At 36.0% G+C, this 72,089-nt stretch overlaps 1 protein-coding gene across 3 annotated transcripts; it reads right to left on the bottom strand.

The window, feature by feature from the left end:
• Window positions 1-5,690: 5,690 nt before the first annotated feature.
• LOC149786433 (uncharacterized) lies at window positions 5,691-21,723 on the bottom strand. 3 transcript variants are annotated; one of them, XR_016424920.1, is made up of 11 exons: window positions 21,600-21,723; window positions 17,935-18,004; window positions 17,169-17,199; window positions 14,520-14,683; window positions 13,975-14,129; window positions 12,673-12,812; window positions 12,255-12,327; window positions 11,514-11,688; window positions 10,872-11,001; window positions 10,145-10,262; window positions 5,691-5,830 (listed from the first exon to the last, which is right to left on the bottom strand). XR_016424920.1 is itself a non-coding variant. In XM_089976874.1 (11 exons), exons 3-11 carry the CDS (start codon window positions 17,986-17,988, stop codon window positions 10,195-10,197), a joined length of 990 nt encoding a protein of 329 aa, XP_089833000.1. In that variant the 5' UTR covers window positions 17,989-18,004; window positions 20,229-20,304; window positions 21,600-21,681; the 3' UTR covers window positions 8,834-10,194. The 3 variants fall into 3 exon arrangements, 2 of the variants coding, with proteins under 2 accessions (XP_089833000.1, XP_089832999.1); XM_089976874.1 differs by lacking the exon at window positions 5,691-5,830 and adding an exon at window positions 20,229-20,304 and having other exon boundaries at window positions 8,834-10,262; window positions 21,600-21,681; XM_089976873.1 differs by lacking the exon at window positions 5,691-5,830 and having other exon boundaries at window positions 8,834-10,262.
• Window positions 21,724-72,089: the final 50,366 nt, after the last annotated feature.

A 72,089-nucleotide genomic window follows, 5' to 3' on the forward strand; every position in this document is an offset into this window, starting at 1 on the left:
TAATTCATGTGAAGAACATAACTATTTTATGGCGAACAAAATTAAATTACTTAAAAGTTTTATAAAGGTATTTAAAAAATTACATCAAAATTATTTATGGAAAAAAAGATGAAGAGGAAGACAATGAAAACCGCAAAGAAAGACATCATTCAACATGAATTTACACGATAAAATCAATATTTAGTTATAAAATAATCGTGCGTACTCATTATTATGTGGCTTTTCATCAGAGGCGTAGCTATGATATTTTGCGCCCGGGGACGAACTATAAAATTGGCGCCCCAGCCCCCTCCCCGTTTAATCACATTTTTGAATATTACCCTTGTTTACTTATTATAATGTAACGTTGTAAGCCTCATTTTGGCGCCCCTGTACCTTGGCGCCCAAGGACATATGTACCCCCCTGCCCCCCAGCTACGCCTCTGCTTTTCATAACTCAAGTATTGCAATGTGAAGAAATGAAACGTCTTTATATTGTCAAGTTGAATCAAACACGGAGGACTCTCATGTTGCATTTTGCCAACGAGAAAATCTTAGCAGAACCGTAACCCTAATTTACAACCTTTTTAACTACAGTAACGACTTTTACATTTATTAGACTCTATAACAGACTTGAATAGAACAAATAATGGTGACCCTGGAGTTGTTGACAACTTGATACAGTCTCGACCTACCTGGAAGTCGATATGTGTATCTAAACTGAGATCAGAATGAAGTATGACACTTAAATATAATAGTTCCTATCTTTGCAAATGTTGCCCTTTACACCTTGATATCCCCACATTGAGTTTAATGAGAAGTACTTCCTTGAAACGTCATTGTAGCGCAGGAACAGTGTCTTATTTTATTCGTCGGGATAACAGACCAGGTACAAGGATGATATGGGTTTTTATTGCCAGTTCAGGGCACCCGACCAAAATAAAATACATCACCTGTCTATATAATTACTGAATATGGTGTGGGGAATTGTAAGAAGGGGATGGGTATGAAAATGATTTCAAGTGTTCTTAATCTAGCCATAAAACAAACACAAAATAATAGAACCAATCTATTAAACGGTTGAAATTGCAGCGAAAGAAAAGTAGTAATATATCCAAAACAGAGTTGTAAAGTCGTTACAGAGATTAGTTATACAAATTTAATGTTATTAAAATCGTAACATGCATGCTTATTATTTAGGCTATCAAAATATATATACAAACCATGTTCACTAAATTATAAAAAAAATATTTCTCATCCACAAGTAATGACAGAGCAACAGTATAGCATGCTCACGTCATGTGCACGCAAGTAGATATGCATGATTTGGTAAACGAATGTAGCTTCATACATATATAAATGTTTTTAAGACCAAAATATGATATGGTAGTACATGTATACTTGTCCACCAGGGCATGTTGTCTACTCTGGCCAGGGAACAGAGAGTTCAGATGCTGAGAACATGGTGCTACATTGAGGGAACTCAGTACTCATCAGAATAACATGCATTCATTTGTATGCTTGAGAAAAAAATCATTCGCCTCTTCCTGATCATTAGTATCACAAACATCATAATCACCCACAATATCGGCATAAGATAAAATCATAATCGTAAATAATATTATCCTGACAGATTAATTAAATAAATATCATATTATTGCTTTGTTTATCGTGTGTTTGGCATGAAAAAGATGTTATTTTGAAGAAATAATTGATTTTTATAATTACAAAACTCGTGCTAAATCTCACCTGGAAGACTTTTGCTATTTACTTTAATACAAGTCGTAAAAGTTAATTGAACCTCACATGAAAGTATGTATGATGAATTGTACCTTTTATATTGTATGATTCTGTTTTTACGTTCTAACAACATGGGAAGTAAAAACATGATATGGTTCTCTCGATACATAAATGTATGCCTTTAAAACAAGCTTAATTGCGTATACGCTAAATTCGTAGTGTACAAAACCCAACATATCCTTTTTGAATTTCTCTATAAAATCCGAGTCTCTATTTCCAAAAATGTTATTTTTGAGCACTGTGTATTTCCAGAGAAGAATAACTTTAATTAAATAATTTGATTAAAAATAACCTGTTACATGATATAAAATTTTATTCTGGAAGGTCCATTATGTTTTCAAGATAAGTAATAATTATTAGGTATATATATATATATAGTGTCATTTATTAGCAGACCTATTAATTATAACTTATCTTATTAATGGCGCCATTTATGAGAAAACTTTGTTCTTCACCACCGATTACAGAATTGCATTATGCCCTTTCCATGTTAACAGCGCATGTTTCAACCTTTCTTTTATACTGTTCACAATAATATCGTCTCGTTTGACGTATAGAAGTAGCTCCTCGTCATTAAATATTTCCCTGTACTCCCTTTAACTCTTTTAATTTTGAGTCCACGGGGGTCTCCTAAAATTGATCTTCGGATTATAAGTAGATAACCGTTAGGAAAAGTATATTTGTATGTTAAGATCGTGACTATCTCGGATATTGTATATTTTTAAGTGAAATAAACATATGTTATTAGAAGAAGAAAAATAAAAATTAATACAACCTCTTTACTTTTTGGCAGACTTGCTGACTTCATTTGGCGACTTCTTGATAAACATGTTCACTTTCATTTGTAATGTTCATAATATTTAGCCTGTTCTCGCGAAATGTGTGTCCCGAGTAATCAGCATGAAAACCATAAAATAATATATATATATATATATATAGAGAGAGAGAGAGAGAGAGAGAGAGAGACAGAGACAGAGGCAGAGAGAGACAGAAACACATAGATAGATAGATAAATAGATTGATAGATAGATCGATACACACACACACACACACACACACACACACATATATATATATATATATATATATATATATATATATATATATATATATATATATATATATGTATGCAATAAACTGACAACGAACAGTGCGAAAGTAGTCATCCAATCAGATTTATGAAGGTTGATCCTATCTGTGCAGCTTTTCAGTTTCTCGGACATACTGAAGGCTACAGATCTTACATATGATGAGATAAATGATATTCCCGATTCTGTTTTGAGCGTTTTGTTTAGACCATGTATGTTTAGGTGTTCTCTAGTCACTGTGTTAGATAATGTCCTCATCTCTATCATATGATGACACATTTTGCACATTTTATCGACAGGGGGTGGTCTTGATTTGTGATTTGCGTAAACTTCGCCCTGACTAGGTTGTCCTTGATTTTTTTTTTTATCTCCGGTAGGCTACTACAGGATCAACCTTCATAGATCTGATTGGTTGACAAGGAAGCTGTACAGACCTCCGGTCGCAAAACACTTCTCCTCCCATGGCCACACTTCATGTGATATAACACTTATTGCAATTGCTCACGACCCGAACTGGAGTTCCCAAACCAGGAAAGAAAAAGGAATCTTATTGGATACGTCGCCTTAGAACATTGAATCCAAGCGGTTTAAACCTAGAAGACTATAAAAGACAGCCATGCACAAATAAAATTATCTTTTGCAGCCCCCACATTTTCTTCTAAATAATTCTCTAAATTTGCCTAATAGCCTATAATGACTACTATTACAATGAAATATCCGGGATATAATTTGCTCTTACATAAATTAACATTAATAAACGGATGTGGTTATGACTCATCGACTTTTAGGTCAATACAAATATTTTACAGTATTGGCAACAAGTTGAAATAAACGAGTTGAACCATAATAACGTTAAAGGTTTATTTCCTATAAAAACCGCCGTGTAAAGTTTTGCAGCCATAACGGTTTTTCTGTTTTATTTATTTTGTATTTACCTTTGAAAATTGCTCAATAAACAGTCGAAAGCGCTCAAGCTAGTTAAATACTAGTTTCGCAGTGTTCGTTGTCAGTCTATTGCATTTATCATAATCAATCCCTAGCACAAGTGATCCCTTGCTGGATCCAGTTCACTTGAAAGGATTGTTATTCGCCATATGATTTGTATTCTTTATGTATGTGTGTATGTATGTATGGGTGGATAGATAGATCGATACACACACACACACACACACACACACACACACACACATATATATATATATATATATATATATATATATATATATATATATATATATATATATATATATATATGGGTGGATAGATAGATAGATAGATAGATAGATAGATTAGATAGATAGATAGATAGACAGATAGAAATAGAGACACAAATAACAACATATAAATTGTCAGGTAAATAAACAAGTGGATGAATATGCAGACCGATAAATGGATATAAAATGTGAAAGACTGAATGAAAGCAAATTTATTGTTTTCATGCGAGCTTTACTAAAGAAAATTTTCAAATTCTTCATCGAATCAGATTAGCATTGATTGCACTTTTTCACAAGATAAATTTTAGAATATATCAAGATTTATATTGAATGGATATTCTTATTGCGTCTCATTATTCTGTAATAATTATGAATGAAGAAACTACTGGTGGAATACCATTTAATCTTTCCTACACAAGAGAGCGTAGGATGATGACTCTTCCGGAAACTAGTTCGCCCAAGTGTAAACTGAGTGAAGGTATGAAATGTTCATATTTGTAAACGAAGTTCGGTAGTATATTCGCTCTTGGGCACGCCAGTCTGTGCCAGTGTTCAGTGGTGATTCCAGGTACCCTGGCAGATTTTAAATGTTTCGAAAATGTGATCATTTGGTGATCGCCAGGTTGCTATTGGTGGCAATCAGCAGCTACAACTATACTATTGATTAATTATAAGTGATTTCCCTAGAGAGTACAGGCGCTGGATGGACAAACCCGTGAAGACTCGTAGGAACAACTGAGTCAACGGAAGCTTTCTCGCATTCCCACATAGCCAGAACCCGAGAAAGAATAGCACTCCGAAAGAAGTGAGATGGCTGTGGGCGCTAAATCCAAGCGCTTTGGACCAATCAGTGTCACTCCGCCATACTAGACATATCCAAAATGTGTGGTGTGAATCCGTTGTGTGCATGAGCAATGGATAAGATATGTCTTTATTTTCTACGGTCTATTCTCGCTAACAAATTCGCTTGAGCTTTCTTTCTGCGTCAGCATGAACTATTTATGTCATTGATGAAGAAAGCACAAAAATCAAAACTTACTAAGATCAGGATGGGACATTTTGCACCTACGTACCCCAAACACAAGACGTCTCTTTCTGTTTGATAAAGGTACCTTTTGCATTGTAATTTTCCGTTCCACAACTGCCGTGTATTGTATAGCCAGTGAAGTGCACGAACTTGTTTGATATGATTTGATACATTTAATTCAAAGTTAAATGTAGACGGAACTGTTTTATCTCTTTTTTCCAATTTTAAATTGATTGTAAAGTCCACAAATATAAAAAAAGGCTTCTTTATGTTATGGTTTGTAACAGGTAGCAAGCTTCCAGTAATGATAATAATAATAATAATAATAATAATAATATCAATAGTAATAACGAAGGCGACAAAGATGATAGTGGTGATGATGATGATGACGATGAGGAGATGTATAGAAGGAGAGTTCAATTGTTAACTGAAGATATTGAACAGGTCATGAGTAACAATGTTCAAATACGTATAAAATCTCAAAATCTCAGTGAATAAACCCTATTCGTACTAACTATTTTGTAGCGTCAACAAATACAGGAAACAAATACCATCCATTATTCGAATTATTATCTATTTAAAAATATTCAGCGTATATTTTTAAAAAATCGTTTATGAAAACTGCAAGGAGTTTGGCAACTTTCACATTGTAAATTCAGTGGTAACTTTAGAATGAGAGACATTAAGGCCATATACTCCTCTCCTCCCAATTGCTTTAGTCACTGAAATGTAACAAGAAAGTTTAATTCTTAATTGGAATATTCAGGTTAGAAAAGAGTCAAAAGCGATACTTGTTCTGTCTTTATAAACATTTGTGCCTTGAACTTAGATATTATCTGTTATTTAGAACCTTAAAAGAAATGACCCAAGAAAGTTTTCTCGTATTTTAATACAAGATGGAAATCATTATTAAAATATGTATTGCCTTTCATGTGAAAATCGTACTTATGTTTGTGGGAATATATTACATGAGAAATGAAACACTGTGGAAAAACATTGCGGATAGAAATATCCTGCGAACTCATCAGATATACAAGTTAAACATATGTGGTTGAAGATAATATGCAAAATCCCAAATATTTCTAAAAGTTTCAATACATGCCCACATATACAGCGGTGCTCAGAATGAATTCCAATGCTGATTGTGCTGATGTACCAGTAATCTCTAATGTGCTAATGCGCAAGAGTCTTGATGTTTTATAATGATAAAATTCTAAATGTCCTGCAATGAATTCAAAATAACTAAAAAATATTGATTTTGTCCGAAACAATGAGCACTTTGTACTTCCAGTGAATAATTTAAATACATAATCCTCTCAAATAAGAACTGAAAGCAAGGATAAAGGTTAATTCCACTTTGAGTGTTAAGATAGTAATGAAGAATTGGTGTTTACCTGTCCCTTAAAATAAATACTAAGTCACATAATGAAGACCATGATGAGGGGCAAAAGTTCATTCCCAGAACGTTCTAAGTAGTAGATATTTTATATATAGATGATCCCCACTTGACCTGTGTCGAGCTAACCATTTTCTGAAAATGCTCCAAATTAATGGAACGTTTCATCAAACTGTAAACCAGATTGTCTCTGGATTAGTCTAGAGTCAGAATCAATGAAGCATCTAGAACTCAAAATCACGTAAACATGACGTTAGGCATATAGACTCATAATTTCAATTATGGGTAAAGATCACACCACACACCATTTATTATATTTGACGTACAATCATGGATAAAATCCAATTACTAATGCAAATTAAATGCACATAACAAATACATCTTTATCCGGTACGTATTTTTGTATTCTGCAGGAAATGGAAAATGTAGTATAGACATCCATTTTATACTTAAACAGTAATTAAAGGAAAGAATGGGGTGTACCGTGTCATAACTGATTAAAAGGACAAATTCTGAATATGCATATTATATGTTTATAAGTATGAAAATAAAGTAATGGTATGTACATCAAATAAAACGGCAAAATCTGATAGTATTGTAAAACAATTTTAAATTGTGTGATATCCTATCACTTTCTAGTGCACAAAATAAACAAATTACAATATTTAAGTATAGACTTTGTCGTATGAATCTTCATAGAAATGATTTATTATATACAATGAACTTGATGACAGATTAATTGTGTCCCATTTGCCAGAGACATAACAGAAAACTGGAACATATTTGTACACATTATTTCATACATCTGTAAATATATAAGCGTTTGGTTTATCATACACTACTGTAGATGAAGAATGCATTGCTTTTATGTTTAATGGTACGTAAACTGTGTATGAAATAGAAAGTTTGTGGATAATTGTTCATCTGCTTTTGTTAAAATCAAATATTACTACATCTTTTGCTTTCGAACGAGTGGCGAACTATCAAAATGGAATGCATGTACCAATTATATTTTTAAAACTCTGGACAGTATATATATATATATATATATATATATATATATATATGCTTTTCAATGACATATATCACCAGAAATGTACGTGCGTGATAGATATTTATATAATACAGAAAAGGTTTTTGTGTGTAATTGAGTAATTGCATGTACATTGCTCTGTGCGTGTACGAGTAAAACGCAGTTTGTTCAAAATAGTATTATTGAATACAATAAATGTGTTTTTGGTTTGTTTCAATGTTAACACTTTATATATTTCATTGATTTAAGATCTTTCACTACTTTTCCTGAGGTCTTGAACGTAAGAATGGCCAAATGCTAAATGTATAGCGGCTCTAAGTCTGGCACATTACTAATACTGAGGCTGCTGTTAAACTAACACCAAATTCTGTACATATTTTTATAATATTTGTAAAGCACTCCAAAATTACATTGCTTAGATCCAAAAGACCCTTCCCAATACCCATTTTGTGTCATGGTCAAAAAGCAAACACATTTTCCAGACGAAAGAATATCAAAGTATAAAGCCCTTCATTTGATTCCGGTCAGAGGACGTCAAATAAGCTGGCATTACACAATGTTTCACCACATCACTGACATATAAACATATCGAGAACACATTCCAAATGTTTTTCTTAGCACCGATGCCAGTAATTTCAGATGACGTAGCTCAATGAATCCTTCTGAAAGTCACGAAATTTGCACGTGAATATTTGATGAGGTGATAATTGTACAAAACATAATGTGTTGGGTTTTATTTGTTAGCGTCTTGTGTAATTCCTCTCTTGTTACATCTCGTCAAATAAGCCATTTTCTGTCTACGTCATATAGATACAAAATCTGACAAGAAGTACTGGATGGTTTGGTGGCACGGCTAAATGTATCCTTTGACAGCAGCTTGTGCCCTCCATTCGATTCAATTCGACAAGACAAGACAAGACAAGATCAGAGAAGATAAGATGAGACGGGACGAGACGAGATGCGAAGAGATGATGAAATGAAATGAGATGAAATAAGGTTAGATAATATAATATAAGATAAGATAATATTAAGTAAGATTAGATAAGATCAGATAAGATGATAGGAGAGAAGATGATTGGAGATGATATCAGACAAGATTTATTTATAGTCACCATGGCTTACAACAACAATTCTTCCTAAGATCTACTGAGCTTTCTACCGATATTATATAAAACAAGTAAGGCATTACAACGAGGATGATTAGCAAGATATCCAAACACATTACACCGTATAAATTCAAAATTAGTCACAACACACTACGCCTGACTTAAGACAAACCAGCAAAGGTTCTAAAAGTCAGCGAGTAGACGTAAATTTAATATCTATGATAAATTAAAGAAACTCATATTAGGATTATTACAAACGTTATAATTATCATTCAGAATTGAAATTTAAAATAAATACAGAAACGCCTAATTAGGACGAAAAATCATGATGTGATGCAGCTTACGCTTTACTTAAAAAGAAAGGAGCTAACAATAGGGCACTTTATTAGTACAAAAGACATGAAGAGATAAACCACAAATGCTGACACAATCATTAGAACTAAACATAGTGGGAGTGAGTGTATTATTTATGGATATTACATTTACAGTATTTGCAATTGCATTACGGAACTAAAGACCTCATTGAACTAATGTTTCATTGATCTCTAATGTAATTTGATAGCTCGTTCCATAAAATGGTAGCTGCATTTGTTTTACAAAAAATTGCCAAATGATGAGGCTTTAATTATTGCGACATAGAAACTATCTGAAAATCGAAAATTACATTTATTGTGTTCAAAACGTATTAAAAATCGTCTAAACATCTGGGAGGCGCTATTTAGTTTTGGAATTTCTCTACAGGCACAACCCGAATTCCGCGCAAATTTAGACTTGGCATTTTAGCCGTAAGTAAGAGTTTATGATAGTTGCTTGTAAAATCATCATGCACAAATCTTAAAGCAAATGTAAAACAATATATTTATGAATTTTTAAATTCTGTATCGTCTCGTTTTTATTATTCTGACATTCAGGTGTCACAATGATAATACAAGGACAATAAACGCATTATGTTTAAAACTTGATTATTACATGTTCTCCTTTACTCGAGATGCTCCTTGCGCTGACCCTAACATATTTTTGGAGACAGAGATTATAGCAACGATGAGCATACCTTTCGGGAATTGTAGAATCATACCCTTAATAACCTACGCTCTCTTCACTGCTTCTTAAATCTGTGTGAATTTGATTGATACATATTGATCATTTTCTCTATGACAAGACATTGCCATCCGAGATGCACGCTAATAGGATCTATCACCGGGATTTATTGTTTGCTTTTTGTCCTGAGAAATAATGAATGTTTGCTTTCTTTTCTTCCCTTTGCAATTGTGCATTCCATTTCTCTTAGAGAAAGGGAACTACGATTAGTTTAAAACATTCAATTTAATTTTCAGACGATGCCAGAAATTATGAGTGCATGGCTTATGTTCTATATCTAACGTCGTAGAAGATTATTTTTTTCAAAATTAACTTGGAAAGAATACTTAGGTTTCAACATTCTTATTGCACATTCAGTATTTAGACGATTTCAGCGAAAAATTACAAACTAATCGCAAATTACCAACACTTTCTCTGGATCAAACTGGAATGTCTATCGCTTGCAATAACTTGTTATAGTCGCATCCTAACAAAACCGAATGCCACACAGAGGACCAAGGGAACAACCACTGATCTTGACCCTGCAATGACAAATACATATCATTAGTGAGAATTGCTCATTTCCGTCCGCGTACATTTCAAACATAAACTCGTGAAGAAAAGAATATTAAAACAATTACAATTAGCTATATATACATTATTTCCTTGCCATCTAGTGTTCCGTTAAGTGTTATATAGATTTAATCAAAAATATTTTATGCTACAAATAATGATATGTAAAATATAGATTCTTCACTTTCGGATCTTTTTTATACTGAGTGTTGTCTTTTTGGTAAGATAAAAACACTTTCATTACAATATTCATAATCAAACTTACCAAGTATTGAAAAAACAACATGTGCCCTCTCCTCTCACTTTCATTGTCAAGAAATGACATATATCTTCAAGGGATATTTGTATGCATATTTCGTGATAATGGAGTGGTTCAGAGATTAAATGGTAAGTTAAGCACTGATCCAATAGTGTTTACAGCATATGAAAATTACCATTATTCACTTTCATCTTTCAACTTTCAATAATTATTAGTAGCCAACACAGAGATTTTTATTATCACTGAGTAACATGAAACAATTAGAAACTTTATCAGTTGAATGAAGCATTATTCGGACTTTTAATACAGATGACATTACCCGTAGATACATCTGACTCAAACGAACTGTCAGTTTTATCTATGTAGGAAGATATAACATGTAGAGATGTCGTCAAAGTTTGTGTCTGATGTTGCACGAGTGCAAATCTTTTCCTTCTTCTACTATTGTTCTGTGAATATATAAAAGACACATCTAAGCCTGAGTATCAGCTTGGTCAGAAATATGAGTGTCCGCTTAGTCAGAAACAAATTGAGCATATTATTGGTGTCAGTATTCTTGAAGAAAGCTAAACAATGTAGTGCCTTTAATGTTTATAACATGATTGGAAACGTTATTAATAACATTTACTTATACCCTGAACAGAGTTGTTGTTCCTCATACATTACATATAGTAACAGATAACTGATATATATATATATATATATATATATATATATATATATATATATATATATATATACGATTTGACAAAGACTCATTGGAAAATCGAAAGCGTACATGCTAGCTAGATACTAGTTTCGCACTGTTCGTTGTCAGTTTATTGCTGACCAATTGAATTACCAAGTAAACGGCTTATATTGCAGAAAATGCGTATCAACTGTTTCAATATGATATAACAATGTAGAAAATAAAAAAGTGAGTAACTAAATAAATATAATATCAGATTCCAGTCATACATACTTGGATACTGAAAGAACAACTGTTGTCATCATCCTGGCAGACTGTGATTGTACAGTTAATAAAGATTATGTTTGATTTCCGGAAATGGAAAGCAAACAAGGAAGCTTCCATTGCACTAAATTGTTCGTTAGTCACATGCGAAAAGTTTGAAATAACAGAGTCATCAAGGGTCGCCCTGTTAGAAATAATGAGAAAGGATTTATGTTTCTCTACAAATAAAACGATGTTACTACGTGCAGGCACTAGGCACAACAAAATATGAAAGTATGCAAGAAAACAATATTATATTATATTATATCATAAAAATAGAGCTTTAAAATTCGTCATCCATGGATAGGTACTACAATAAAGATATTTGTTTCTGGTCTAAAAGATATAGCATCATGCCTTCAAATTAGTTTCAAATTTTAGTAGATCTTAGCTCGTTCGTGGTCAAGATCTTAATTTTCGTATATGTTGTAGTGGGCTCAGCAATGGCTATCCGAATTATATTTTGATCTTTCTAAAAATTGCGTAAAAGCAAATAAGTACAAGGTTGCTTCTACATTATGATTACAATAATTATTCTTTAAAATAAGATTAGCAGCAAACTTTTTTCATATCAATCCACAACCGTTCCATTTAGATTGTTTTGACGACAGTTTAAAGTTCGACACGATGCCATATTTGTTAAACGGTGTCATTGTCTTTATGTTACCAACAACGTAATGTTGGAACGTCAAAAATCAAGCAGATCCATACCCGTCATGTGATAAGGTTTTGATATGTGTTCCATCACTGGCTATACAGCTCTGTACGAAGAGGGCGAACCCATCTATAATACATAAAAGTCCAATTTTAGTCAAAGGATCTCATTAAAATGTTTAGAATGAGTTACCCTCCCCCATATAAACATTATATTCCCATTGATTTAATTTTAGGATATATGGTTAAGGAGAAAATTGAAAGTCAAACTCTGTCTGTCTGTCTGTCTCTCTCTCTCTCTCCCTCTCTCTCTCTCTATATATATATATATATGTGTGTGTGTGTGTGTGTTTGTGTGTGTGTGTGTGTGTGTGTGTGTGTGTGTTGTTATATCACATCTCTCATTTTTTAACCACATCTCCTTGAATCCATTTCCAAAAATGTTAAGATTATAGAATTGTTTTGAATTACTCACTGTTTGCCGATATGAGGAGATACAGTTCTGTTCCAATAATGACGGGTGAACTTGCACTGAGTTGCCCGTGGTCTTTATTCAAAATCTTCATTGATACGTTGACTTCCGTTTGGTGCTTTTTGTTAGTTATCAATGTATCTCTGCATATTAACAATTGAAACAGATACTTATCAAATACATTTATATTTTGATAATAACAATCAGCGTCAAGAACAAGAATATAAAATATAATGCAATTCTAAATTTATGAACGTATGAATATTGATTCTGAGGTGTCAATCCTAATAATAAATAGTTTAGTTAATTACATAGCTTTTTGTGATGCTATTCTGTTCCGTAAAATAATGTCAGTCAATATTTTAAGTCCAAGAGTGTTTTCCTCCTTTTTGCAATTAATGAGAAAAAACCATGTACCGGTATATTAAAATAATTAACATTAAATATATAATTTGAATTAAAAAAAGTAAGAATAATAAAACCAGAACCATTCATTAAAGTTGGAAAAAATGGGCTCAAAGGGAAGCTGTGTGCGTCAATTAGAATTTGAATCATTATCCAACATCGTCGTTGTAGAAACTACAGCAGGAGCTATATTTCTATATTTTCCTGTTGACTTCCACGTTTGATTACTTATTATGAAGTCTATATAAAATACACAGGACACCCCTTGCAAATGACAACTTCATGATTTTGAAGATTGCAAGGAACATATTAAGATACATAATTCTAATTTGGTTCATAGCAAATGCTTATAATCAAACATTACAGCAAGCTACTTTGCAGTGTTTATTAGTAACTTTAACTATTGCTGCTACCGTGCATTTGACTCCATCCACAAGCTTTCCTTATCATCAACACAAAATAGTTTATAGTGCAAAAGAATGATAATCAGTATTAGGTCTAGGGATACAAACTATAAATACTATATGTTACTCGACAACCAGTACAACTGATATAAAATTGGAATGTCCGTATGCAAATATTCTTGTAAACAAGGTGATTAGGTCCAACATTAGGTCACAAAATGGTGCAACTTTATTGAAACTTATAAAACATAAAACTAAACAATAACATATGAGCATCTGCCTTGTCGGTAGATTATCAGTAATCTGCACGTGATGTAATTGATAATTAAACACAAATTTGTGCTTCTTTAAGTTGTTTCTTATTTGTGTGATAATATGCAGTGTCATTTAGAAGGAATTCCACCATTGCACATTAATCTCTAGTGACCTAAATTAAAAAATGGTCTAAGAAATTAAGATGCATAAAATAAGGTTACGATTAAATATACATGCTTACGTTTCGTTAATTTCAAATATCTGAGTCATATTCCATCCACCAAGACGGATCTGGTTGCATTTCAATTCATACTTAGTCACACCTTTACCTCCCATTACCATATCATTGCGTGTTTCTTGCTGATCCTGCATTACAATAATAAGGACTGGTTCATTCTGAAAAAGTAAAACCAATGATTAAGATTCATTCTTAGGGTCAACAACATAGATATAACTTAACTGAAATGATATTAAAGATTTAAATCATCTAAAACATGCTGTCTATTTATGATTCGAATAGCAGCTTAAATATGAACGTTGTATGTAATAATTATATTACGTGAGAATGTGAGATTAATCATTTTTTTGAAAATACATAGTTCGTATGGTTGTATGGTTGTATGCATGTATGTATTATCTATCTATATATCTATCTAATAGTCTCTATGTTTGTATGAATGTATGTGTATGTGCGTGTATGTGTCTATAATCAGTTTTATTAAGAACTTGCATCAACTTGTCAAGCTCTTTATGTGCAACAATTTAAAAGCGGGGAAAGCTACCTACCACATCACAGCCTTGTACTGTGAATATTACCCATGCCTCTGAAACGTTTTTTGTGACATTGCACTCCTCTATACCTTGCGATAGGTTCACAAACTTCGGCTCAGCGTAGATCGATCCATAGCTGCGAGATCCATTTATGATAATTTTGTTGTCATGTGTGCACGCTGAATATAAAAGTTATTAATAACAATAGAATCAATCAAGCATTGTATAAATCATTCAGTCGATCTACCTGATATATCTCTCTCCACTTAGTAATATGTTCATCCATGGGATGATTGGTCCAATGAATGAAGCAACCAGTCCATGTGAACACATTATTACAAAGCACATATACGCCAAGGTATAGTTAACTTTAATGGAATTCTAACAAGTATATGCATTGACATATATTTCTCACCTATGCGATAAGGAAATCTAGCTGATTTGCTAACCTTACTTTTCTTATCTCAGTCTGGTTGTCGCAGTAAGGTTATTATGGTTATGGTGTGCAAGCACTGGGACCCTTGTTATTTATACTGTGCCCCAAGACGTTCTTGCCAAATCAAACAATAACAGCAATATGTAATAAAACAGTAACTCATAAAACAACCTAAAGTCGCTGCAATTTCGATACCATATCACATAAAACATTGTTAGATAGACAGATACCTACATGTACACGAAATTGAGCTATTTGGTAGAGGTCATGAACCAAAGCGTATCATATAACCCTACACCACCAAGGTCATAATTGCAGATGATATAAATAAACTGTCTGAATCCCCGTTGTTGGGCCCTAAAACGTGATGCATATGTTGTTTAGATATAATAGTAGTCATTAAATATATAGGTAATTAATAATGTATACTTTGTTAGGTTAATATAACTACAGAATGATGACTTAATTGAAATGACCAGGAGTCCATGTGGATTCTTCTAGATGATGCAGTAATACAATTTTCAAGAACCGATCAATATCACGTGATTAGGTTGATTAATAAGTAATTTTTTAATTAAATTTAAAGTTTAAAATTAAAAAATCTGGTTAGTGACCAACTTGCGGCAAATAAAGTTTATTAACCGTTTGTGCCTCACAACACTTATATATATATATATATATATATATATATATATATATATATATATATATATATATATATATATATATAGTTTTAATCAAGGCCTTTGATGATTTACAATGCATACTAATTTTAAAAAATTACTTTAGGAAGGGACAAAACAAATAAATTGAAAGGTTCACAAGCAACTGGAAATCAATCATAAAGGCATACAATTTTCAATTTATATTTTGTATTGAGCATACAATTTCGGCAATTAATTGTTTTGGTGTCATCTTCTTTCTGCTCCTGATATACATAATTTTAATGTAAAATTTCAATCAAAAACTAAACGTTTACATGTAAATTAGTATATTGCTATCAAAGTACCTATTAAAACAATTTCAAGAGTCCATTTGTTTTAAAAGTGCATGTTCTATAGGAGCTCTAATAAATAGCGTGTATTAAATTATTAAGCAAGTAAATAATCTGTCTAGCTGAAAAGATAAATATTTTGCATGTAAGTCAAGGATTTGGTCAGGAAAATACTAACAAGAATAAAGTTTTTCCTCCTGGCCGAAGAAAAATTAAATAAAACAAATGTCAAAGAAATAGCCACATCATATGCAATACGCGATCCAACAATATACTAACTGTGCGAAATGTGCCTAACATTTAAGATAAGTGATAGGAAAAATGTTTAGACAAGTACTCGGCCGAACGTCAGTTTGCAAATAATTCATGAAAATGCAAGTGTCTTCTATGCCACATGAGCAAGGACATTGTTTTCATCAACACTCAGTTAATTAACCTTGTATTATTGTCGGTAGAAAAACTCTTTAAATTAGCATTTCATTTTCTTCAAAAACAAAAAGGAGCTAATTATAGATGATGCCATGATGTTATGAATCTGATATTTAATTATTAACCGATCTGAATAATGTTATGTTTTGACGAGTCTTGACGAGCAATTATTGGCTATTATTTAAGCAGTTTCACAAAACATTTATTAAATAATTACCTATTTTGGTAAAAACATTTCGGATTGAGAAACGAATAAATGATTTTATTTTATTATGATTCAGAAGAGGCCGTTCAAACAATGAGAGTGAAAAGAATATTCCACGACGTGAGTTGAATCAACAATAGACATTTCGATTTACAAGTAATATTTGAAGCAGATGATGTACAAATTTAATTTCAAAGTACTAATGTCCTTCCAAATCAATAGAATATTTGAAACGGACAACATCATTTTCTCCCATTTAAATTCTTGCTCTCATAAACCACTCGCTCAAATCAGCTGGTGTAATTTACGCGCTATATACAAAGTAAAAATTGATTTCACTATAAACATTCACCTCAAATGCCGCTTTGGATACGTCTGGAAAAGGTAGCTTTCCACTTATTGTATATTAGTGTGTAATGACGAATATTGTAATAGAAATCTGTATTTTAACGGTGGTGTTATATATAGTGATTTCAGACTGTTTGTCGGTTTGACTGAAGACATAAGAACAACAAATCTCAGCTTTGATTGTATTTTCAACCTATATCAATGTGTGAAGCAAATATTATTGAATGAGTTTAAAATACAGAAACACATTACCATACGTCAAGTTCTCGCCATCAATTTGTGTCTGAAAAAGAGTATAAATATGCGTATGAATGATTGACTTTAAAAGATATCATTCAAAGAAGTGTTTTATTTCCAATGATGATATAAAATGAATTTAATGTTTCAAACATCGATATTTCAAATATTTGAAAATGGTGGTTAATGATAAACCAACATGTAACATTTTTGGTTAAATAAAGTTGCCTAAGAGTGCATTAATAAATTAATCTTTTATACATTAAAATCAAATTCGAATATATACAAAGGACACAAGAGGAGAATAAACATACAAAATTAAACGAGGGAAGAAGAAAATTTTAAATGTCTCCAATATGGTACCCAGTTCACTTGCATTATTACAGTAAAATACTGTTCTCTGTGATTCTTAAAGCCTAATATTTACATATATAGTCATTTGACGGAATGCATATCAAATATAACGTAACGGGAAAATGTTTCAAAGACAGCCAAACTGTAAGATAAAAAGAAAATACGAGGAATACAACTGTAGGACATAACGGTATGTCACAGATACACACAAACACACACATACATACAGACAGACATACATATAAATATAAATATATATATATATATATATATATATATATATATATATATATATATATATATATATATATATATATAATTAAGTTTGCAAAGAATATGAAGATGTCGCACACATTAACAAGACGAAGTACAACACCAACGATTATGTGCTATTTAATATAAATACTGCCGTTTCAAAAGTAATTACCTTTGCTGAAGCAAGGCACGCAAAAGCTACAAGCAGGACTACGGCATGAGACATCTTTAAGCTTCTCAGTCTTTAAAATAAAGCAAAGTTCATAGCTAAACAAATCACCAGAATGTTTGTTATTCCTTTACTTGTGAGTGATTTAATTCAACTTGTAAAATGTGCAAAGCTGTGTTCAAATTGAAATATATTACTAGGGAATGAGTCTTCTCTATTCGAACGTCATATTATTACACTTACACACAAGGCGTCTCAATACCGAGATAACCAAACTATACCATCATGAGCTTAGGATGTGGCTCATTGCGGATCTCAGTATAACAGTCTTTGTCAACCGCATCATTCTGAGACGCGCAAATGCTAAATCCAATTTAATATAATCATCTAATTACCACACATCACAAAACCTGAATTTCACATTTGCATAGTTTTGCTTGTTTCAGTTTCTTTTTATTCATTCAATAACGCTTTACAAGCCTATTATTGGTATTTGACAGAACGCAGCAAAGAAAAGACGCAATAAAAATAGCTTGCGCAATGAATTATTTCTATCTAAAGTTACTAACGCCTTTTACATGATATTATCTCAAGAATTCTTTACTTTAAGAACTCAGAGAGGGCCCATTTTTCAAAACTAATCAATGCTATCATAAAATCTGGTGAGTACTGTACACGATGACCTGGTCCTAGAAATTGTCTAATTTCTCGCTTTGTGAAATACTTTACCAACGCCGAACCCTAGAATCGACCAATAATCCCCAAGATCTAACAAAGCAATAATCAGACACCAAAGTACATATAGCACACACCGTCGGTCAGTTTCATTATAAACCTGCTTACACACATACAATATGCATACACTGTTAGTTGCTGAATGGGCAAATTTGCACATGTAATAACTGACAAATTTTCAATGATTTAAAAGGGATTTGTGTGGATTGCATGATAGGTTAATTCTGAAAACGATTGATTTTGATTGAGTGGTTGGTTGGTTGGTTGGTTGATTGAGTTACTGATTTACTGATTGGTTGATTGATTGATTGATTGATGGATGGATGGATGGATGGATGGATGGATGGATGGATTGATTTATTGGTGGATTGGTCGATAGTTGTATTCATATTATGTTTTTTTGTGCATGGGACAAATTATGACTATGGTAGAAAAATGTGATAATTTATTTTAATGGTGTCTTAACAAATTACATTTATCAAAAGCACATTTGATATTGGATGAAGAACTGAAGAATGTTGATTGGTATTGTCACAAAGTTAGAGTATGCGCATTTGGTTATGGCGCCCCGTTTTAAGGAATTCTTAGATTTGTGTGATTACTTGTGTGATTATTGGAACTGGCGCATTGGAAATATCCTTAGCTCGAAATAATTAGCCAATTACTAGGAGCAAACGTCACGGTGTGAAGTGTTAGTGAGTTTCCATGATGCCATGGTTCACTGTAGTGAATTCAGGCCAAACCGAATGAATGCCCTGGAAATAGCATAGTCCCTATTAAAAGCTAATGGTTTACATTGGTGGTGTGACTGCAGTAGTAGTATTTACGGTAGGAATCCGGTAAATTACATAAAGGAATAAATAAGAACGGACTTGGCAGATACTGTTTAAATCGCAATGGAGGCAAAATTGGTGCAGTAATATTGACGAAATGTGCCTGGAAAGCATACATTGACTGGCCTAAGGTGGCGGAGTTAAAATAGTTCCCAGTGGTAGGGGATACTAGTACAGTTTGAACGGCTGGCGGTACGGAAACCTGATGAAGAGAAACCATACAGATGTGCCGTTGATATATATTTGGCAGGTTGTTTTATCTGTGGTCTTGCATTAGTAAAATTTAGGCATAGAATGGACACGTCGGGCTTTCTAATTTAGAACTGAAGTTGTATGGAAGTCTTTGGAAAGTTGGGGTAAACTAATGACTTCAAGCGAGAATCGCGCCAGGGTTTTGACACCCCTCGGTCAAGTAAAGATCCCTGGCTTGTAACAGTATGGTCAGGGTAATGGTGATTCATGATATATTATAAAGAAATATAATTATTTATTACCATTATTATTGTTGATTATGTTGCTATCATTATTTTTATCATTAGTAGTAGTAGTAGTAGTAGAAGTAGTAGTAGTAGTGCAGGTAGTAGTATTAGTAGTAAAATGTTTATCTAACACTCTGTAAGTGAAACGAACAGTCTAGGAAAATCTTTTCGGCGTTTGTTATTATTGTTTGGAGATAAAAGCGTTACCTTTCTAGAGCTCACAAAGAGTAATTATAAACTGTATACTTACAAGTTACTGCATTCAATTTGGGAGACATAATTTCAGTTTGTTCCTATTTGTTATGAAGTTAGTCTCGTATCTGTTTCTGGACGAAGACAAAAATTTCAAAGACGGAAATATAGGTACACAATATGCATAGATTGGTATCAAAAGAGGACGGTAAATATTCTAGGAATTCCCAAATAATTAACGTCTCCATTGGTTTGATTACGAGTTATCTTGAGGTAGAATGCCCTGGCGATGTCATTGTATACCACTTACTGAGGTCATACATTGGTCCCTTTACGAACCTCCATAAGTATGATAAATATATTGTTTGAGTACTTCAAGGACTTTATTTCGAGCTAACAATAAGTCACGTTTTCCTTCGCTTGGTATCATTTTATTAAATGTGTTGGTTCCTGTTCAATTCGAAATTTGTCCAGGAATCACGAATCTAGCTTACTCTCCGTTATTGTTAAAGCACTACATCGAGGCAAATTGTAAATTCTACTGTTATTAATTCAATAGCAGGTTCACATAATCTGATTGACATTTACTTACAACGTGGCTTTAAAGTTTTTATTTATATTTTAAACAAAGATTGCTTCAGTTTATACTACCGGCAGGGGCTACTGCTTCCTCTGAACGCATTTATAGCTTTCTTTGTTAACTTTTCCAACAATAAATGTAGCAGATGTAAAGATAACCATATTAAAATTCCATTATGTTTCTATTCAGTTTCCATTCACCAGAGTTTGTGTGCAAATTGTTAGTTAATATTGCCTAAAGTTTTCTTCTCACCAAGGTGACATTCACCTGCCCAGGGACGCATGTGTGCAATCATTCCGTAATCGATTATCCATACCATAATGTTCCTAGATAGATTTAGGTATCAAACTGATTCTAGGTAAAATTGTAGAATAATCGCCGATACAATTTTTATGTTGTGGACGTTAATGAATTTGTTATAAATCTGCATGGGTGTTCGAAAATTGATATGCCTTCATATAATGAAATTTAAATACTCTACACACTAAAACGCCGTGGGAATATACTTAAATTCTCTACATATGTTTTTGAACTGTTGTGCTCATTTCGGCATGTTTGTAACCACGCATAATACTCTGGTCTTGTAAATAAATAATGTAGCATGTGCCCCTTCCCAGTGAGTTACATATCATTACATTAATGTATGGAAAGGAAAACAGTTCATGCGTAACATAAACTCGATGTTCGAGGTATATGACCTCATGAAATGAATCCCGTGGAATATGAAGTCCAGTTCGTATTATTAAAAAAGTATGAAAACTGTAACAGAACTCAAACAATAAATATCATAATTAAATTTTAAGAAAGAAATGAAATAATAATAAAAACAGTGAAAAACGAATCACTTGCCTGGAGCAAACGCTGCTCGGAGTTAGTGTATCTAGATTTGAGAGTCGAAGTTCTCTTAGTTTTCTTCTGTGTACTTTCACTTATTCGCAAACTTATTTCTCCCTTTTATACCTTTATATGCAATCAGTCCCGCCTCTTAGTTCATCAGATGTTATCATGCATGTGATAGATGCGATTCCAGGAATACATGATGGGTATTATTGACAGGCTGAGACGTCACTAGTTATTAATATGTTCGACCATGTTCCATGATTTTACTTTAGACAAATATCCCCTGCTTATTATCATTACTAATGCTATATAAGCCAGCTTATGTCCATGTAACATTATGCGGCCAAATTTACTATACAATGTTGCCAACGTGTATCTAACTGTACCTGGATTTATATTTCAAAACATAATGTGTTTTCTGCTCTTATACTGCACGTTTTCGGTACACTTTGTTAGATTCACTTTATTCTAAAATTTTAATTGGCAGTCCTTGGAGTAAACAGTTTCCGAACGAAAATAAATTAAAAAATCCATTTGTTAAATTTTTCTGCTGATTGCGCATACAAATTTGTAGGAATCATCCAAACTGTTTTAATTTGTACATGACATGCCATTTTCATCTTATTTGTATAAAGCCTCATATACTTTTATTTTCATTATAGTTAAGATTTTTATACTTTATACATGTCTTTAAATAATATAATTAGGCATGAAGCTGGTAATAGTAATATGGTTATTATATTGAGACCCCCTAACCTAGTGTTTATCTGTTGATTTATCCAAAGGTATGGAGCCAAACGTTACACAGAGACACTGATATCACGATATTATTACACTCCATAACCTAGTATTTATCTGTTGATTTATCCAAAGGTATAAATATTTACACAGAAACACTGATATCACGCTGACTCCGGATCGCCTGGGCAAACATGATCACAAACTACTTATCAGCATACTACAGAAAATAAAACCAAAGTATTGACCAGTATCAATTAGTATTCACTTGTTTAGTGCATGCTATAAAATTTATTAAATATAGTTGTGTGTGTGTGTTTGTGGGTTCGGATTAATAACGTAGCTTTAACAATTTTCAGTCATGTACGACGTCTAGAGAGTGGCAGTTTATAGTGACATGTAGCACTGAGGCATCATGTGTATCATGACGTCCAACTCACGTTATCCGGACACCAGGTCGACTAGTCCTAACGATAACGTTTTAATACTGATCGCCAAGCCAGGCACATCTTAGTACTATTTGTATACCTTTTGGCATTAAAAGCAAAGATTGCGTCTTGAAACAAAGTGTGATCATTTACTCCCTCTCTCGTTGATAAATATGCAACAATAATTGCATCGTGACTATTAAAGTTGCCAAGTACATAAAAATGGTTTTGTCGACGTTTTCATCAGCTGGTTAGAATCATACATAATGACGGTAGTGCTTTTGTGTGATATACTGAGCAGAGTGGAACCGATTTTGTTTGTGAATACATTAATGAATATCACCTGTAAAGTAGTACTGAGGTTAAGTCGGCTGTGCGAAATGGTGTATTCATAACGATGGTGTATTCATAACGATGGATACTCCTCCAGCAGCCGTGTATAAGGCTGAAACAATTTGTTTTTATGCCTGTGTAGTATGTGTTATTTCCTAATTGCGTATTCCTCAGAAGTATAGAAAATGATTATCATTCCCCACAAACTTTGCTTTTGTGACCAGGACATTGATATTTTGAAATGTACCTATTTTCTAAACATTCCAGAAGGATTAAACTTGGAGTAACTTCTAGCACTTTCCATTGATATAAACTGTAGTATAAATACTAGGGCCTTAAGCCCACCATTTCACTTTAGTTCCAGCTTCCTAAGTGGATACATATCTGCATTTTTCTGAGATGGTATCAAGTGGCTGCAAGCATCCGGTAAACGCATTTTGCTATGTCTGCGGCCAATTTATCAAGACAAGAGCGTAGCGTATTCATTCGAACCACTGCTAAGATGTGTGAAGCCTACAAAGTGTATTTCGGCATGCCTCTTGGGGATAAAGACAAACCCTGGAATTTAAGAAGGATAATTGTTACTCGGTATTTTAGGTTATAAAATTTGATAAAATGTTTAACATTGTAAAAGATGTTAATTTTTTAATATTTTATAATTTTCAATGTTATTGAAAAAATATATCATATATACTAACTGTTGCGAAAATCTCTTACACATTAGTCATGGGTGAAATAAATGTATTTTATTTTGTAGGATGGTAGAGAGGGGATAGGACAGCCATAAAGTTAACTATCCCAAGAATTTGGCGGGAACCCACTGACCACTCAATTGCTACTTATGCATGGTGAACCCTTCCAAAAGTCGAACTGGTTAGAATGCACCTGTTATCACGTACCTGGACCTTCTCTTCATGTATCGCCCCGGTGACACACTGCCCTGAACTTCCCTTACCCACTCCTCCGGAGAAATCAGCCGTCTTTAGAAGAGAGAAGCAAGTCAGAGAGCGAGAAAGACGTTGTAGATCCAGATGTCCATTTCAGAGGTGGAGCTGAGGAGAGAAACCCATACTACCTCAACCAAAAGACCTTAACGACTTCATCCGCGATCTTGGTATCACCAAGTCCAATGCCGTGCTTTTGACGTTTTGGCTGAGGCAGAGGCACTTGTTGGATGAAAGTGTGCAAGTCGCAGATAGAGGAAGCGTCACCAAGTTTTTTCGGCTGCTTCATCCGTCAAAATGGGTTCTGCTTCTGCTACATTGTGACCAGTCTATTCGGGGCAATCGAAATCCCTTGTAACCAGGATGAGTAACGCCTCTTCATTGACAGCTCATCCAGGAGCATCAAAGCCGCGTTGCCACATAATGGGAACAAGTACCCGTCTCTTCCCCTGGCTTATTCGGTGTACCTCGAAGAGGATTACAACAGCATCAAAATATTGCTGGACGCCTTCAAGTATGATGAGTATGGCTGGGAGGTCATCTGAGAAGTAAAAATGGTGACGTGTGTGATGCATCTCCAAGGCGGTTTTACCAAGTGTCCCTGACATCTTTGCCTTTGGGACAGCTGGGACACCAATGCGCACTACCACAGGCGGGACTAGCCACAGCGGACCGAGTTCTCTCTGGGGAGGACAAACGTAAATTGGTAGCCACTGGTGGACTCCTGCAAGGTGCTGATGCCACCACGGCACATCAAATTCGGCGTTAAGAAATAATTTGTCAGAGCTCTAGATATAATTCGGCAGCATTCAAATACTTTCAAGACTTCTTCCCTAAACTGTCTTAGACAAAGGTCAAAGCCGATGTCTTCGTTGGACCGCAGATGAAGAATATTCTGGAGTGCAATGAATTCCCCACGAAGCTCACTAGTAAGGAGAAAGCGGCTTGGAACAACTTTTTGAAGTGGTTCGGGGCTTCCTGGGCAATCACAAGGCCGAAAACTACGTGGAGCTGGTTAAAACTCTAGTGAAGAACTAAGACACAATGGGCTGCAGGATGTCCCTCAAAGTCTATATTCTTAATGCTCATCTTGATAAATTCAAGGAGACTATGGGAACGTATTCGGAGGAGCAAGGTGAGCACTTCCACTAGGATATACTGGACTTTGAACGCAGATACCAAGGAGAGGATAACGATATACAGTATAATCGTAAACCTCGAAACACTACTCATTTCTAAATCTGTGTGATCATTTTAGTGTAAATACATGTTATTGTTTACACTTATGCTGTTTTTCGTCGACTTTATCTGTACGAAAAGACACAAATGTTAAATATCACTGTCCTGGTCACAAAAGCAAAGTTTGTGGAGAATAATAACCACTGTCTATGCTTTTTAGGTATATGCAATTACGAAATAACACTTACTACCCAGGAACAAAATTGCGTTACATAGTGTAATTATTACTCGGGCAGATGCTTGAAAATCTCTATGCTGAGGAAAACAAAAACATCCCTTTATTGCAGATGAACGAAACTGGGTCTTCAGCATACTGCCAAATTATTTTCAAATTCAGCTAGTCCTGCATATGTTATGGCATTACTGCTTAATTGCCAAACCTTGTACACCCATATAACCAAATCGCATTCCAGCTTTTGGTACAATATTTCTTCCTCACCTAGCAGCAATAAAAAGAATCGTTGCTAATACAGCAAACTCCTGTACTTAAATATCATCACCTAAGGTATCAAGACGTCATACATTAATATTTAGCACTTGAAAATGTAACAAGACCTCAAACATCTTCGACAATTTTAGGCATACATCTATGTAGATACACACACACACACACACACACACACACACACACACACACACACACACACACAAAGGATTAGAAAACTGAAGACAAAGTTGGAGCTCTCATTGCATCTCAAGTTGATTACCGGAAAAAGCTATAATTTAAGGGAAACAATACAATCGTCATAATAATTTAAAAATACATACAAAACTCACGAAATATGTACGTATGTATGTATTAATGTGTGTGCGTGCGTGCGAGAGTGCTTGCATATGTATTTATGCATGCATGGACTCATCCATCCATACATACATATATACATAAAAACATGCATTTTTTTTGTTTTTATTCTTTTATACAGGATGTTATAAATTCTCAGCTGTCATAAAAGAAGTGAAACAAATACGTATGAGTTTTCTGAAAAGGGAATCGTTACGCCCAGTGGATAGGTACTCAGCTTAGGGCAAGGTACAAAACAGAGCCACGGAATGAAATCTACATACCTGTTAAAGGAAGTATTCAGCATATATCTTTCTTATTTGTCTTTGATAAATGTCATTCTTTGGCAGGTCATCAGTACCCAATATGCGGTGTAAAAAGCAAATGAAAATTGTTGATCATCAAATGTCCTATACAACAGGGCCTCTGATGTGAAACTTGGCAGTCGCATTCATACCGATTAAGGATATTTCAAATATTTAGTTTTTACATCCATAATAGTATCATCATCATCATCAGTCCCGTATTCTGGAAGACCGTTTGGGCACTGCACAGGACCTAACGACCAGCTTCCTCCATTCCTCTCGTTTTTTTTTTTTGTCTTTCTCGGTGAGTCGCTCAGTGTCAAGCCTGTCCACTCTCGAATGTTATCTTCCCACCTCTTTCTTTGCCTGCTTCTGTTTCTTCTTCCTTGTACAGTGCCTTGTAGGAGTGTCTTGGCAAGTCCTGATGATCGTGAGACATGCCCATACCACTGCATATTCCATTTTTTCACAATGATCAAGAGGTCATCGTGAGGCCCAATTTGTTGTCTTATCCTTTGCCGTATTTCTTCATTGGTGATATGGTCTTTGTATGTAATAGCATGTATTCTTTTCTCCAAGTCCGCTGTTATGGTCCATGATTTGCAGGAATAGAGAAATATGGAAATCATCAGTGAGTGCATCAGTCTGACCTTTGAGCTCAGTGCGATGTTCTTGTCCTTTCAGATGGACTTCAGTTTTGTTAGCGCTGCTGTTGTCTGTGCAATCCTGGAGAGTATTTCAGGCTTCCAACCTTCATCTGTTACAGTTGCCCCCAAATACTTGAAGCTGTGGACTGTTTCTAGCTTTGTACCTTGGACCCTGAGGTCAGTGCGGATGCTTTTGATGTTGTTGGTCATCATTGTGGTCTTCTCTGCACTAATTTCCATGCCATAGGCTGCAGAGATTTTATCGAGGCTTTCTACTAAGGTAGCTAATTTTTACTCATTTCCTGCTGGTCAATCAATGTCATCAACAAAACGTAACCACAGGATGAATAAAATCAATGCCGAGGAGTAGGTGGGGTTCAGAGCTGGGTGCAACACAACAGAGCAGATCTTCAACCTCATGATATTCTGTTAGAGGTACCTCCAGTACCAGCAACATCTGTACCACGTCTTCGTGAATTTCAAGAAGGTATTTGACAGGGTAAGGCATGCAGCCTTGTGGGCGACCATGAGACTGTACAACATCAATGCCAACCTCATCAAAGTAATAGTGCAACTCTATGACAAGGCCACTTGTGCAATATACTTCAACGGCAGCATAGGGGACTGGTTCAGGACTACAGTCGGATTCAGACAAGGCTGTCTGCTTTCTCCCACACTAATCAACTTCTTTCTGGAGAGAATTATGGCAGACGCGCTTGATAAGCATACAGGGACAGTCATTATCGGAGGCGAATAGTATACAAAAGCTTTTAAAAACAAAATTAAAAGTCAATGGAACAGTGACACACGCGAGTATAGTTTTGACAATTAAATTTCAATAGATCGTTAAGACTATAAAGGCAATAATATAACTGAATCGAATAAGCGAACACAAACCAATACTTTGAAATTTGCTTCGCATAATCAATAAAGAAACAAAGCTAAATTGTAGTTTGATTTCGACTTTTGTCATAAATCTTCAAACAACGTCACTGTGAAGGGATTATACGTACGTGCTTACAAGGGTGGAAAGGATAAAAATATGGCCAAAGCTAGTTGTGTCGAAAAATAACATTAATAAGAATAATGCTGATTTGTTTTCATTTTAAGATAAAACTATACTTTGTTCATTAAGGAAAGGAATTGATTTACATGTTACATTTAAAAAACGATAACATTGCGATGAAAAACTTATCACCCGTACAGCGACATGGTTATTATATTGGCATTCGAAGAATAAGGTAATCATTCCTTTGGCGTGCTTAAATACTTACATTCGCTTATTTGGCTTAGTTTTAATTGGAGATGTCATACATTTTACCAAGACAGTCTACAATGAACTGAGAAACACAAATAAATACATTATTAGAATAAAACATAATCTGAACCAACAAATGGTTATTTCGAATATTGACTATTTGCAGCAGAGATTTAAAATTTAAAACGTTTACAAATAATTTGTCTAGCGTAAAATAATGACCTGATCTATTTATTTTATTTATACTGACATACAAATAACAATAATTACGACACCTTTACTAACGTCATTAATGTCAACTAACAGACACCATTATATTGTAGCACCAAATTGAAAAGGACAACAATAAAAGCAAAATATGATGTCTTGTAATAATGGTCAACTCGCACAAGCTACTTGCAAATTACAAAACCATGCGAGAAAACTATCTCTTCAAAAGTGATTCTTCAAGTTACTTGGACAACAATTCCCAGTCAAATATGGTTGACACGCATGCATATAAAGAGGACAGGACTATGTACAAATGCTATCTGACAACGATATATAATTTAATTTTTTAAAAATGCGATAGGGCTGGTAAAGGTCCCAAAAGGGAAAATCACATGCAAAATGATTTTAGAGAAATCATTAAAGAGTGAAATCACCAAGTGGTACCATTTGTCGACGAAAATATCTTTGCAAACAAACTGCTAATACATTTTTGAAAGAGGATTGTGATTATGTATTGAAAATTCGTGTTCTTTTAAGCAGTTATATTTTAAATTTGTTTTATTTCTCAAAGTAATAGAGTAAGATTGTGTATTGCAAACCTGCATTCTGAATGACGACTTTGCTTCTAACCATTTCGATAGCTTGATATCGTGTTGGATTACCCTTTAAACGTCCTTGCAAATCAAATGGAAGGCGAACAATGAGAAACATGCTTGACACAATAGTACGAAAAACAATGTGTCTAAGAGGAACATTTACCTGAACAGATTACATCTCAAAGACAAACGAATAAGGTGGAGTTGAACTTTCACGCAGCTCGGAACTTGTTCGAAAGTATTCAAAAGATCACGACGTTCAAACATAATGCAATATTTGATAAGTGATTGTAAAGCTGATTTAAATATTCTTGCTCGTTTTGTGATAGAAAGCAAAGTTTTTTTCTATTTTCAAAACTGAATAAATTGTAACAGCTGTACAACAGAGAATGTTACAGACCCGGTTCACTAACAACTCTTAAGCACTCAGCAAAGCCTGCACAAAATGCAACATGATAAGATTTTGTTTAGATACAGCCCCAACCAAATCCTTTAAATGTACTTAAAGGGCTTTGCAGTGGTGTTATACTTCAATAATGAAAGGAGTTCGATTAAATAACAATTGCCTGGATGTATATTTCTCTAGAATTTCCACGTTGCTCCGTATATACAGCTCTATATAAAGATGATTAAATTACAATTTGGAAATATATCGAGGATAATATTGGATATTTAAAGACTGAATGAAACCTGCACACATTACTTAGATGGCATCGTTTCAACAATGTGCCGTATGTTGAGACACAGGATTTCATAGATAACGCAACACTTGCAAACGCATTGAAAATGATAAAATCTTGTAACCAAGACTACAAAATGGAAAACGTGTCTCCAATACGAAACTATTACAGCAGAATTATTTGCTTACTTAATAAATTCCAAATGAACAAACTACATGGATTTATTTCGTAACTTCACCAGATGGATAAAATTACCAATATAGCAATCATTACCATATTAATACACCCCGCACTTAATTATTCAAGGACGAGTTCTGTGTTTTGAAAAGTGGGTAACAAATTGTCTACAGGTCTGCACAATAGAGCGAAATGTGTTATGACCGTATGCTTTTGAACTAAGTAACAGAAACGAGAGAAAACCAACACGTTAGGTAAAATGCAACAGATAATTTATTTCCCTAAAATACAAAGACAACATTTAACACGAGCTGACAGTATTGTAAGTTAAATCGAATACAGTCCTCAACACTATACTCATAGTCCAAAAGTATAGAGTATTCCAAATGAAAAACAATGGTATACCGAATGAATTCCGATATGTCATCTGCTGATGTGACAGTAGTCTGGAATTATGCTGATGATAAATAGTTTTGATGCATGTTAACGATACAGTCCAAAATGTCCTTGAACCAATTCACCATAATTCCAAGATAGTAATATAATCGTTGAGGCAAAGAGCTATTTGTAATCACAATGAATTGTTACGTGTTTAAGCTCGAATAAACAATAACACAGAAAGAGTGAAAACAAAAACCTTTTTAAAGTTTAACAAATAATTTATTTCCCTGGAAAAATTCAGTAAAAACGAAAAGAAGGAGAAAAACTTACGGCTTCAAGAATCAAATCCAAAAATAATCCAAGAATAATAAATGAATTAAATTGCAAAAGTCCTAGTAATAAATGTTCTAATAGCTTCAATTTCGAATCCTGATGGAAAATCAAAGATGGATGACGATGACGTTTACTGCAATCTGTACTGTGTTTTTCTACACTTCCTTGTAGAAATACAAATATGGCACTCCAGTGCTGGAAATCCTAATTAAATTTGTAAGCATTGTCTTTCCAAAACTTCTGTGCGAGCACTTCTCATAATATATCCAGAGAAATAGGAATTAATCCTTTTGAAATCCAACTGATCTGAAGAAAATTGTAACTCAAAAACTGGCTACAACAAAATAATTTGTCATCAGTGTAAAAAGCTTAAAACTGAGAAATCTATATGTACGCATATCTATTAAAACTAACCAATGCGCAGTAATGGATAAACCTGAATTGCGAAATCGAAAAGGGGGGTCACGTGATCGTGTTTATGTCGAGTACACAAAAAATGACAATGACGAAAACGAACCATTTTAAAATAAAAATAGAACTTGTTTACGAAGGTTGCTGCAGATTCTGAAACAAGGTCAAGATTTAAATCAACACCTGGTGTTTACCAAGGAATGATTCAGGTCAACTAATTTTCTGGAAACATATCATCTCCAGTGAATAAATTTACATTAAAATAGCATATAATAGAATAAAAAAAGTTAAAACTGACACACAATTAAATTAAAATAAATATGAATTAAAACAGATATATATAACTCCTTCCCCCATAAAAAAGAAAGATTTATATGATAAAGATTTCTTTTTACCATAGATTAATACATGAGTGTTAAGAAAAACATAAGAAGTACTCTTATGAATTACAACCAGTGTACATGAGATAACACATTTCTATACACGGGAAAGTGCATCTGATATTAAATTATCTTTTTCTTTGATGTGCCTGATGTCAAGATTATATTCCTGTAACAACAAACTCTTCATTAGTAGTCTTTGTTTTTATTTTTCATCTTGCTGATGAAAGTAAGGTGTTTGTGGTCACTAAATACAGCGATCGAAGACGGTACTGAACCAAGATCAACTTCACAATGTTGTAATGTCAATATCAAAGCCAAATATTCCTTCACGATTGTTGAATAATTTCTTTGGTGCTTATTTAATTTCTTGGAAAAATAGCACACTGGCTGATCAATACCACTTTCATCTTCTTGAATCAAAACTGTTCCAACCCCAACATCACTTGCATGAACAGAAAATTTAAAAAATTGGCTGAAATTTGGAGCTGTAAGAATTGGCGCGCTTTTAAGTATGGTTTTCAACTTGTCAAAAGCCTCCTGACATTGTTCAGTCCAAAGGAACTTGTTTTTCTTACTCAATAAATTTGTCAATCGGAACAAAATGTTTGATATTATCCGGCCATTCCCGAAAATCGCATCAGTTGCTTTTTATTTACAGGCATGGGAAAATCAGAGATAGCCTCGACCTTAGCATCTATAGGTTTAACTTGTCCATGTCCCACGATCTGTCCCAGAAATGTAACACTAGCGCGGCAGAACTCACTTTTAGATAAATTAATTGTCAAACATGCATATGTGAGTCCGTCAAAGAATTTCCGAATTGTGGCTAAATGTTCTTTCCAGCTGTCGTTGTAGATGATGACATCATCAATGTAAGCATCACAATTGTATATAACAGAGGGAATCATATTCATGACGTGTTGAAATGTACTTGGCGACCCTTTCATCCCAAATGGCATTAGTTTATATTGGTAAAGTTCATCTGGAGTCAAGAATGCCGAAATTTTCCTTTGCTCTTTCCGTTAGTGGAATCTACCAAAATCCTTTCAGAAGGTCAAATTTGGTGACTTACATGGCATTCCCGATCTTATCAATACAGTCGTCGATTCTTGGTAATGGGGATGAATCTGTTTTTCTCACACTATTCACATTCCTATAATCCGTACACATACGGAAAGTTTTATCTGGCTTTGGAACAAGTATGCATGGTGAACTCCAATTTCTTTCCTTGGGCTCAATAAAATCATTCTCCAGCAAAGATTTAATTCCCATTTTCAAATATCCATGTTTCGGATGGTTCATCCTGTATGGATGTTCCTTGACAGTTTGGAATTTACATTTTCATCGTCGTGGAAAATTGTGTTTGTCCTTTTAGGAACATGTATAAATAAGTGTTCATATTCTAATAATAACTGTTTAAGTTCATTTCTTTCTTGCTCTTGCAAATGTGAAAGTTTCTGGTCCAGATGTTTCATAATTTTTGAATTACGAAGACTTGTCACTCCAAATTCAGTAGAATGTGATGATATTCCTTCACTTGAATATTCACTGAGTGGGACAGGTACAACTAAATTAATTGCATGTTTAACCTGCATATCTATTTCAATATAATGGTACTCATATAATTTATTTAGATCTCAGGAGCACTAATATTATCATTTAACTAATTTATTTTCTTCTTAATTTTGTAAGGGTCATAATATCAAATCTGAAGAAAAATTTGAAGAATGAGCAAGAGAGACAGAACTCCACTATTATAAAACACAATGTCAAACCATAACTTCACTTCTGACTTGAATTGCTGAATGCCAAGTTCAAGCAATATAGACTGGAAAGTGCTAGACCTAAAATTTGACCCTTGACCCGATTGGATATAGTTTAAAAGGCCAAATTGAGTAAAAGACTTTATCAAAGATTTTACTATTATTTTAGATTTTATATTCATCAAGGGAATAGCCTCTGAAAACCTTGTTGACGCACACATAATGGTCAACATCTATTGGTTACCTGACTTGGTCTTAGGCAAGGGACCAACACAATCTACTATAATTCTACTGAATCGTTCGTCAAAGACAGAAATAGGTTATTAATCAGCCTTGGGAATTTTCTGATTTGGTTTTCCTACCATTAGACAGGTATGACAAGATCTACAGTATTTACCAACATCACTTTTGAGTTTTGGCCAATAAAAGTCAGCTAAGATCTTGTGATAAGTTGTATTAATCCTTAAATGACCAGCCAATGGTGTTTCATGGGCCAAACTAAGTGTTTCCTGTCTGTAAGGTTTTGGAACTACAATTTGATAGTTCACTGACCATTCGTCATCAGCAGATACCTCGGGAGGTCTCCATTTTCTCATAAGAATTCCATTTTTAATGACATAACAGACAGGAACTTCAGTAGCTTCAGTTTCACTAATGGCCTTCTGAAACAAACAGGAGATCTCAGGATCTTTTTCCTGTTCGACGACATGTCATTGTCCTTTATCATCTCTCTCTACGCATCTCTATTAAAAAAGGAAAAACCATAATTGCGAATTCGAAAAGGGGAATCACGTGATCGTGTTTACGTCGCGTACACAAAAAATGACAATGACGAAAACTAATCATTTTAAAATAAAATAAAAATTGTTTACGAAGGTTGCTACAAATACTGAAACAAAGTCAAGATTTAGATCAACGCCTGACGTTTATGAAAGAATGATTCCAGTCAACAAATATTCTAGAAAAATATCATCTCCAATAAATAAATTTACATTATATTAGCATATAATAGAATAAAAAATTTAAAACTGACAAATAATTAAATTAAAATAAATATGAATCAAATCAGATATATGTAACAGAATGTTTGAAAAGAAAATTAAATGCTCGTAAACACAAAATGATTCCACTCTAACTGATATGCAGATTTGCAATGAGCAATTCTGATGTGGACAGCATTGATATAAAGTTCTACGGCACAATAATATAACCAGCATGAGCATAATTTTTCATCCTAATTCGTAAACATCTTGCTTCCGGAACATTCTTAATTCCTATGTAAAGCCAGACATTGTACTTAGCTTCTGTAGAAATGTTTAACTCCTGTAATAATGATGTTAAAATATAAACTTAACTCGATGAAAAATATTACCTAATCAATATATTTTTTACCCCAAAAGACTAAATCGATGGGTGGAGTCGAATAGGGCTCTTCTCTCAATTATTGACCAGGGTCAACAAAAAATTGCAAATTAAAAATATACACCAATTGTCACGGTTACCGATTGAAACAACGATTTACAGAAGCCTCAAAACATTTCTTTAATGAGACAATGCTAAATACATACATAACTTAGTGATATAACTGATAATAACTTGTATACTGCCAATCTTGTCATCTTCTTTTGATTTAAAAGGTACTCATGACAAAATATGTTATGATGCTGGTCGTAAAAATTGTCTAAGGTAAAATATCAACATAAAAGAATATATCACAAATTATGTATTTTTTGTGTCTGTTGATCACTGTTGGATCAGCGTAGATCTATTTCACTAATCTTGGATCAACCAAGAATACACACTTATGCAGGGATCAGCCTAACATAGATTTAGCTAAGATGGATTCAGCCCATATGATATACTATAAACGTAAAGGTCATGCCCGTTTAATATATTTTGTTTTACAGTTGTAAACAGATTCAATATAAGAATACTTTCTTCATGCTGGTATCAGCCTAGCTCTATTTAAATGATCTTTGATCAAACCAGAATACATTTTGAACACTTTGATGCGGAGATCAGCGTTGCTTAGCCAAGAACTTAGTCTACATTAGTTGGGATCAGCCCAGAATACACTTGAACGATGGGATCAACCTAGCACCCAGTCTACTTAAGCTGGGAGCAGTCTAGCACAGTCTACGAAAGCTGGGATCGGTCGAAAATACACGTCAATGATGGGATCAGCCTAGCACCAATCATACATGAGGTGGGATCAGCCAAGAATACATTATAATGCTGGAATCAGCTTAACATAGACTAACTTGAAGATGGGATCAGCCAACCAGATACTCTATTGTACTGATATCAGCTTAGCGCATAGCATACCTTAAGCTGGGATCAGACCAGAGTACGCTCAAATGTTGAATCATTCTATCGCATATTTTACTTGATATGGGATTAGTCCAGAATACACTTTAATGCTGGGATGAGCCTAGCACCGATTGGGAACCATAGTCCTGTACATTTAGATTATAGCCCATGAGTATCCACCAAAGATAGCGCAACTATCTTAATTATGTTAATTAATTTTTATGTTATTTCAGTTATGATATTGATGTTGTAGAATATTGGTAATAATGAGCAGTTGCTTTTGTGAGAGAAAGGAAAAGAGTGAGTGAGAGAAAGTGAATGAATGCATATAATCGTGTATCATATATTTTGATAGAGTGCATGTATTAAACGTTTCCTCTTACAATGTGGTGTTTTAATAAATTGTAGGCATGAATGAAACAACATGGAGGGCCTAATAATATGATAATCTGTGAATTGACTAATTATGGAAAAGTTAGTATTGCGTTCGATTTGATAAAGAATCAATAAGAAACTATCTTGACTGCATCGTTAGCAAAGTTCTATGCAAAGATGAAAATATCTCTTAAATCAAATAATTAGGACAAATTTATAGACAGGTTGGATGATCATTAGGATATAAGTAATGCTTTGTTAGTATTAAATGTCTATTTGACATTGACCAATTAGAAAAAATATATGACAACTAATGTAACTAAACTAACTAACAAGAATATACAATTTGTTATATTCGATTAGTTGTTGGTACAAAACTGTATATCCTTACTAGAGATGGAGCTAATGTAGTGCGATATCAGGAATTACAAACCTCTCTGGCTCTAGTTTATGCTAAAATTAGTGTATGATAGTTTGCCATCTCTATCAAGGAAGCAGAGATGTTGCCACATTGAGAAACACAAGTTTTCTATGTAGTAAGAGAGGCAACCTAGATGACGTCCTGTCCCCATACCAGACTGCACTATACAAGGCCACCTCCCATGGCCGTACGGGGAGAAACCAGGTAACACCCCAGCACATGGATGCGGATCAATAAATCAGTAGATTGGGGCATGCGTGTAAATCCCGGGTAGATAATGGATTTTCCGTAAGTTGTACAGACGTCTCAGCCTCCAAATGATGTGATTTGTCCAGGTTCTATTAAGAAGCCACTGGATTGGCTCTTCCAATAGCTGAAAATATATCACGAGACAATTGAAAGAAAGTTGACATCATATATATATATATATATATATATATATATATAGAGAGAGAGAGAGAGAGAGAGAGAGAGAGAGAGAGAGAGAGAGAGAGAGAGGACTTGGTACTTATTAAGAACTGAATCTAAGAAGATTATCGCTTATCTGGAGAAATACTAACTCGGTGTTAATTTGTGTGTTATTTCTCAACTGTATTCATTACCACTTTTGCAGGGGCTGCCTGCCTATATATCCATTTTTATCAGCGATGGCTTTTAGTTCCTGAGATGTTATTATGCGACGCGATAAATGCGGTTCCACGAAGACATGATGAATAGCACTGCACCGATGTCAGCAAGTCATTTGTTATTTGAATCAAGCTGACACGTAACCGAACTCAAAGATTGCCAGGTTATTACAGTTCTTATAAAAGTAAAACGGCTTTGACTCAAGGTTTTTGAATAACAAACATTAATTTAGAAATGAAAATTACAATTCTGGAGCTAAGCCTGCATTTTGTAATAAAAACAAGTACGCATGTGTAAATACAATTCTCGTTGCATAATTCCTTTACGACCCTTGCGTTCTTTGCTCAATTTTGTTCATAGCACAGATAATACGAATTTAAGCAGAGCACCTCAAGGTTGGTTATCCTTGTCTTAACGATGTTATTCTGGCACCAGCATGAAAACTATATAGTAAGTCAGCTCTTCATATGTGTAAAGAATGCTTTCATTCATGTACATTAATGTGTTTAGCTAATTATGTTCTGATTTGTTATAGTATTGTTGTACAATCTATTTCATCACATCATTATTTATAGCGTTATTATTTTGCAATCTTATAACATATATAAGCAAGTATCTAAAACTTTAAAATGTTTCATGTGTTGTGATATGGTACCAGCCGAAGAGAAAAGAGGAGACAATCCGGATCGTCTATATGGCCAACAAACATAATCACGATCAAAGGGGTATAGCGGCTTTAGTGTTGTGACTGCTGTGCGGCAGGAGTTTCAGAATAATCATATAATATTTCCAATAAGTTCTGCAGCATTTTTGACCCAAGCCACGCGTCCAACAAATCAATATCGGGGCTATCTGCCATGCAAGCTGAGGACAAATTGGACGAAAGTATACAAATAATACAATCCCGCTCAGGCAGCCGGGATAGTCCTCTTTATTTAGCCAACAAAAAATACGAGGATGACCTAGAGAAAGTTTTGGAGAACTGCCACCAATGGAAGACCAGCAGGCACAAGAAAGAAAGAAAGAAACTGATGCAGACAGAGATAGCCGTTCGACAATCACTTTTGTGTTACATGGCGAATGGGTTGCAAAACACTATAGTGCCACTCAGAATTGCACCCACAACATGGCAATTGCGACGTCTTTTCATAACATCTTGCAATTTTCATCCGTTGACGTACTTGTGCCTCTTCGGCAGCCTACCCTCTCGAGGTCTACAATTCAACCTTTTATGCCAGAATGGCTCTCAGCATACTCTCAAGTGTGTTCAATGCGATTTTTAAGACCCCAATAATAACATATAAAAAAATCGTACTTAGGAAATTAAGCTTGACTCGTTTAACAGAGGTGATCATCTGGAAACATTATTCCGTTCAAACAAATGATGGAAAAAAGTTATCGATCGAAGTATACCAAGCATCCAGTTTTTAGTTTAGGGAAGATAATGCGTTCTGGAATGTAACAGATGCCTAAATTCTAGCCCACAAAATGCCCCTCAAAAATAAATAACAAAAATCAACAAAAGACACGCAGCTATTTAGAAATGCAAATCATATAAAGGTTACATTGATCATAGTGGGCAAAAAAGCATACACCCGAATCTATAATTAATAAACAATAATATATATGAAAAAGTGGTAATGCAGGAAAAAGTAAGAACATAGTATTGAGGGTAAAAACAGAATGTTGATAACATTTAATAATATGAAGTTAATTGCAACTACATTTTAAAATAGCAGATATTCAAATAAAGTTATACAGATTTCGTAAAGACAAAAGGGTAATAATAATCATAATGATGTTTATGCCCTCATTTTGGCATTTAAGATTCTTTGAAGCTTAATTAAAACAAATATTTACCAGCTATCCACACATATGCTCAAAAAACTATGCGCTTTCTCTGGACAAAATATTTACGTTGTACAACCTTCACGCATTGGTGATCCCTTTAGCAACACAAAGGTTAACATACAAATTACCATAATCAGACTCAAGCTTTACAACATCTTGATGAAATACATACAAGCATAGCACCGTTCACACTTTATGCGAAGCAGTTTAATAAAGTTATGCACTAAGTAACCTTAACAACATTGGCATAGCGACTTCATATAACGAAATCAACATATATCGCACTGTAACTAGCTCAGTTGTTCACACATGCACCATTAAGCAGATTGGGTAAGTACGTTGTATTATTTTACAGTAACGACTGTGATAAAATAAAGATCACAGTGTGAACGTGAAACTTTAGCAGAACCGGGTAAACTGGTCAATTTTCATGGCTAAAGCTGATTGTTGATCTCTTACCGGAATTTGATACACAATATCATATCAGAATTAGTTCTATGAGTTTAGTAATTTCATTTTTATGTATATTTGGGAAAACAGATCATTTTAAAATACATACACACGATGATGATTCATTTAAATTAAATGCCAACAGCACTGGTATTTAGCAATTCAATTTGTTCTGCGACTAAACTAAAATTCCTTTCTTAGCATGAACAGAGATATTTCAGTGTAAACAAAACAATATATTTGATTAAAATGAAACAAAAACTTAAACTATAAAACCAAGATTGTGTGGTTATACATCTGTTCTTACTAAAGCTGTTTACAAATGTACGGAGCTGGTGGGGTTCAGTACTCCAGAATATATTCAACTGATTTAATGAGATTCTACATGTTGATCATACGTATGTTGTGTTGTAGGTACATGGGAAAAGAAACCAACACATTTCACACAGCCAGTTTTGACAGTATCACATACTGGTAAACTCTGTTGGTGGTATTACTTTAAGGGAGAAAGGTTACGGCACAGATGAAAACATCATCATAACATTCTAACAATACACAACAGATCAAAAAGTGAAACTGGATTAACATAGGTGATCTAACGTATGGTCTGCCAGCGTATGCTGACGATATATCACTTAGTATTAATGGTTCAGAAATATCTAACATGTCTTCTTTACCTATTTTACATTATCTCATTTTATTTTATTATAATTATTGAACCAAACTTTAGTATAAATGGGAAGTACAAAAGGTAGCAACATGAAATGCTTTCCATAATATTAATTTAATTGGGGTTGAACTAAGTTTGTTATCTAAAAGTATTAATCGAAAAAATATTTTTTTATACTAATTTAAGCAGCCAATATGGATATAGTTAGGACTCAATAGTTACAAACGTATTAAACAAAAAAACAAAAACAATAAGTTTTATAAACCTTATCAAACACTTTATTTATTATAGTTATAAATAAAACATGTGAGAAGAACGTACAGTATTATCATGACGTAAATCCAAAGTAGTCCTTATGGGGTTCTATCAAATCTTAAACGAATTAAACTTTCCTTATAAATTTCGGAAAATTAATGGACCTCAAAGAAGCGTGACTTGTCAAAATGGCGTTGGTAATTTATAACAACTCCAAAATATTAATATAGTCCCAATAATGAGCAATTTCTATTTCCACTCAACAGTCCAAACAAAATTTCTTCACACGAATAATATCTGAGAGCAACATAAAGCACGAATGCTGACATACTGCAGGAACGCAATATGTGTGAATGACTCCGAAAACTAGAATCAAACTGAATGTGCTAATTTCTCCTTACATACACTGTTACGAGTATATGCTCTTAAAATTGGTAACAGAAAGGGTGAAAGACAAAAAGCTTTGTAAAATTTTACAAATAATTTATTTCCATAGAAAACAAAGTGAAAATGAGAAAAAACTGACATTATTGCAAAGTAAATCCCAAAAGAATCCAAGAATAATAGACACATGTCCTAGTAATTTAAAGTCTTAAATAAAACTCATACAAGTCCAAAACAGATCCAAGAATTGAGAGCGATAATTAAGTTCTGCTATAGCTCTTAGTGTGCTAATGTGCCAATAGTCTTTTGTTGAATCAGAGAAATATAACTCCTCATTTGAATACATCACAAATTCCAATGAATATCTCTATCCATGAATTTTATTAAAGCACTGCTTTATTTCCAGAGAAAATAATCACTTGAATTCAATAATTTGAAGATAAAGATTCCAGCTCGAAATTTGAAAAAATACTGGACACAACATACAACTTGACTCTAGTAAAACGTAAGGCACGAATGACCAAGTCACCACAGTTGCAAGATTATATTGTTATATTGAATCTGGATCAAAAGTAGCCTTTTCTTTAAAAAAAAACAAAAAACATTAGCGAATGGAAAATAACCTGGAATGATCCTTATGGTTGAAAAACTATAACATGGATTATGTATAATTCAACTAGAATATTCCAAAATGTTGACCGATCACACATATTTACTTCTTCTATTAATAATAATACTGATTTTAAACCCATAGATGTAGAGTTAATGTAGCTATGTATTACTTATCAACAATGAATATAACAGATATTCAATTTGGGTCAAGCTGAAATTAACATAATTTTGGAGAAGGTCAAGTCCGACATATAATGTTAGATTACAATAGCATGTAATAAAATAGTTGAAATATAACTAATTAACAAACAATTAAATTAGAAATACATAACAAAACCTTATATTGCGACTGTACCTCTCTATAGACCCAAGTGACAGCATACAATAATGATTTTGCGTCGAGTTAAGCATATTCACGTGAGCTCGAGAAACCAATGGGAAGATAGAGACATAATCTTGTAACGTAGAAAACCCATCAATCACTGAGAAGCTACATTTAAGTGTTATTGTTAATATTGGGATTAATGATTGTCGACCGTACGTATACATCATTTTATAGATCCTATGCAATATTATACTCTGAACATATTTAAGTCAATTTGGTCAAACTTAAGTAAATATATTTTGCACAAATTGCAGCCATGAATAAGAATTATGAAAAATATATAATATTATGCACCAGGAGTTGCAAAGCAATATGAAGTGCTTGTTAAGTGTCTTTAAGACCTTCAGTACAGAAAAGAAGGAAGAAAAATGTGCGATCACTGGTGATGTGGCCTCACGTGACACTCATATAGTCAAAATCGTCAAATAACTATAATCATTCAAATCTACAGGCAACATACTGGTAATACCATAACACAATAAACAATAGTTATAAACATGTAAAGATTTTTCTACTTAATTTATATACTTATTAGAACATCCAACTGCTTTGATCACAATGCGCCGTATGTGTAGCTTGGATATATGGACAAAGTCAATCTAAATTTTATAATGTATTTTCACAGTCTGATGGAATGACAATAGTAACTCTTTCTTCAAAGAATATAATAAACTTGGAGTAATTTACAGAATCAGGAAGTAACTAAACTTCACCAAACCTAAAGGTCTCTAATTGTGGTTGTTATATTATTTTTGGTTAATTTCAGACTTATCATGAATACAATTAGATGTGAACAATTCCGTTCAATTAAATCATTTTGTTTTGATTTATAAGCACTACTCTTTTCATTTTGGTTGTAATAATTCAATGTATTTAATTAAGTGTACAGTGTTACATGAAAGGTCTGAAAACTTAGGAAATGGCCACATCATTATGTGGAATGGATAATTCACATTTATAAGGTACATGTATACCATCATTAGTAAAATCAATGTATCGTTTTCACGTTATCTACAAAGAAAAGATTTGTTTGCAAGAACATTGAATCTGTCTGAAATTATAGTTTAATGCATTCTTGTTGAAATTGTCTGTTAGAGAATATAACTGTTTATGGTCTGATGTCGTATTCTGTATCGTGTATGAGTAAAGTGCTAACTCGGCGCAAATTCCTTTGTGATTCATTAGATATGTTTTATACAAGAACTTTACAAAAAGATTTATATTCGGGGAAACAAAGGTCGAACAAATATATATCAATATATCTAGACAGAGAGACAGAGAGAGAGACTTACGTAAATATACAACAAGACAGGTAGATGCATGATTGTATGGATGGATATTTAGATAGATAAATGAGTTCTTATGTAACCAGATTGGACTTCTCGAAGCCAAGTGGACTGTTGGATGTGAGGTGATGTCCATGTAAAGTGGACATTTATCACTGTAATAAACCTTAATCAGCAGTTTTGTGGTTTCTTCCTGGCGACAGAGACGTCGCCGCAACATGTTGCTGAGTACTGGCAGCCATGGTAAAGGAGTAGATCGTAGTGTTCCAGAGACGATGCTGATTGTTTTGTTGAGACGGATGTCAGTTAGCTTGGTATAGAATGATAGAGCCCAGACAGGAGCGCAATACTCAACTGTTAAATAACGGAGGGCTAATACTCATTTCTTGCGTGTATGAGCACTAGAGCCACAGGTTGAGCAAACCAGTTTGCATATTAGGTTGTTACCAGTGCCTGGTTTTGCTGCAGTTTTCTTGAGCTAGTTGTAGAATGTAAGTGGTATGTCCATAGTCAAACCAAGGTAAGTTGGTGTCGGGTCGTGTTTTAATTGCTGCTCATTGAGGAGGAAGCATATGTGACATTTGCATATTACGGTGGAAGACTCCCAAGACTGTCCTTGTTGTGCCTGGCTGTAGGCGCAATTTCATGAAGAGGTCCGTCATTTTATCCAGGTCCTTGTTCAGATCCTTCTCAAGTTCAGTAAACAAACGGCTTTAGGTCCTGAGAGCAGTGTCCTCTGCATACATTGACTTTCAGGCAAGTCATTGATATCAACATTCGACAGACGTGGCAAATAACAGACCCCTGTGGTAATCAATTAGTCGAGCGTTTGCATGAGCTGTAACTTTCTCGGATGTGCACTGTGATGCGCCAGTCGCGAAGGAATAGTTCGATAGTTTCCAGCGCGGCAATACTCTGGAAATTTTCAACAACAGCTAACTGTTTTCACGAAACGTAGTCAGGATAAGGACGTGATTGCAAGTGCTGGAGCCATGCGTGAATCATGCATGCGAATCAGTTGTGATGTTCGCCAAGTCCGGACAGATTCTTATGGAGAATCTGGCGCTCCAGACCATTGAAAAAGACAGAAAACAAGAATTGTGGCCGATAGCTTCAGTCGATATCGACTATTATCTTGACGTCCTTGGAATTTGGGAAATAAGCATACATATAGGGGTATGAAAACACGCTCAGTATGGATTGATTATATCAATACTTAGAACGAATTAAACCCATGACAAAACGATTTTGATTTCAACGTCTAAGAGACAGATTATATTCGACAGAAACCAAAGTAATTAAAGTATTCGTCGAGTCGATTGCCAGAAATTTTGGCTACATACAGGGAGGGGAAGGAGTACAATACATGCGGGAAGAAGATGTTATCATACTTATTCAGGTGGGCCAATACGTCTCCTCTTTAAAGAGTTCTGGCATGGACTTTTCACATTTTATCTCGATGGGCTAGTGTCGAGCCAGGAAAGAGTACCTGACGAATCTCGTCGAGAGGAATCCTAAGTAAAAGGTGCAATCTAATTGCATCGTATATGAACAAAACACACAATTTGGCTATATTTAATAGATTTTAAATATTGAACCCCTAGTTTTAATATATTAATTTCAACGCCCATTGGAAGTATCTAGTTAGGGATCCGTTAACTGTAAGAAACGTTTAAAGAAAATTAGTTGACCCGATTTCTTGGAATCCGGAAATCAATATATGATAGTTGTAACAAAGTCCATTAGGAGATTACCTTTTCAGTCCAACTCTGGGTCATATAGTTCTACCTCAAAATGAGTTTTACATTGATCATTGTTTGATATCTTCCAAAATCATTTTGTCGGTGTTTCTCTGAGGCAAGCGAAAAACTAACGGGGTCATTACGGATACCAGCAGTATTTAAACACCGTTACAATGTACGAGCAGATTGCAGCCAAACTTTGCGATGCTTGAATCTTTACTCAGATAATTTTGATTCCACCCCCTGAAAGATCGTAGAGGCTGACCCATCCCTAGTAGTAACAAACTTCGATTTCGACAAATACACGCCTAAATGAAAGAGGTTAGTCACAACACATGCGATCAGACGATTTTATCGTACGCATATAGATCGGCCTCTACGTCTCCTCATTAACGAGTTTTGAAAATGGACTTTCTTCGATATTTTATCTCTGTGCCATAGATTCCACCCATAAAGGATGTCTTGACTAATATAGTTGATTTGAAATAATGAAACAAGGGGTGTCCGATAGGTACATGGTATGAAAAACACTAATATGTTGTTAAATTGTATCACACATTTTTACTAATTGAATCTCTCCTAAGAAGATTTGTATTCCAACACGTATTGGATACTATCTAAATAACAATAGGAAAAATGGGCATAAAAACGTCGAGCCAATATCGAGAAATTCTCGGCTAGATAAAGTTAGTCCATCACAACCCATAACGTGAGACTTTATATTAGGTTTACATGCTGGCTATTAAGTTCCGTCTTTATATAGTTTTTAAATGGACCCATCTTAGAAACTGTAATAAATTTTGAAGTGTCCGCCATTTGTATATAGCTCTCCATTTTAAGATTTCATTGATTGTAGTGAAGCTTGTTTGGTATATCGAGGACGGTCTTACGGTGATAGTCCTCAGCCCTAACAATTAGCCAGATGCTAGGGACAAAAGTCAAAGATTGCAGGGTTGCTGAGATTCCAAAATGGCAAGGTTAAGTTTTATATTGAGTCCAGGTCAGAGTCCCATAAGTGTCTCAGCATCTGAGTAGTCCCTATTAAAAGCACATTGTGTGGATCGATTGTGTGAGTCCATGAATATTATTTGTGATGTGTTGCTGATAAATGTTACAAGAGAGTAATTGAAAAGGGTCTGTTCCGTTGTCTGATACACGTTGTGTTGTTGCTATTATGGTAGATATGATGTGATGATACAGGCGAAATGAGGCTTAAACTCATGATTTGACTGGCCTGACTTAGCGCAGGTAAAATAGTTCCCTGTATTTGGTGCATGAGTCGTACATTTTCAAGGCGTTAAATACAAGCGCTACGTTACGGAAATGTAATAATGAGAAAGCATGCAGTTGTGAAGTTGTGACGTAAACAGCGAAAAAGAGGGCGCCTTATGGGGTGCAGGGTGTGAAACCCCGCAAATCTTAATAGACTGTATCAATAGTTTGTACTCATGGAACCCTTACTTAGAGGATTTTTATTTCAACGCCTCTTATACAGTATATAGATAAGACCCCATTCGGAACGTAGAAAAAAGTTGAAGAAACTTCGTCTAGCCGATTTCGAGAAACTCACGATTAAATACAGGAAGTCGACCAGAACAAATTCCGTAAGATTGTATCTGACGTTTACATTTGGGCCATTACGTCCGCTCTTTATTCAGTTTTGACATGAAATTTTCATTGATAATTTATCTCTAGGGGATAGAGTCCACCTACGAAGGAAGGAGAGAGGGAACAGCGAAAGAAGCGGCGATATATGGTAAATCGGGTATGAAAAACACGCAAAGGTTAGTAGCCTGTAAATAAGTTGATATTACGTGAGATAATTTAAGAATAATTACACCCAAAACCGTTGACATCAATGTTGGTATTTGTACGCGTTCCACATCATTGATTTGTTAATGTTGCCAGTAAATTATATTTTCTATTATCTTGTTTTAACAGAGTAAGCGTTACATTCATGTCAAATAAATGTGTATGTGCTATTACAAATTGTTACAAATGTTGTATGATAACTTTTTATTCTTAGGACCTCAGAAAATATATTTTACTTTATCGCAAGTGTCTTAAACATATATAAATTATTATCTATATTAGTTTTCTAAACATATCATTACATCACTAAACATACACCTAATGAAAGTTGAATGTTAAAAGTAGCTTGAAATCAGTGCATCAGTGGCTATTTGTAGCTTATCCTGATTGATATGTATACAAAAAGTATATGACATTATAATGTAAATTTTAAAATATTCCACCAAATATATTTTTTGCATTTTAGTACGATATATTATATACATATTAGAAATGCATTGCACAAAAATAATTTTGATTGCATTTTTTTAAATCTTCACCCAAACATTTTGATAATATTCCTGGACTATGTGGATGGACTAGGTACACCTCGTCAGTTTCTTGGTACATACCTCGGCTTAAAAGACTGATGATTTGGTTTGTTGCTCCAGCATCACGACAACGAAAACAACGATTTATTTTTTCTACATAGCAGGTCATGGGTTCCCGGGCCACGTTAGCGGTAGAGACAAATGGAATTTTGTCTTAGGGTATAGCTCCTCGGTTGCAGCCTATTGTTGAATTGAATATGTTTTCCTGATTTGTCCCAGCATGTCATAACATTTTCTTGTCGCAGGCATGTGGTGCAACCACATGAAGTTTGTTAATTTTCGTCATACGCGCCACGAGTTTTGGCATAAACTGTATCTTCATGTTAACCGATGGCAACACCAGGAGCGCTCAAACCCGGACAGGTGAAAGGACTAAATTTTGTCACGGATGTGCAGGTTGTTGTATGGCCAAGAACTCAGCAAGGTCCATAATGCTACTTGATACCTTGGACACAGTACACAATGCAAAGATTCCGCTTGATCTGCATACGAAGAAACAAAATGTTCGCCGGCCTTATGGTGCTCCTCACCAGCACCAGATCCAGAAACAAACAAGGCCACACATGTAGGTAAGGGATGGATTGTCTTCCACGGCTGATAAACGTATTATCGACATAATGTATAGCCAGAAGAAGTGGCGGATCTGTCCAAGATCAAGTAGTCTGGGAGAAGAACATACCGTACAAAACCTACTATGTGCCGGACACAAGGCTTGATATCCGGTTTGACTCATTCAGCCGCCACAGTATTGGGAAAGGTCCTGTCAGCCACGTCAATTCCGCATGATACCGGCACTACCTGTCCTACTGTTGCATCAAAGACTTCCACGACAAGCCTGGACCTTATCAATTATCTGAACTCTATCTGGGGCCTCATATAAGCGAAATCTTTGGCCAGTAATGAGTGTCTAATAAATAAAAGAATGTGTGACAGACCAATCTGCCCTCACCAGGCACATGACTTGTCGGAATGTTTGTTCTTCTGTCCCAACGAAGTGCACCAGGATAATATCTTTTTCGAACCCAAGATAATTTAGAGTAACACAAGGACAATTACCTTTTACTGTTAGCTGCTACAAGGCAGAGGCCATGTCTTTCAGGGAAACATTGGAGCATCCTTCGAGACCAAATCTTCAGCAGGTTAAACAAGAGCTGAGCAAATGGAGGCATTGTCTTAGGTCCTGGTTAGGCGAGGTGTTTGCGTAAGTCAGGATGAGATCTGCGTTCATCGGTTGCAGGGTGTTAGGAAGCTGTTCAATAACATCATGACAGAGCATTTGTTTGTTTACCAGAACTCGCAGGCACCGCTGATCTCCTGCCTCAACAAAACGCTTTTGCTGGGCGCAATGTCGATTAAGCTCGTTGCCTACCGGCTGTGATGGCTTCTTGAAAATGGATGTAACCAGGCTTGCAAAGAAAGAACGGTCGGCGCCATATGTTAGTTGACTGTAGCGCCAGTAGAGGGTCAGCGGGGGTCAATAAGTCCACAACTCGACGCATGGGACCTGATACGGTATTTATAATTGTTTGGGGAAATGAAAGGTAAGACGCTATGTGCTACTGTCCCTGCAGGTTGCTTAAAACGTAGCTAGCTAGCTGAAGTCTCACGTTTATTGCCAGCTATACTTGGCCCAATTTCCAAGAGACGAGGCTCTCTAGCTTTTACTTGTTCATTGCCTGTTGATGGCCTATGGTGATCTCGGTAAGGTACCCGTCGATCTCAGATATTCTCCGTTTTACCAAAGACGGTGCTATTAATTTATAGAATACCTTCTTTTGGAGATGATATGTCTGTGTTGCACGCCATTCGATGTTACATTTCTCAAAAACTGCTCTACAAATTATTAGGTTTGGCAACTGTTGGAACAGATCCCTAACTAATAAATGCGAAACAGGGTCTGAGGTCAAAGACCTGTAAGCATGAGTATGATATGTTGTTTATAACGAGTATCCATATTCTGCGAGGTAATTCGCTGATTCCTATTCACAAACCTTGCTAAGACTTCTATTTGGGTTGACAATATCACTAGTGATACAATTCCCAAGAATAATGCATGTAAAAATTCTTTCCAGACTCGACGTTAGGTACAAATATTTAAACTCTCCAAGAGTTGTTACAATCAAAATTCCCTCAGAAGAGCTTCATTTGGTGCAAAATATTGATAGAATAAACCATATTACACCTGTCATTTTCATAGCTTAGAAGCTGATATCCTTAAGCTGACACTTATGTCCATGATTTCACTCGACTAAATTGTTGAAGATTTGTTTTGTTAGTTGAAAATACCCATATAGACAAATTTTTCAATCAAGGTCAAGGAATGTATGCGCAAGATTTACTTCACCTGTGTAATAACACAACCGCACATGCTCAGCTCCCAGGGTCTTAAAAATCCGCTTGTCTAATATCTGTTGACTCTTTCAACGGATGCAATCAGTCCCTAACTAAGAGTTTTGAAAAAGGGATTGAAATCTCAATTCTCTAACAGGTGGTTCAGGAATCTCAAAATGTGACTACAGCCTGTCCAAGCACACAAATTGTCAAAGAAACGTTGCAATCAAAATCCTCCAAGCAAGGGTTCACTTAGTACAAAATATTACTAAATTTGATCGTTAGTACAAGTGCGTTTCAGAAATTGTACCCGTTTCGTGCCCTTATGTTGATGATTCCTCTCGACGAAAATTTTAAGGACTTCCATCATAGGTGGACTCTATCTTCCAGAGATAAAATAACAACGAAAGGTCCATGTTAAAACTTTTAAAAAAGCCCAACTGTAAACGTAATATATAATCTTCATATGGCATTTGTTATTCTCGATCTCCTTTCTCGAGCTGCAAATTTCTAGAAATCGGCCTGATGAATTTGTTTCCTACTGTTAGAACGGTTACCTATTTAGAAACTGAAATTCAGATCGGCTAAATCTGAGTACAATTAGTACAGGAGTGAAACAATTTATTAATATTTGAGTTTTTATACTCGGTAGCCATATTGCGCGCCTTATTTCGTTGATTCTTCTCAACAAAATTAGCATGGACATCCTTCTTCCGTGAACTATATTATCTAGAGATAAAATATTAAAGTAGGGTTCATATTAAATTCTAAAAAGGTACGTAATAGCTCACACGTGTAGGTAAGCAATTATCCTCTTACGGCATGTGTTGTACTCGAAATCATTTCTCCAGCTGAGAATTTCTTGAAATCGGCTCGACGAATTGTCTGCTAACGTTAGAACCGGTGCCTATTTACATTTTCTCCTACTGTATGAACGGGGTCCTCACTAGATAATGTCCAAGGGGCGTTGAATTCAAAACCTTTAAGTAGAGATTCAATTAGTACAAACTATTGATACAAATCTATAAAGATGTGCGGTTGTTCATACCAGGTACCCATAGAACCCTCCCCCATATCATTGTTAGCTCTCAACGCAGTTCGTCAGGACTTCCTTAGTTGATGGTCTCTGTGCCATAGAGATATAAGAACAAAAATAGGGCAAAGGTCTAAACTCTTGATAGGCGACGTAATAGCCCAACTGTATACGTAAGATATATTCATACTGCATGTGTTGTACTCGAACTCCTTTCTCTAGCTCAGACCTTCTCGAAATCAGATCAACCAAGTTTCTTTAAAATGTTCCTACTGTAAGAACAGGTCACTAGCATGATACTATCTGAGAGTAGTTTAACATCAAAGTCCTCCAAAGATAGGTTGAACAAGTACAAACTATTGATGCAATCTATTAACATGTCCGCGTTTCTTTTAAGTCCCGGTAATTATATCACGCCTCTTATTTCGCTGATTCCTCTCAAGGACATTCGCAAATACTTCACTCGTGGATGGATTCTATAACCTAGAATTAAAACACCAAAGATGGATCAATGTCAACACTATAAATAAGGGATGTAATGGCTCAAATTTGTACGTAAGATATATTCTTCTTAGACTTCTTGTGCTCGGTTTCCTATATTCTTCAATTTTTTCCTTCGGTATAAAATGTTCCATGTCTAGATAATATCCAGGAAGGTTATTTTCAAAATCACATAAGTAAATGTTCAATTAGTACAATTTAATGATACAAATCTATGAAAATTCGTGTTTTGTTCATTGCCGATACCCACTGGACGTAGCTTTTTTTGTTGTTACCTGTCGTCAAAATTCGTCTGAAGAGATAAAATTTAAAAGAAGGCTGCATGTCACTTCTCTTAAGATGGAACGTATAGTCATTTGTGTACGCAAGAAATAATCTTCGTACGTAATGTGTTTTACTCGAGGTCCATGCTCTAGCTGCTAATTTCTCGAAATAGGCTTGACGAAGTTTGTTCGAACTTTTCATAATGTTAGAACTGGTCCCTATTTAGATATGTCCAAGACACGTTAAAACAAAATCGTATATTTTGGTGTACAAATGGTACCAACTAGTGATACAATCAATTAATATTTGCACTCTTTCATACCCGGTACCAATAGAGGGCCCATTCATTTCGCTGAACCCCCTCGACGAAATTCGTAAGGATTCCTTCTATGATGATTTGTCTTGTTCATACAAGCAACCCATCGAACGCACCTTATTTCGTTGTTACCTCTCGTCAAAATTCGTCTAGACTTCCTTCGTCGATGAACTCTGTCCCCAAGAGATAAAAAACAAAGAAAGGTGCAAGTCCCAATGTATGCGCAAGAAATAATCTTCGTACGGAATGTGTTTACTCGAGGTCCATTCTCAAGCCGCGAATTTCTCGAAATTGGTTTTACGAATTTTTGTTGCAATTATTCGTAATATTAGAACTTGTCCCTATTTAGATATGTCCAAGAAACGTTGAAACAAAATCGTCTATGTTGGAGTCTATGCCCTACAGACAAGATTACAAAAAAAGATCGTAATATACCAACTGTATACATACGGTATCCCCTTACGGCATGTGTTGTACTCGACCTCCTTTCTCTAAATTGGCTCTACGGATGTTCTTCTTTGCTACTGTTAGAAAGCGTTCCTAATTTGATATTGTCCAAGACACGTTGACATTCTATCCCTCTGAGATTTAGTACAATGATTACAAACTTGATATACAATCTCTTTACATGTGCGTATTTTTCATACCCGGTACCGATAGCGCGCCCCTTACTTCGCTGATCCTCTCAACGAAATTCGGCAGGACTGCATTCGTAGGTGAACTTTCTCCTCTGGTGAAAACATATCAAGAAAGGGTCCATCTCAAAACTCTAAAGAAGGGACGTAATGACTTAGAAAATTACGTAAGATATAATCTTCTTAAGTGTTGTACTCGACCTCCATACTCCAGCCGACAATAACTCAAAATCGGCTCGACGAATTTTCATCAATTTGATTCATCTGTATGAAAAAAGCCCTATCTATATAAAGTCTAAGAGACGTGGAAACTCAAGATCTTCGATGTAGATGCTAAATTAGTAAAAGTCTATAGATACAATCTATGATGATCTGCGTTGTTTTCATACCCGGTAACCATACAACGCCCCTTATTTCGTGTTTACCTCTCAACGATATTCATCAGGACTTTCTTCGTGGATGGACTATATGCCTAAAAGACACAATTAAAAAAAAATGACCACATCAAAAAGAGGGGGCGTAATGTCCCAACTGTATACGTAAGATATTCTCTTACAGCATGTGTTGTACTCGACTTCTTTTTTCTAAATCGGCTCTACGAATTTTATTCTTTTGCTACTTTTAGAAAGCGTCCTAATTAATATTCTTTAAGTGACGTTGAAATCCAAAACCCTCTACGATGTGATACAATGATGACAAACTAGATATACAATCTTTTTACATTTGCATGTTTTTCATATCCGGTATCGATAGCGCGAAACTTATTTCGCCGATTCTCTCAACGACATTCGACAGGATTTCATTCGTAGCTGAAGTCTATCCTCAAGGGATAAAATATCAAAGTAGGGTCCCTAGGAAAGTTTAAAAAGGGACCTAATGACTCACACGTGCACGTAAGACATAATCTGTTTATGGCATGTGCATTACTCGACCTCCTTTTTCTCGCTGCGAATTTTATTGGATTGACGAATTTTATTCTAACTAGACAATATCAAAGAGCCGTTGAATTTCAAATTCTCTAAGAAGAGGTTCAATAAGCACAAATTATTGATATAAATCTATGAAAATATGCTTGTTTTTACACTCGGTATTCATCGAGTGCTCCTTATTTCGTTGTTACTTCACGATGAAATTCGTCAGGACTTCCTTCGTGGACGGACTATAGCTCCAAGAGATAAGAAAAGAGAGGAAGGTGCATGTCAAAACTCCTAAGAGGGGACGTAATGGCCCAACAGTATACGCAAGATATCATCTTCTTACGACCTCCTTTCAATACGTTTTATGTCACTGGTACCTGTCGACAAAATTCTTCACGGCTTCCTTCGTGGATGGGCTCTATTACCTATATTTAGAAAAACAAGGAAAGGTCCATGTCAAAACTCTTGATAGGGGACGTGATGGCCAACTGTATGCGTAAGATATATTCTTACGGCATGTGTTTCTCTCGAGTTCGTCTCTAGCTACAAATGTCTCGAGATCTGCTAGACAAATTTTCTTAAAACTTTTCCTACTGTTCGAAATGATCCCTAATTAGATAATATCCAAGATATGTTGAAATCCAAATCCTCTATGTTGGGAAACAATTGGTACAAATTAGTGATACAATCTATTAACATTTACGTGTTTTTCATACCCGATACCCAAAGAGCGACCCTTCTTTCGCTGATTTTTCAGGACTTCTTTTTTATACGTGGACTTTATCCTCCAGAGATCAAATATCAAACAAGGGTATATGTCAATAGCTTTAAAGATCTAACGTAATGGCTCAAACGTATACGTAACATATAATCTTCTAATGCCATGTGTTGTACTTAATCTCCTATATCTAGCTGATGTGATGTGCTCCAGGAATTTTCTTAAAATCTTTTCTACTCTTTCAACGGTTCCCTAATTAGATAATGTCCAAGGCGCGTTAATTTCAATATCCTCTAAGTAGAGGTTCAATTAATACAAACGTTTGACACAATATATCAATATTTTAGTATTTTTCATACACGGTACCCATCGGGCACCCGTTGTTTCGTTAATTCCTATGGACGATATTCCTCAGGACTTCTTTCTTGGATGGACTCCATCCCATAATGATGAAACATCAAAGAAGGTCCTGTGTCAGGACTCTTTAAAGAGGAGATGTAATGGCCCAGCTCTATATGTCAGATATAATTTTCATATCGCTTGTTTGCACCTGACCTGTTTTATCTAGCTGCGAATTCCTTGAAATCGTCTTGACGAATTTTCTTCTAAAGTTTCCTACTGTTAGGACAGGTACCTCTCTAGGAACTTTCAAACAGGGGTTAAAATCAAAATTATCTAAGCAAAGGCTCTTCCCATGTTTGGAACAGATCCATACTAGATACCGTCCAAGGGGCCTTGAAATCAATACCTTCTAGATAGGGGTTCAATAATTGCAATCTTTTCAATTGATCCAAATTGTTTTTCATACCCGCTGCCCATAGGTTGCCCCCCCCCCCCCCCCATTGTCGCCTCTCCGCAAGATTCATCGGGACCTCTTTAGTGGCTCGAACCTATACCCTATAGATAAAATGTCAAGGAAAGAACCATGTCAAAACTCATTAAAGGAGAGACGAAATGGGCCACCTGTATAAGTAAGATATAACCTTATTGCGACACTTGTTGTACTCCTCTCTCCCGCGCTCTCTTTATGTAGCCCCAATTTCTGGAAATCGGTTCAACGAACTTTTTTAATGACTTAGTCTTTGTTGGAACAGATTCCTGAATGTAAGCTGTCCATGAGAAGTTGAAATCAAAACTTTTTTAGGTACAGGTTTAATTCGTACTAAGTATTGATATAATTGATCCACACAGAACGTGTTTTCATACCCTATCCGTATGCTTCTTTACCAAGTTCCAAGGACTTTAATACAACAGTCGATGTCAACTGAAGGCTTTCTAAACTCGTAAATACTTGAAATAATTCTCTACTAAGTACGTGATGACCACACAAGACAAATCTCCAATTTCACACTTGTATAGATTTTTGTGGATTCACGTTTCCTTGAGTAATTAGTAAGCTTATCAAATCCAAATACTAATAGTTCATGAACGCAATACACAACCCAAACACCTGACATAACTAATTAATCCTATTTCAAATTACTTAATATGTATACCTTCCAATATCGTAACCACTTCTTACACACAGTCCTTTATTTATCTCTATTGAGCTTTATATATCTGGTACAAAAATAAAACTATTTTTCTCCAACTGGGTTAGAATAACACCAATGCATGCCCTAAAGAGCTTTTATCTGCATTAACTAAGGGGTAACCAATTACATACTGAATCCGGAATAAGGAATAAATAGGCCACTGAATGTGAATAAGGAATAAGTATCCAAATGTATGTGAAAATGGCTGAACCGGGAATAAGTAATAGGTTACTTGTTCCTTACTAAATCGGGAATAAGGAATAAGTAACCAACTTAAGTTCAGTGTAAAATACATTGTTCTGACACCTGAGAGCTTGTTGACAAAAATGGGAAATTTTGACAAAGTCTACCGTTTATTAGCTAGCTACACCCTTGATATAATAGGCACTGAAACACTGAGTAGGATGAAAACATCTGGGCAATATCATTATCAGTAAACATAACACACACTGACTCGTGAAAAGCAAACACATGTTGTTGACTAGATAAATTACGCACAATTCCAAATAGAAAGAAAATCTTTAAATGGTTGGTAATCATACAAAGGAATATTTAAAGGTCACTGACCATACTGTGACATTTTTTACAGCATATTTCCATCACAGGAAGAAAAAAATATCAAGTGTAAAGATAAAATAATAATTTAATTGCTTGAAATAGAAGTATACAACGCTGTTACTTCCCACTGGCTACGACTTCCCACCTGTAGAGGACGCCAACCGGAAATGACGTACATTTATCCACACAAGACGAAGTACATACTTCCTGTGGTCGAAAAAAAACAACAACACTATAACCATGGACATTGCATATTTAGATGAAACTATTGAAACCTAATTTACTGTTCGGCCTTGTATGGATATGCGTGAACGACGAACTAGATTGTGTCGCTTTCAAAATTGTTCCATTGTTTCAATTCATTTTCACAATTCCCGTTAATGCAGGTAAAAGGAAATCAATGCTGGTTTCCCTATGTCGGCCGATTAAATAAAAAGGAACCAAGGTTGGCTTCTTTATGTTCGCCGACTACAAAAAAAAAAAAAAAAAAAAAAAAAAAAAATACTATGCACACTTAAAAGAATCCAAAGTCAGTTTCCTGGGCTGGTTTGCTTTCTAATAAAATTATCTTTGTATTTGATATTCTGTCGGTAAGTTTAAACAATAAATTCATTGCTCGCGGCCAGTTGTGTTTATTCAGAAGTAACTTGTTTTAATAATACTTTTGTAACCTATGCTAGAGAAAAGATTATCATTTGAACTCACAGTGAATATATTTTCAAAAAATGACTTTCTGTGCGAAAAACAATTGTATAATTAACCTCAATAGAATAAAATCTTGGTCAAATTGCACCTAATAACGTATCGTGCGTGAATGGCCGGTGCTTTGAAGCAATCGGGTGATATTCCCGTCTCATTTGCGATTTTGTTTTCTGACATAAGCGATACACACTATAGTATGGATGCATACGCCAGCCGGCATCTGCTACATGTACGGAGTTCATGGATATATTTTTATTTAATACATTTCGCATGATGGAAAAAAAGGAATAAGTGATAACAATGGAAGGCTAGTTTCTTTCATTTATTTTCAAACAAGTGTTTTGTTTATCTTTTCTACTGTACCGTGCAGTGGAGGGGGGGGGGTCACAAATTAAGGACAAAATTATTTTGTTTCTTAAATATTGGAACATATACCTTGAATAATTGTTTTATCGTGCCCCAATATATATTGTAAATAAGGTGTGGAGAAATTAAACACTTGAATGGCTAGGTTAAATAGAAGGGGTAAATGTACGTCATATCCGTTTTTGGCTCAGGGAAACCAATGGTTATTTACGGAGATTGCCGAATAATGTTTTCATTTGCAAAAGCGGATTTTTAAGTGTAATTAAACATTTGTATGGTTTACATGCATACAAAATGCTTTTTATGACTACAATAATATCACACGTTTGTACAATATAGGTTGGCAAAGACCTTTATCATATTCACTGGCGTTAGCAAATAACTTAAAACATGACAATTTGCTTTCATTTTTCTGTTTTGAATTTGTTTCAAACGCTAGACTATATTTTACAACTTTCCACTGAGCACACATGACATTTTTTAAACATGTAATTAATATTCAAAATATAATTATATTTGTAGTATGCTGAATTAATTTGTAGCAAATACATCTGTGTTGTAAAAAAAAATTGCAATTATCTGTCATGAAGAATGAAAATATGATTTTAATACTGATATCGTATTAAAATTATTCGGGAATTTCCGTACATTCTTTACCCACGGAAAGTACCGACGTACCGGTGCAGTGAAAAGGTACCGTATCACCTACTACCTTAACCAAATACCGGTGCAAAACGGTATATTGGTAATACATCACACTTATAATTCTCATGACATACTTCCATTACCACCTTCTCCATGCATATCATTACCGTGCTATATAATTTTTGTTGATACAGCATCTTGTCGAAGACGACGTTGATATTTGCTAAGCGCGGATTTCATCCGTTATCTCATCTTACGGGCGTAAGGAGGTCAAACAATCTGCCTCTACGTACTATTAAGACGAGGTTACTCAGATTTTTAAAAAAATATTTTTATAACAATTTGCAAATAGACATTTAGTTGCTTTTTAAAACCGTTTCCTTTTTGTTTATTTTTTTTTCTTCTTATTATTTAACTCTTGTGTACAGACCTCCACTTTGTTCTATCGTGTAATAGTCCAGGTTCCAACATTGATTTGGTGTGTTTTATATGAGAACGAAAGTTGTCTTAGCCTTACGTTGAACCTATATATATATATATATATATATATATATATATATATATATATATATATATATATATATATACTATTGGCACATCAAATTGTTATCTGCCCATGTCGCAATAATACGCATATAACAATATTCATCAAACTGTGAGCTCTTGATTCTAGATCAATCATGCATTTCCACTCGTTAATCATTCGTGATGAATGAAAATAACAGTACAAAGTATTAGCAATCCCCATCTTCTAAATAAACTTAATATGGTGCACAATTTCATTGCAAAATGTTGTGCTTTCCGTTTCCCCTCCCGTCTCACACATAGTAGACAAAATACGCATAAATCTGGAGTGAGAGAGAAAAAGAATTAGGGATGGATGAAAACTTTGAATTACACCAAGTAACCTACAAGAATATGGTTTGTCGTACAGGTATGTTTACACTTTCCTTGGAATTTATCAACAGTGTTTATATAATCAATGATACAACGTTGCAAGAGTCTGTCAACACTATATACAGTAATTGTTTGGGTCACAAGGCACAAATACTGTAATATATTTAGAGGTTTATTGTTGTTGTTGTTTATTAAAACTATTATTATGTCCCAAAACAATCGATAATTATTAAATAAATATCTCTAAACGCCGCAACTCTTTTCTCTCTCTCTCTCTCTCTCTCTCTCTCTCTCAAGACCATTGTAGCGAGATATGGGCAAGAATCTATGAAATGATGAGCTTAGAGGAATTTTTCTTGGATTGTCACTTCTGATGGTAAAAGTTAAGCCAAACTGACCAGAGAGAGAGAGAGAGAGAGAGAGAGAGAGAGAGAGAGAGAGTTATGGTCGGTAGTATTGTAAATTAAAGCAGCATAATGACTGCGATCAACTATAAATTTATTACATTATATAATTCTCTGTTCGGTTCGTCACTTTGCTTAGTTTCTACGCTCATTTATTTCCATGCCCTGGAACGTCAATTGCTGAGCGTTCAGTGTTTGCATTACTCTACGTACTTAAATAAAACCATCTTTTATTTTTAAATCATAAGTGTGTCTTATATTGATCTAATCAATATGAATTAAAATAGAAACTCTAAAATAAAAACAAGGAACTTATCAATTTGTAAAGGTGATTGTGAATACACACAAAAGGCATAGAACTACATTTAGTAGTGGACACACTCGGAAAGAATGAGTACATCCACTGGGTCAATACACAGTCGCCTGTAATCAATCTCAACTCCATCTAAAGGGAAAATATATGCATTTGTATGTGATATAAATAAAATATATGTATAGTATGTAAATTGTATTAATGTGATACCACTCGTTCTATAAATTCTTTATTAAAAGGAAACTTGGCAAGCTTCGTTTCCTTTTAATAAAAAATGTATAAATGTCGTGGTATACCATTGACAAAGCCCATGTACTATGTTGTTATTGTAGGGTTTAACTCTATATTTCAGCACAAAGCTATGCATGGTGGTCAGTATAACTGGTGGAGGAAGAACCATGGAAAACCCCGAGCAGAACCAGGGATCCATGAGAAGCTACTGGCAGACTTTCTCACGTAGCAACGTTAACCGAGCCTAAGACTCGAACCCACGCAGAAAGAGGTTAGATGACATTGATCCGGAACGCTTTAGACCACTCGGCCACTCTAATAAGTCGGTCAATTACATGAGTAATCCAAGTATGAAGTTTTGCTATCCATGATCCTCTGTTTAGTTCATCGGCTGGTATTTGTACTCGTCGTTATACATAGAGTGATAGGATTCACAGAGTGGTAGGATTCACAGAGTGATAGACTTCTTAAAACAATTTACATTTTCAGTTAGTTTGCATTCAGAAGAAATGTAACAAATTGGGAGCTACTTGGAAGAAATATCAAACAAATCCAGGCTATATTATGACCTATAAATGTTGTAGAATTTGCTCAGCATCGAATTTTATCACGAACATATTGATTTATTCATCGCAGCCAAATAGCCACAACCTTAATTCAACCAGTAACATGAATATATAGCAATACATTTTGTACAAACATAATGCGGCTTGATGAATCTTTGTTCATATTTTCAAAAAGTAGTTATGAATGGCGCAAGTATAAAACTGTTTCCGAATGTTCCGAGCTAAATAAAAACAAACTCTTCGTCAGGAGTCGAAACATTTTCATTTGCAAAGCAAAACACTCAGAACAAAAGCCACCATAAACTATTCACAATTACAATGAAACATGAATACGGCTTGGCTGTGGGCGCCATTTCATGAAAAAGTCCATCATTTCATCCAGGTCCTTGTTCAATACCTCGTCAAGTTCAGTAAACGAGCGACTTTGGGCCCCGAAAGCAATGTCCTCTGCATACATAGATTTGCGCCAGTTAGAGGCAAGTCAGTCATAAAAACATTGAACAGACGTCGAGCAGCAGGGAGGGCGAACAGACCGAAACTAAAAGTAGAATAAATAGATAAAAACAGTTTCACAAATACAGGAGGGCCAAACACACAAAAAACAGTTCCCTGGCGATGCTAGCATCGCTCGCGGGGTCCGTCATTGAAAAATCCATGATCGGCCCCCCGCTGTGAGAAATCTTCGAGTTTCCAAGGAAACATTTTTATGTTAGCGGAATTAAATCATTGACAAATAAATAATGGCAAATATCGGAGAAGCACTTACTACTAGATTAGCTCGAGAACGTCTCGAAGCAATTCAGAAATTTCTTCCTATCCGTGATAGTGTCAGACAAAAATTACAACTAAGACAGCAAGCACGGGAAGTCTTTGCAGAATCCGCGGAGGAATTATTTAAACCCGTGACCAAAGCTACTGAGAAAGTTACAACTGTCATCAAAGAAGATCTTCTTCCGGTATCAAAACAAACTGCGACGCAGGCTGAAAAAATAGCAAGAAGAACTAAACAGACAAAGAAGATTTTACGAGATCTTCCAACTGATATCGCTGCGGCTCAACCTCCACCTGAAGGTACTGACGTCGCCGCCGGGGAAGAAAAACCAAAATCAGTAAAAGAAACCGCAGAATTGATTAAAAGATTTAAGGAAGATTTTATCGAAGAAATTAAAAATACTAAAAGGGAAGAATTACCTAAAAAAGTATTACACGGTTTATATAATAAAACTAAAATTTTAACCCCCCCTCATGAAAAAGCATCTGATGCTAATATTATCAAATGGATATATCGAATATATACAAACAAAAAGCAAGCTAGAGATGATGATCCAGATTTTATAAATTTTCATGAAGATTTAACAAACCTTCATAAGATACTAGTAAAACAAGCAAGAGAAGAAGAAGCAAAACAAAAACAAGTAGAACAAAAACAACCCGCCGGGTATCAACTTCCTCCACCTCTGCAACAACAGCAACAACAGCAACCTTCTTCTCGGCAGCAGAAACAAACTCGGCAGCAGAAAAAACAACCTTCATCATCTCAGCCACAACTTCGGCCGCAATCTCCAGAGGAAGAATTTCACGACGCACCAACCGCTACTGGTAGTGGTCTTGGAAATAATTTTATTTGTCCTGATAATATCATCAATGACGTATCACGGTTGGAAGTTCTCATCGGAGGAAGACGTGCCGGAAATAATTCACCAGAAATAACCAATGAAGCCGCAGATATCTGTCAGAGACTATTTCAGCGTGGCATTATGGATATCGGCGTTTACCGGGGACTCATTGATGAACTCGCGGATGGTTACTACAGCGACTAGTAAATTTAGTTAGAGAAACAATAATTAAATAAAATGATACTACACGATTCTTTTCGCAGACCAAGAAGTGTCAGAGTAGTAAACTCACGATTACCAGTATACGAGGTTGTTTACGGAGATGGAGTCGGTGATGTTGTTAGGGATTTAGTCACAAGAATCGCTCCGAAAGCTGGACCGTTAGCAAAACAATTCGCGATGAAAGCCGCTGATGTTGTCAAGGATAAAGCCATTGGCACTGTTGGTAGTCTTGCCGGAAAAGCATTTCAATCAATCAAGGATCGACTAGCACAGCTGATACAAAAAAAACCCCAGTCAAGAAGTCCGCGCCAGTAAAACTACCATCCACTGAAGTTATGCCGGCAAATGTTAGTAGCGTAGTAAATAAGGCCGTAAATCAGAAATTAGCTGAGATCGCAACAGCGGGAATTACCTCCAAAGCGTTGCAAGATAGTGTAACTGCTAATTTGATAGCTGGTAGTGGTTTCCGGTGACAATAACATTTTAATTAGACCATCACAAATAATAATAATGTTTGTGCGAAAATCCAATGATGCATTTGATATGTCCAAACCAGTACTTAGGGATGATTCTGTACGTGATTTTCAATATTATTCTTATGAAGCACGTAATCCTAACCAACGGGGAAGAATTGAACTACAGGTCCAGGATACAAGTAGATACTTCTTGCCCGCTGAGGCCTTCATCGAAGTTGAAGGTAATTTTTTAAAGAATGATAACACCGCCTACGGAGTCAACGATCGAGTTGGATTTGTTAACAACGGCATCATGGCATTATTTAAATCCGCTATTTATATGATAGATGGAAAGGAACTTGAAACAATTCATGATAACGTCGACGTTGCCACAACAATTCTCGGGTTGGCGAGATACTCGGATGATTACACTAGATCAGCCGGACCATCAATGATGTTTGCAAAGGATATAACCGACAGCCCCGATAACAGGAGTGCAATAATGAATGCTGGCGGTGACGCAGTTGCATCGATGAACGAAAATTTTAATTTAGGTTTTGCAACACGTAGATCGATGTTAAGTTTAAATGAAGAGTTCTCAAGTGTGATTCCATTGTCTCACATCTTTGGATTCTGCAGAGATGTTCAAAAGGTCATATTCGGTGCCAAACACACAGTTGTACTTGTGCGAAAACCTGATGATAATGACGCTATCTGGCGAGATGCTGCCGCTGACGCTGGTCAAATAGTACTAACTAAACTGTGTTTGTGGATGCCAGTGTTGTCTCCGTCAATCACCGAAGAACAACGACTGTTGTCTTTTATGGACACGGGTGGTAAATCACTGCTATCCTGGAAAACAACAACCACAGACGCTATTCAGGGTGATCATAACGGGTTGTTTACATGGCATATATCATCGCAACAAGGAGTATCAGCACCACGACATATTTTCATTGCATTTCAAGACCGTGCTAGAATAGGTGACCAGACAAGAAATCCAATGGTATTTGATACATTTGGAGTTTCTGAAGTTTCGTTGAGAATAAATGGGCATCAGGAGCCATCTGAGGATATATTAATAGATTTTGAACGTCGTCGTGTCGCACGCGCGTATCATCGTCTGATGTCATTTATGGGGCGCGACCTTAATGTGGACACTGGCCTGCAAATATCACAGCGAGATTTTGTGGGATTGTATCCCATTTATTACTTTTCGCTGGAACATCTTGATCTGGTTAAACAATCTGTTGTCGACCTACATTTCCGGGCTCGTATAAGTGCTGCTGTTCCTCCGTACAGAGTTGTCGCGGTTATACTCTCCGATAAAGCCATGCTGCTTGAAGGTGTTGGCGGACGAATGAGAGTTATTGACGCTCCAGTAGAAAATATGTAACAATTAGATTAGTTTCTGAAATATAATGTCATACAGTCACGTTAACGTCACCTTGACTTCCGGTCAGACAAAGAAATTGCAATCGAAGAACGCAAGCACGTGCGGGACATCAATAACACTAAAACGAGATCAGATTACTGGTGGTCCAAACAAGCTGTCGTTGACTAATACTCAGATTAAACATTTTAGTAAGGCACTAACAGCAAAAACCGGTGTCCGACTTAATTTCTCTGCTGCAGCTATCAAGGACATGACTAAAACCGGTGGAATATTTCCTCTTCTCGCAGCAATACCGGCGTTGATTGCCGCGGCAGCACCAGCCGTAGCAAAGGCAGCAGCACTTGGTGCAGTTGGAACCGCAGCTGGAATGGCACTAAAGAAAGCAACCGGACAGGGGTACAAAAAAAAGGGACGCGGTCTAAGACTACCGGGAACTCCCGCATCATGGTATCCAAAAAATTTCTAACGCTGAAACACAAAGTGTCCCCGATGTTGAAGCTTCCAGCTTCTAATTTTGATTTACTCGATGCTGTTAAAAAATTGCACATAAAACATTTTAGAGGAGTATTTATGCGAGATCAATTACCGCAACAACCGAATAATCCAGAAACTGGCATTATCAATCTCGACAACAAAGACGGTCCTGGAACTCACTGGGTTGCTTACGCGATCGATCCACGTGGAATTATCTATTTCGATTCGTACGGGCTAGCACCGCCAACTGAGTTTCTCAGGTATGTCCGCGGAGTGCCTCGCACTCTCAACAGCAGATTTTTTAATGTTCCAGTGTGGCAGTCGACGTTACCAACACAAACATTAGTTGATCCGCCCATTTGCGGAAACGAGGTTTTAAATGTTCTTGATGCAATCTCAAGAAATCCAGCAACTCCTCCTCATAAAGTAGTGCATGAATATACCGCATCGAGAAATGCTAGGCATTTTCATGCTCGCATTTGAAAAACAGCAATAAGAATAATGGTGGATATTTACGGAAGACCTTTCACACGAAGAGGTAAACCAAGCACAGATGCTGATCTCTCAAAATATGCGACCCGAGATGAAGTCGAAAATCTTTTGAATCTAGCCGGAGTTGACCCAGATGAAGTTGCTATTTTTCAAGACAGGCAAGGAAAACTAAGAACGAGCAACATTAAGTGGAATGATATAATTCGCAGAGTTCTTGGAGCTACCAAGGATAACTTCGTTGCATTTAGTGATGGCGGCCGGATCAAGGATTCGAATATATCAATCGCAAGCATCAAAGACAGTATTGATAAAGGTGTTGATAAATGTGTGAAAAAAGACGGTGACACGATGACAGGAGAACTCAGCATGAACGGCAACAAAATAACCGTTCTAAAAAATCCGGAAGGTCTCGAAGATGCCGCAAACAAACAATACGTCGACGCGCAGTACCAACACGTTGCTGGCCTAGTCAGCGATAAAGTAACAAAAGCCGGCGACGTAATGACCGGCGAACTCAGCATGAGCGGCAACAAAATAACCGCGTTAGCGAATCCCGAATCCGACCAGGATGCGTCAAACAAACAATATGTGGACATCGTCAACGGTAAACTAAATACGCTGCGGTCAGAGTATGATGTTCACGTGAACGGGTTTAAAAGACTCCAAAGAAACTTCGCAAAAACTGATGAGTCCGTGGATAAGTTCTTTGGGACTCCTCCAGTCGTCGGTGTAAACCTCGCTGATATCAAGACCAACATTAACACGATCAAACAAACACAGCAGGATATCGTATCGGGTATTCCTGATATCGTTAACAAAACCAGTTTGATTAAAGTTCCCACTGGAGTTACTCCCGGGCATATCACCAACATCGTATTCACGGTATCATCGGGATTCGCAACATGGTCACAACAAAATAACACTATCAAATATACAGCAACAGCCACCGGTGTTTACAGGTTGTCTGTGTTTTCAGCCGCTAAATTTGAAATCTTCACAACATATCCTTGGAGACCCTCCACCGATAGGTATTCCCCGGTTTGCACTGTAATACTAAACAGCGGAACCGAAGAAATATTTATGCTTGTAGCCGACGACAAGGAATTAACATCAACATCTTACTGGTGGTGTTTGGAATTCGTCGCTGCAACGCCTCAATTGGTTACGTAATTGAAAATTACCAGTAATTGAAATCGCCAGCGATTTTTAAATAAATGTCAACGTTGAAATTCGAAGGATTTCCAGATGCTCAACAATATCGATACAATCAAGTCCGTGAGTGGCAATCTGAGTTAAAAACTGTCATCGAAGTAACCAGTCGAAAGGTAAAAAAATACCGCAGACGCATAACAGTGTTAGACGTTATGGTTTATTCAGTATCCGCCGTTGTTGCATCCGCGGAAGTAATACTATCAGCGGTCACTCCGGTAACAGCAGTAGTCGCTGCCACGATCTGTGTTTGTACGGCCACTACCGCGGGGGGAGTTTTCAACATCATAGCAAAAAAAATATCCTCGTGCGCTAACACAAAATTACACGATTACACGACAAAATTAAATATAGCCACGACCGCATATCAGAAATTATCATCGCTGATATCATCATCGTTAGACGTGCAAAGTAGCGACGCCGCGTCGATATCAGATTCTGAATTCAAACTAATGTCAGATGCGTACAATGACTATTTGAAAACTAAACAAATAAATAATGTCAGCGGAACTTCTTCAACAAATAGTCACAAACACAACACCGGTAAGGACCACAATGATCTCAGTGTCCTCGACTAAACCAGAATTTGGTATTAATTTTCGAACTCCAATTCGTGTGAACGAAATCGCGTTGGCAAAGCTCAGCGTGTATCACAGCTGGCCCAATATCAGGTCGGAATCATTTGGCGGTTTGCAGCCGAATAATTCGTTTGTGTTCGGGAGACCAAGCACGGACCCACAACAACGTGAACTTGAATGGGATACAATTACACTCCCCACTGGGAGTTATCAGATCGAAGAAATCAACAATGAGATACAACGCCAAATAAAACGAATCACCGGCAAGGAAGCCAAAATATCTGTGACCGCGCACGAACCAACGCTGTCTGCGGTCATTGAAATCTCAACACCGGGATACGCCGTGGATATTTATAAAAGCTCAATCAGGTCCGTATTAGGATGGCCACGAGAACGACCCGAGGTCGGACCGGATCTACCAAAACCTGAAAAATCGGATTTCGAGACCACGAAGGAAGGACTACACGACCTCGTGTACAGCAATTATTTATTTCCAGATCAATTACAATCAGGCCAAGCCTGGTTTATAACAAGACCCCCCTTGGATATAATACCCTTGGAAATAATAGAGGTAGCTTTCAGCGGCGGGGAATACCGTCTTTACTCTCCAGAAGATATAGAAGCTCATTTTTTTAATCCGATCAAACAAGCACATAAACAACAGCTAGAACTGTTGCGAGTATATTTTCAAGATTATATTTCTGATATAACAAGTGGAACTGCAAGCAGTTCGGGAACTGGAAACGCTAGCGTTTCTACAAGCAGTTCTCGCGATAAAATTATCACAACCATAGAAAAACTAAACAAACTCGCATCCGCGATGGAAATTATAAATCAAAAATTAGTTCAGAATCTACTGGATTACAAAGGCGAGTATGGAGACAAAAAAAGATCGAATTTTGCATCCCGATTTGGTATTTCCGAGGCGGGTATTCCAGATTTTAAATTTCCTGGATATAACGCGCGCACGCTACCAAAATCAGTCCAGGATCTCATCGATGAATCTTTCGAAGATATTTCTGCCACGTACACGCGAACAAAACCGCAGCCGGTTATTCTCAAGCACGACAACAGCACTACCGCGGACGGCAGACACATCTCACCCGGGATCGTAAATATCACAGATGTTATCGCGGTCAATCTTGTATGTGACGTCATCGACGGTAGCTACAGCGCTGGCAGCGCTAGCGCTGACACAACGACGGCCCAACAGGGGTTTATCCTGTATACGTTCACACCAAAAGACCCCCCTGGTTTTCTGATTGTGCAAGAACCAATCAATGTGGTCTATCTGCGGTGTCATACCGTGTGGTTGTCAACGATAAATTTCAAACTCACCGACCAACGGGGAAATTTGTTGGACCTGCGTGGCGAGACTGTCTCTGTGAACTTACTGGTGAAATCCTAAAATGCTCCCCGAGCGATGCTAGCATCGCCAGGTGGTTCGGCATAAGTTATCGTTGGAAACTCTAGCGTTTCTCTGGAAGTCCAAGGGACTTCTCACGCATTTAAAAAAAAACAGTTGTGTATAATGTGTGAATATATTCACGCACGAGTTCATATTCATGATAAGCAAATTCTTCACGAGGCAATAAAAACCGCATTTGGAAACTCTTTGAGTTTCTCGGGACAGACACACGAACAGTATTTCCCGGTTCGAATAATCGTTGACGTGTACGGCGACGAAGACTTCTTGTTAACTCCGTCACAATTGACTTTGTTACAGCAAAATCATATGATCACAACTTGGTGTCAACGAGAACAGATCATGAACTATTCTCATTGTTGTATTGATGCTGAAGCGCTCAAGCAAATCCTGAAAATGTAAAACATTTCGAAAACTCTTTGAGTGGAAAACGCTATGCGTTTCACACACTCTGAAATTGGAAATACAAAAAAAAATAATACACTTTTTTTTTACCCGGGAAATGTCAAGTACGCTGTCACTTTCACACTTCTTCGGGGTCACAAATACTAGCAGGCATTTCCGCGTCCTTTATATAACCTCGCAACAGTCTCACCCTGGTGTTAATTAATTTTCGAGTCTCATACTCGCGTGACAATTCAAGACGAATCTTCTCAACTGCGTGGCACAGTGGAATAAATTCAGATACCTGATTGGACGTTATCGTGGCAAGTGATTTGTAAATGCGATCTTGCAAACCCTTAATGAACCTATATCTGGCAGGGAGATTGTTCTTCTTCGTTGATAGCTCATTCAAGGATTCAAAATCTGACATAATTGTTTCAGTGTCTAGTAAAATATTAAAACCACGATGTTGTAATTTTTTAATTTCAACAAGTATGGTATTTATATTTTCGTGATTCATATTATTATATATTTTCATATTTTTAAATGCGTGAAAACGCTAGCGTTTCTCAGGAAATTCTTTGCATGAGCGATGCTTTGCATTTCCAGAGAGAAACGTTAACGTTTCTGGCGATGTCAACATCGCTCATGCTTTTGTTTTTTTTTGTAAACTCGAAGAGTTCTATCTGGGTTACAACATCGGCGGAGTTATATAACAGAATGAAATCTTCTGTTTGAGCTTCTTGGAAAATGCTGTTTTGTAGATCCCATCTGCGACATGCTGTACAGCAGGTGGACAAATACCGAAATGCTTACTGGCGGCGTTTATTGACTGGAATACATTTTCTTCACCTGTAATTGTGTTTGTGGATTTGATAGCTCTTCTTGCAACTGTTTTACAACGCCCTGTGTTACCCAGTAGGCAGTTCCTTCTCTGAGTGACCACGCGAAGATTGTTTATAGAGTTATCAAGTATATTACCGTTAATGTGATCAATGACAAAACCCTTAGGGATCACTCCAAAGAAACATTCATAGACGAAACGATGACATAAATACCTCTTTTTGCCCGCGGCAGTAAATCTTAGATAACCACAATTATCAGCTCCACCAACTGGTCGTCTTCGCGTGCAGTGTCGCACCGTGCCATCTCGGTTTGCCTCATAATTTGGAATAGTTGGATGTGGAACAAATTCTTCTGGTTCATTATATATAATATTTTTGCCTATTTAAATACTTGTCTTAATTATAATATGGAGGAATTTGAAAGACTATCCAGAATAAAACCCGTATCAGGTTCTCGATTCGATCTTGACCGGTTAACCGCTGATCCACGACGAAGAAGGTTAAAGGAACTGCTTGGTGTTATCAAGAACGCCAAGGAAGAGTTTCGTCGTGATGGTGCCGCACACACGTGGTCTTCGTATAAAATTATCCTCGGAAACGCGAGCGTTTCTCACGCGGGAATTTCTCGTGGCCGTATCATTGATGCTACCATGAACGATACAATCGCGCGTAACATAATTGGGTATCTCGACGATAGAAGATATTTCATACAGATAAAATTTATTGTTAAAGACGACGAAACGTGGATTATCAGAGACAAACTAGACCCTGTTCTTGATGCCAGGCGGGGGAAAACCGTTCTGTTAAGTAAAGACTCAAACCCGGGAGTACTTGTTGGGATTGATATACCATATTATGCCAGAGCGTATCCTGTGACCGCAGTCATTTATGGAATTTATCCGATGAAGAAACCACGCGTTGATAAACTCAAACCGATGAAGGTGTCGCCGTTGACAGAGTCAAGGATGAATTGTGTAGCTGAGCGAGTAATGGAACATTTTAAAAATGCAATGCGAGGAAACGGCCTAACACCGCTAAGACAAACTAAAATAACAGCGTGGGCGACACGAGTAGCGGATAAAGGAGCGTCAATAAATGATGTTGCTGAGCTAGAGCGATTACTAAAATTTCCTATAACGGTTTCATCGTTAACCGGTGAGGTATTGTATGCGTGTAAATATGATTCCCGTGGAGCACCAATAACTATTATCGATCATAACAGTCACGCCTGGACTGACTCGGTTAGGATATTCCCGCGAGACCGTGTTGTGAAGTATTATCCGGAATTGCAAAACGGAACCGCTAACGGTTCCACGGGTATGTTTGATTTTATTTATCAGATAAGTAAAACCGACCCAGTGTCTGTGTGGTTATTCAGAAGTAGCGAAGATGGAGAATATGATCAGTTTGTGAGACCCGACGGGGAAATATACAGAACAATGGCGTTACAGCACGAAATGAAAAAACTCGCAGAAAAATATCATGCGGGCAACACTGATACGTTACTGACACACTGTTTTACTGTCCCCGGTGTTGCCGCACATGTAGCCCGGGAACGAAATTCATGGAGACCAACTCCGAAAAGTTTTCTTGCGGATATCCAGCAGAGCTGTGTCGAATACGGACACGGCGGTTTGTGGAATACTCGATATGATTACCGCGATATGATATCCGTCGACATGACGGCGTGTTATCCAGGAAGTTTCCTTGGGCGTGGAGAATGCAGCGAATATTTTAAACGGTTTGGCCACGTTACAAACTCGATGACAAGAGTTGCTGTAAACGGACCATTGCCTGATTTTGACCTGACAGGATTTGCTTGTGTGTCGTCGTTTAAATTCGCTAAGGATTTACATCCTGTGTGTTATGTTTGGTTTGGCAGACATTTCGTTGAGAAGCGATGGGCACCGATAGTGTTATTGCGATACATGCTTGACAGTCGAATACTGTTGTCGCTGACGGTCAGCGAAGCGATTATATGTTATTGTCGTCAAACCGAAGTTTGGTTGCCAACTCCCGGTACGTTAGAAGAAGTCATCGAAGATTGGTCACGAGAACATCCAGAAACTTCTATCGACGCTATCATCAAGAAAGCTCCTGAAGTACTTAAAAACAAACTTAAAAATGACGAAAGCACAGCAAAAGATCTAGGACGAAGAATAATAGGGAAATTCACTCAAGGTGGAGCGTATGATCATAAACAACATCACAGTCGATTAATCATGGACAAGGCTGAATTGGATCTTGTTGTCGCTGATGCAGCCACGAACAACATACTCTGTAACCGCGAAGATGTGTTTCTGTCAAACGGGGAAAAGCTAGGGACTGTTTTTAGTTATATCGACGGAGAATCATCTCAGTACACACATTTGAGATCTTCGATGCTAGCTTATGTATCCATAAATTTGTTGTCGATGATTAATAGATTCCCTGTTGTCGCAGTGAGAGTTGCAACGGATTCATTTTATATCGATAAAAAACACTCAGCGCTGTTGGATAATGTTATATCGGATGATACATCGTGGGGCTCGTGGAGAATAAAGGATGAAATGTTACAAGGATATTGTGAATCAGCTGACGTTGTAATCGAGGATGAGTATCGCAGCGCAGAAATATCTTCGACGGTTTCGTTGTTGCCGCCGGTGCACGATCCTGTTACAAGACACAAAACAGTTTATCTGAACGGGCCTGGTGGTTCTGGTAAGACAACTCGGGCGATTGAATTATTTCGCGGTTCTGACTTGGTCGTGCTGACTCCCACACACAGACTTGCCAGGGAGATGAGGCAACGGGATGTTAACGCGTGCACGTATCACAGTTTTTTCAAATACAGCGGCGGCACGTGGACACCTGAACGAATGGGTACGAAATATATTCCCGAGAAAATAATCTGGGATGAGATAGACACTGTGCCGTTAGATATATTAAAACAGTTTCTGGATTGGTTGCTAAAGAAAAATACCGCAGTGGTGATGTGCGGCGATCATGGTCAACCACCGCCATTTACAGGTGAATCTCCACACGAGTGGCTGAAAACTTTTGTAGATTATTATGAGGAAATAACTAACGATCACAGATCACTCGATGAAACGC

Source organism: Sinohyriopsis cumingii, chromosome 12 (genome assembly GCF_028554795.1).
Source record: "Sinohyriopsis cumingii isolate HCF-2022 chromosome 12, ASM2855479v2, whole genome shotgun sequence".
Taxonomy (NCBI): domain Eukaryota; kingdom Metazoa; phylum Mollusca; class Bivalvia; order Unionida; family Unionidae; genus Sinohyriopsis; species Sinohyriopsis cumingii.

Coding starts and splice junctions, on each gene's coding strand:
- LOC149786433 (XM_089976873.1), bottom strand. CDS start 17,988: ATGTCTCATGCCGTAGTCCTGCTTGTAGCTTTTGCGTGCCTTGCTTCA. Junction 14,684..17,168: donor TGGCGAGAACTTGACGTATG/GTAATGTGTTTC, acceptor TTTTATATTCAG/CGTGCACACATGACAACAAA. Junction 10,263..10,871: donor TGAGTCAGATGTATCTACGG/GTAATGTCATCT, acceptor TTGTCATTGCAG/GGTCAAGATCAGTGGTTGTT.